The 68,824-nt window shown below is 51.4% G+C and overlaps 3 protein-coding genes and 2 long non-coding RNA genes across 15 annotated transcripts in view; 2 read left to right on the forward strand and 3 right to left on the reverse strand.

The window, feature by feature from the left end:
• The first annotated feature begins 3,781 nt into the window (after positions 1-3,781).
• On the forward strand, positions 3,782-14,562 carry APOBEC3G (apolipoprotein B mRNA editing enzyme catalytic subunit 3G). Of its 2 annotated transcripts, XM_024239696.3 has the most exons (8): positions 3,782-4,163; positions 5,696-5,849; positions 7,706-8,000; positions 8,245-8,359; positions 10,504-10,657; positions 13,096-13,384; positions 13,828-13,943; positions 14,224-14,562. In XM_024239696.3, the coding sequence occupies exons 1-8, from the start codon at positions 4,105-4,107 to the stop codon at positions 14,236-14,238; spliced, it is 1,197 nt and encodes a 398-aa protein (XP_024095464.2). In that variant the 5' UTR covers positions 3,782-4,104; the 3' UTR covers positions 14,239-14,562. The 2 variants fall into 2 exon arrangements, with proteins under 2 accessions (XP_024095464.2, XP_024095465.2); XM_024239697.3 differs by lacking the exon at positions 5,696-5,849 and having other exon boundaries at positions 3,813-4,163.
• Positions 5,845-24,759, reverse strand: LOC129052663 (uncharacterized). Its single transcript, XR_008517765.2, has 3 exons — positions 24,497-24,759; positions 8,073-10,951; positions 5,845-6,628 (listed from the first exon to the last, which is right to left on the reverse strand). It is a non-coding gene; the product is annotated as an uncharacterized LOC129052663 (long non-coding RNA).
• On the forward strand, positions 20,871-27,842 carry APOBEC3H (apolipoprotein B mRNA editing enzyme catalytic subunit 3H). 5 transcript variants are annotated; one of them, XM_024239951.3, is made up of 5 exons: positions 20,871-20,972; positions 23,918-24,074; positions 24,885-25,152; positions 25,463-25,587; positions 27,544-27,842. In XM_024239951.3, the coding sequence occupies exons 2-5, from the start codon at positions 23,925-23,927 to the stop codon at positions 27,634-27,636; spliced, it is 636 nt and encodes a 211-aa protein (XP_024095719.1). In that variant the 5' UTR covers positions 20,871-20,972; positions 23,918-23,924; the 3' UTR covers positions 27,637-27,842. The 5 variants fall into 5 exon arrangements, with proteins under 5 accessions (XP_024095719.1, XP_002831199.2, XP_009232662.1 ...); XM_002831153.5 differs by having other exon boundaries at positions 27,547-27,842; XM_009234387.4 differs by lacking the exon at positions 20,871-20,972 and adding an exon at positions 22,539-22,647.
• A 16,554-nt stretch (positions 27,843-44,396) lies between these two features.
• On the reverse strand, positions 44,397-45,417 carry LOC134761211 (uncharacterized). Its single transcript, XR_010139535.1, has 2 exons — positions 45,034-45,417; positions 44,397-44,749 (listed from the first exon to the last, which is right to left on the reverse strand). It is a non-coding gene; the product is annotated as an uncharacterized LOC134761211 (long non-coding RNA).
• Positions 45,418-57,234: 11,817 nt separating this feature from the next.
• The window catches only part of CBX7 (chromobox 7), a 21,961-nt gene continuing 10,371 nt past the window's right edge, over positions 57,235-68,824 (reverse strand). For 2 of the 6 annotated variants that reach the window (XM_063723088.1, XM_063723091.1), the window contains 4 exons: positions 67,842-67,931; positions 65,108-65,174; positions 60,876-61,227; positions 57,235-60,523 (listed from right to left, as the gene is read on the reverse strand). In XM_063723088.1, the coding sequence (XP_063579158.1) occupies positions 60,366-60,523; positions 60,876-61,227; positions 65,108-65,174; positions 67,842-67,931 (667 nt within the window). In that variant the 3' untranslated portion in view covers positions 57,235-60,365. The remainder of the gene's footprint in view (positions 60,524-60,875; positions 61,228-65,107; positions 65,175-67,841; positions 67,932-68,824) is intronic. The other 4 variants (XM_063723089.1, XM_063723092.1, XM_063723090.1 and 1 more) reach the window with 4 other exon arrangements.

A 68,824-nucleotide genomic window follows, 5' to 3' on the forward strand; every position in this document is an offset into this window, starting at 1 on the left:
CAGGCATGGTGGTGGGGACCTATAATCCCAACTACTTGGGAGGCTGAGACAGGAGAATTGCTTGAACCCGGGAGGCGGAGGTTGCAGTGAGCCGAGACTGCACTATTGCACTCCAGCCCGGGCAAGAAGAGTGAAACTCGGCCTCCATTAAAATACAATGAGATAAAAATAAATAAATAAATAGAACCCCTTTGATGAGGATGTATGGGTTGTAAGGCATGACTCCCCAGATCCCTTAGATAGGATTTTGGACAACATTAAATAAAAACAAATCAGAGCTTAGTCCTCAGGCCTATGAACTAAAAATAAAATCTTTAGCCCCCCCGATCCCCCCAACTTTGGCCCCTAGTGGCCAAAGGTATCTCAGAGAAACCTTAAAACTGGGTTCCCAGCCACGATGGGAGGGGAGGTCAGGCACGCCTCATTATCACCCCGCCCTTTTACAGTTTAGACCCAACTGACCAGCAGTAATGTTAAAACAGAATCATAAGACCAGCAGGACCAGAACGGACTCTTCATGGCAATCAGATACCAAATCACAACCAGGACCTCAGGCCGTGCCAAGCAAGGGTGAGATCACACACCCCACACTTAAAACAGTAAACTCTGTTCTGCCTGCCACAAGGTTTTTCTTTTGCTCTAGCAGTTAAACAATTACCGCCTCCAGATAAAGATGAAAACAACCACAGCTCATCCAGCGCCCGGACATGGAGTAACAGAGCCCCTGCTCCACAGCCCTAATTCCTACTTTCCCTGGGCAAGAGACTGATTTCTGTAACTTTCTCCAGATCAGAAGACCACGGACCATGGACTGGTTCTGAATGGTTTACAGACCTGGCAAATTTTGGTGCCCTCATGTCCTGACAGGACCTTTTGACATACAGGCTTAATTGTGGTACGTTTAAATGTCTCCACTGCAATGTGAGGAGGGATTATACGGTTGCTTTTTTTTTTTATAGATTGTTGTTTGTTTTTTGTTTTGAGATGGAGTCTCACTCTGTCTCCCAGGCTGGAGGGCAGTGGCACGATCTCGGCCCACTGCAAACTCTACCTCCCGGGTTCAACTGATTCTCCTGCCTCAGCCTCCGGAGTAGCTGGGGTTTCAGGCACGTGGCACCACGTCCGGCTAATTTTTGTAGTTTTAGTAGAGACCACGTCTCACCATGTGGGCCAGGTTGGTCTCAAACTCCTGACTGTCATGCGTGTCCATATGGAAAACCACCTAAACAGGCTTTGTGTAAGCAATAAGGCCGTTTATTCACTTGGGTGCAAGTGGGCTGATTCTGAAAAGAGAGTCAGCGAAGGGAGATAGGAGAGGGGCAGCTTTATAGGACTTAGGTAGTGTGGGGAAAAGCAAGAGAGATCAGACTGTTACTATGTCTGTGCAGAAAGAAGTAGACATAAGAGACTCCATTTTGTTCTGTACTAAGAAAAATTCTTCCGCCTCGAGATGCTGTTAATCTGTGACCTTACCCCCAACCCCGTGCTCTCTGAAACATGTGCCGTGTCAAACTCAGGGTTAAATGGATTAAGGGTTGTGCAAGATGTGCTTTGTTAAACAAATGCTTGAAGGCAGCATGCTCCTTAAGAGTCATCACCACTCCCTAATCTCAAGTACCCAGGGACCCAAAAACCGCGGAAGGCCGCAGGGACCTCTGCCTAGGAAAGCCAGGTATTGTCCAAGGTTTCTCCCCATGTGATAGTCTGAAATATGGCCTCGTGGGAAGGGAAAGATCTGACCGTCCCCCAGCCCGACACCCGTAAAGGGTCTGTGCTGAGGAGGATTAGTATAAGAGGAAGGCGTGCCTCTTGCAGTTGAGACAAGAGGAAGGCATCTGTCTCCTGCCCGTCCCTGGGCAATGGAATGTCTCGGTATAAAACCCGATTGTACGTTCCATCTACTGAGACAGGGAAAAACCGCCTTAGGGCTGGAGGTGAGACATGCGGGCAGCAATACTGCTTAGCAAAGCATTGAGATGTTTATGTGTATGCATGTCTAAAGCACAGCACTGGATTCTTTACCTTGTCTATGATGCAAAGACCTTTGTTCACGTGTTTGTCTGCTGACCCTCTCCCCACTATTGTCTTGTGACCATGACACATCCCCCTCTCTGAGAAACACCGACAAATAATCAATAAATACTAAGGGAACTCAGAAGCCAGGGGGATCCTCCATATGCTGAACGCTGGTCCCCTGGGTCCCCTTATTTCTTTCTCTATACTTTGTGTCTTTTTCTTTTCCAAGTCTCTCGTTCCACCTAACGAGAAGCACCCACAGGTTTGGAGGGGCGACCCACCCCTTCAGGTAGGCAGTGGAAAGTTACAGTGGAAGGTGGTCACCTGTTGTCAGCAGGGGAGGGGGTCACAAGTGCATGGTGGGGAGACCATGAGACCCATTGTCCAGGAGAAGAATGTCATAAGGTCGATTGATCAGTTAGGGAAGGGCAGGAACAAGTCCTAATGGTGGAATGTCTTAAGGTTGGTTAATCAGTTAAGGGAGAAACTGGCTGTTTCACTTTTGTGTTTTTTCGGCTGTTCCAGACTTCTTGGCTGCTGCAGGCCATCTGGATGTATATGTGCAGTTCACAGGGGTCACAATGGCTTAGCTCCGGCTCAGAGGCCTGACACTGACCTCAGATGATCCACCTGCCTCAGCCTCCCAAAATGCTGGGATTACAGGCGTGAGCCACCGTGCCCGCCTGGAATCATATGTTACACGCATGTTTGTTCAATAGGCATGGACTGCAGCCACCCACATGAATATTCATAGCTCCTCCTGTAGCCTGTTGAACATGTACGTTTAGCCAACCCCTTCAGTATAAAGCTCCTGCCCCAGCCCCTCCTGCTTCTAAATGTCTGTCTCTGGTGTTTCCCAGAGGCTGCTCTTCCCAGGCTGCTGGATGACTACCTTGCAGGCTGTCACCCTTAACAAGAAATATAGTCTCCTTTCCAAATTTATACATTGTGGCTAGTCACGGTGGCTCATGCCTCTAATCCCAGCACTTTGGGAGGCTAAGGTGGGCAGATCTCCTCAGGTCACAAGTTCGAGACCAGCCTGACCAACATGGAGAAACCCCGTCTCTACTAAAAATCCAAAAATTAACTGGGTGTGGTGGCGGGTGCCTGTAATCCCAGCTACTCAGGAAGCTGAGGCAGGAAAATCGGTTGAACCTGGGAGGAAGAGATGGCAGTGACCTGAGATCATGCCACTGCACTCCAGCCTAGCCAACAGAGCAAGACTCCATCTCAAAAAAGCACAAAAAACAAAAATAAGCAAACAAACAAAAAGACAAATGCATCCCTTGTGTAATTTTTAGGTCACCGCACCATGGGAACACGCTACCACGGGAAGAGAGCTGTGAGACGCGCAGGGAGGCTCCAGACAGGCTGGCCTGGGACACCAGCCGCTGCCCTTCCATAATATGGGGACAAGAGAGGGCGAAAGTTCAGCCCACCAGGGAGGAACTCCGGGCAGGAGATGGGGAAGAAGGAGAAGCAGGAAGGAAAGAGCTCAGTGTGGGGGTGCGCATGGCATCCTGGTGGGACACCTGAGGCCCACACCCACCTGCTGTCCCTCCCTCCCATGGCGGCCTCCGAGGGTGAAGGCCTGGGAGAGGCAGACACCTGGCCCTCCACTCTCCCTCCCTGTCCCCATGGCTGCTGGGTGGGGGCCGTCTCTGGGATGATCCCTGAGGGCAGGATCCGGGAGTCCCTGCGGAGGCATCAGCCTGTCTGTCTTGATGGTGGAGAGGCGGCTCCAGCTGGGCGGGACCACCAGGGGAGGGGCTTGTGCTCTGCTGGCTCAGCCTGGTGTGGACCCACCTCCTGGGCTCTGGCTGCAATGACTTTCTCTTTCCCTTTGCAATTGCCTTGGGTCCTGCCGCACAGAGCGACCTGTCTTTATCAGAGGTCCCTCTGCCCCGGGAAGGGCCCCAGAGAAAACCAGAAAGAGAGTGAGAGACTGAGGAAGATAAATCATCCGAGAGCCTCCCACACCAGCGCCTGAGCAGGAAGGGGGAGGGGCTATGACTACGAGGCCCTGGGAGTTCACTTTAAGGAGGGCTGTCCTAAAACCAGGAGCCTCGAGCAGAAAGTGAAACCCTGATGCTCCAGACAAAGATCTTAGTCAGGACTAGCCGGCCAATGATGAATCCTCAGTTCAGGTACCGCTGCCCGCTCTACCCGCTGGGCCCCTCTGCTGCCCCTTCCTGCCTGGTGGCCCTGCTGGGCCTCAGCCCTGGGCTCCCTCCCTTCTGGCTCCCCTGCACCCCCGACTCCCAGCCAGGCTCCTTGCCCTGCTGTGTGGTAGCCCCACTGCTGCTTCTGAATGGGCCGCCTCCCCCACCTGCCCCAGCCCAGGTCCCCTGCTGAAACTCTCCCCTGAAAGTCATGGCTGGGGTGGTGCTCCCTGCCCTGGGAGGGTGCTCCCTCTGTGTGCTTCCCGCCATTCCTGAACTCTGGAACTGGGAGAATTGAACTAAATGATGATTAGAGCAAGGTGGAATTTTGTTCAAAGGGCTTTGATGGATTTTCTGTAAGATTTACATTGCTTAAATACCAAGTCTTAGGAGAAGGTGTGAGGAGGGAATGGTCTCTGAAGCACAAGATAAATCATGTCTTCCAAGGATGTCTCCACTGTGGGCAGAGGAGGATGCAGATGACCCCGAACACATGCTCCTCCTCCACGATGAGCATTCACCATTTATAATGACACCAGTAACGTGGAATATAGTGGCCGGGTGTAGTGGCTCACGCCTGTCATCCCAGCACTCTGGTAGGCTGAGGTGGGCGGATCGCCTGAGGTCGGGAGTTCAAGACCAGCCTGACCAGCATGGATAAACCCTGTCTCTACTAAAAATGCAAAATTAGCCAGGTGTGGTGGCGGGCACCTGTAATCCCAGCTACTTGGGAGTCTGAGACAGGAGAATCCATTGAACCCAGGAGGCGGAGTTTGCAGTGAGCCGAGATCGCCCCATTGCACTCCAGCCTGGGCAACAAGAGCAAAACTTCGTCTCAAAAGAAAAAAAACAAAAACAAAACAAAAAACATGGAATATATGGGAAAAAAACTCAATGATCAGGAGAAATGCTCTTATTTTAAAATTTAGTAAGAAGAGAGCCCGGTCCCCAATGGCTCCCTCCTGCAGGGCCAGTGATACAGAAACTGGACAGGGCTGGCCTGGAAAGGGGCCCCTGCTCCATCTGTCCCCAGCTCTGTGGCCTGGGCAGGTTACCCCGCCTCTCTGCGCGTCTGGCCCCTCCTCTGTAAGGTGGGAATGGCCCCTGCGGGCCTAGGGCAGCCTCACGTGAGCTCACCCCCGCGCAGCACTTAGAAGAGTGGCCTGGGCCTCAGAATTCGGTTCTACCATGATTTAACAATAGTAATATACAGAGGTGAAAAGTCAGGAAGGAACTGAGCTGAAAGGTTAAAAGCTGTTATTTTGGGGTGAAGAGTTTTATTCTGTCTCTCTCTCTTTTTTTTTTTTTTTTTTTTGAGACACAGTTTTGCTCTTGTCGCCCAGGCTGGAGTGCAGTGGCGCGATCTCGGCTCACTACAGTCTCCACCGAAATTCTCAGGGCTGGGGAGGGATGGGGGAGGCCTAGAGCCGTCCAGGGGGCTGTGTTTAGTGGACATCAGCCCGGAGGGCCCCCAGGAGTGCTCTCTACATTGGCTGGTTTCTCTCTTGTGTCTTCAGAAACATGGTGGATGGAATGGATCCACACAAATTCTCCTACAACTTTAAAAATAGACCCATCCTTTCTCGTCGGAATACCGTGTGGCTGTGCTACGAAGTGAAAACAAAGGGTCCCTCAAGGCCCCCTTTGGACGCAAAGATCTTTCGAGGCCAGGTACCACCCAGACTCCAATCACTTTGCAGGCAGGAGCTAAGCCAGCTGGGAAAGCAAACCACGCACTGATAAGTGAAGTGCCCGGCAGCGGGCTATCCAGTGTGTCCTTCTCTCCCACGCTTTCCGAGTCCGTGGCCCTGACCTTCCTGCTGGACCGTCCTGGGATCGGATCGTGGAGGGGGTTTGCCTCTGCACAAAAGGCCTTGTTTTTCCATTTTTCTTTTCTTTTTTCTTTTTTTTTTTTTTGAGATGGAGTTTTGCTCTTGTTGTTCAGGCTGGAGTACAATGACGTGATCTCGGCTCACTGCAACCTCTGCCTCCTGTGTTCAAGCGATTCTGTGGCCTCAGACTCCCGAGTAGCTGCCATTACAGGTGCCCACCACCACACCCAGCTAATTTTTTTTGTATTTTTAGTACAGATGGGGTTTTACCATATTCACCAGGCTGGTCTCGAACTTCTGACCTCAGATGATCCACCTGACTCGGCCTCCCAAAGTGTTGGGATTACAAGTGTGAGCCACTGTACCCCGCCTAATTTTAATATTTTATTTAATCCAATGTAGCTAACATATTATTTCAACATTAATTAACATAAAATTCTTGACAAGATAATGAAGTTTCTTTTTCTTGTCACACTGAGTCTTTGAAATGAGCTGCGTAGGTCACGTACGGTGGGTGGTTCCCACCTGTAATCCCAGCACTTTGGGAGGCCAAGGCGGGCAGATCACCTGAGGTTAGATATTCGAAACTGGCCTGGGCAACATGGTGAAATCCCATCTCTACTAGAAATACAAAAAAAAAAAAAAAAATTAGCCAGGCGTGGTGTCAGTCGCCTGTAATCCCAGCTACTCGGGAGGCTGAGGCAGGAGAACCGCTTGATCCCATGAGGCAGAGGTTGTAGTGAGCCGAGATTAAATCGTTGCACTCCAACCTGGGCAACAAAAGCGAAACTCCATCTCAAAAAAAAAAAAAAAAGAAATGAGTGGTGTATTTTTCAGGTGCCCAGGTCTCTAATCAGAGCCCCATTTCAAGTGCTCAGTAGCCCCTTGGCCAGTGCCCGCCCCCCCAACATGGACAGTGCAGGTCCAGTGGCCTCCCCACTGACCGCAGACAGGGAACAAGGCAGACCCCAGGGGCCCAGGCCACAGTAGGGGCTGAGGCTGTCTGGTGAATGGATGCCTGGGAGAATGGATGCTAGAATTCACACATGAGGCCGTGAACAGGGCTGGGAAAACTTCCAAACACAGGGAAGCACGTGTCTTGGTGCACCTTGTGATGCTTCAACAGCAGGACTGAGACGGGGACATTTACAATGAACAGAAATGTGTGGGCTCGAGTTCTGGACTCTGGGAAGTCTACTGTCAAGGCACCAGCAACTTTCCAGGGCCTGCGAGCTGCACCATCACGTGGGGGTGCAGGTTGTTGCCAGAAGCTCAGGGGATGCTCCAGACAGAGTGGCCTGGGATGTTGAGTCACTGCTGCTCCGTGACATGGGGGCAAGAGGAAGCAGGAATTTAGTCTGACATACTGCCCCTCCAGCTAGAGGGCAAGAGACAGAAAGAGGGGCTGAAAGTCGCCCTTGAATAACCACTGCAGTCGCACCTACAAAGGTGCAGTCCCCACAGCCTCATAGCTGCTTGTAGGTGCCATCTCTTAAGGCCATTACCATAGCAATTAATACTGAACATGGGCTTTGGAGCAGACAAACACTCAAACCAAACAGGGGGGATGGAGGAAAGGAGCTTCAGTGGCAAGATCCCCTGGACTCCTGTCCTGGCCCCTCCTCCTCCTGCCCCACCCCTGCTCTCCTCCTGCTCCCCCTCTCAGAGCATCCCCTGACCCTGCTCCTCTCCCAGGTGTATTTCGAGCTTAAGAACCACCCAGAGATGAGATTCTTCCACTGGTTCAGCAAGTGGAGGACGCTGCATCGTGACCAGGAGTGCGAGGTCACCTGGTACATGTCCTGGAGCCCCTGCACAAAGTGTACAAGGAATGTGGCCACGTTCCTGGCCGAGGACCCGAAGGTTACCCTGACCATCTTTGTTGCCCGCCTCTACTACTTCTGGGACCCAGATTACCAGGAGGCGCTTCGCAGCCTGTGTCGGGAAAGAGACGGTCCGCGTGCCAACATGAAAATCATGAATTACGACGGTGAGAAGTGGGAGGTTCAGGGATGTGGGAGGGACAACATGAGGGTCTGTGATGGGTCCTTTGCACACATACCTTGTGGGTCTGCTCTGATGCCTGCAAAGGCCAAGTGTCCCAGGGGAGCCTGTGGGGTTGGGTCTGGCACTGACTGTAACTAGTCTCCAGAATATGTCTGGGAGGGAAGGGTCCCGAGGTCACAGAAGACGGGCCAGCTGGGCCTGACTGTGTTCTCTCTTCTTTTTCTCAGAATTTCAGCACTGTTGGAACAAGTTCGTGTACAGCCAAAGAGAGCTATTTGAGCCTTGGAATAATCTGCCTAAATATTATATAGTACTGCACATCATTCTGGGGGAGATTCTCAGGTGAGGGTCTCCCTCCAGGCTCATCGCCTCGCTCCTCTCACCTCCTGCTCATCCTCTTGAGGCTTCTCCTCTGTCCCAGACCAGGTCCTCTCCTGGCCAGGCCCTCCCGCCCTCCCTCCTGCCCGCTGCCTGCCCTCATGATTACACCCCCTCATCCACACTCCTCGTGCTCCCTCCACCTTGGTGCCTCCCACCTGCTTTCCTGGGCTCTTCCTGTGAGTGAGAGGCCCCTCCTGCCTCCAGAGAGCGACCTCCATCCACCCCCACAGCCTGGGAGCCCCAACCTGGCTCCTTCCATCTCCCTGGCATAACCGAATTTGTCATAAAACTGGACGTACGAAGTGGGCATGAATAGTCACAAGCCCGACAGTCGGAAGTTTTGAGCAACGTCCTTAAAGGCCGACCTGAGCCCCTGAGAAGGAGCTGCCTCCGTGGAAACAGAGCTTCAGGCTTTGGCTGCCATAGATGTGCCGGGCCGGGTGCCCACAGGGCAGGCATTTATTTTCTCACAGATCTGGAGGCTGCAAGTCCAAGCTGGAGGGGTAGGCGGGGTTGTGTCTTCTGCAGCCGCTCCTCCTGGCTGGCAGGGGGTCCCTTCCGGCCGTGTCCTCTCTGGCCTTTCCTCTGTGCACCTGCACTCCTGGGGTCTCTCTGCCTCCAAATGTCCTCCTCGTTTATGGACCCCAGCCATGTGAATTTGGGCCCACATTAAAGGTCTCATTTAAGTTAATCATCTGATGAAAGGACCTGTCTCCAGGCCAGGTGCAGAGGCTCATGCCTATAATCCCAGCACTTTGGGAGTCCAAGGCGGGTGGATCACCTGAGGTCAGGAGTTCGACACCAGCCTGGCCAACATGTTAAAACCCCATCTCTACCAAAAATACAAAAATTAGCCGGGAGTGGTGGTGGGCGCCTATAATTCTAGCTACTCGGGAGGCTGAGGCAGGAGAATCGCTTGAACCCGGGAGGCAGAGGTTGCGGTGAGCCCAGACTGTGCCACTGCACTCCAGCCTGGGCAAAAAAGCGAAACTTCTCCTCAAACAAACAAGAAAGAAAGGACCTGTTTCCAAATACAGCCACCCTTTGAGGGAGCGGGGGTTAAGGCTTCAATACATTGATTTTGGGGAGAAACAGTGAAGCCCACGGCAACAAGCTGCAGTCATTGTGGGCGGGCCTGGGTGGGGAGTGCAGGGGTTCCTGTCCTGTGTGTCTGTTTCCCAGGGGAGTCCTGACCTGACTCTCACAGCCCCTCCACCCAGATGTTCCTGCGTGCTTCACCTACCCCATTCCTTCTGCACCCAACACTCTGAGCCCCTCCTTAGCCGCCTCAACAGGCTCCCCTGCTCCCCCACTCCCGGGCTGCTCCTCTTCTCAGCCTCTCTCTGGGCCTCTCTGGGGTCCTGACATGACCCCTCAGCTGATGCCTGTGGCTTCCCCAGCCAGAATCTTCCCAGTTCCAGGCTGGGCTCTGCAGAGTCCTATCAAAGGTCGCATCCTCCCCTCTGTCCAGTCCAGGGTGAAGATCTGGTGTTTCTGGTTTGGAAATGCCTCTGCACTGGGTGCCAATAATTCACTTTTAACTTTATAATTTGTGGTTTTGTAAGGACAGGTATTTTTGGCAACAGAAGAAATCCTGTGAGTTATTTAAAAAAAAAAAAAAAAAAAAAGTCCCTGGCAGGCTTTTCTCCCGGCTGGTCCCGCTCAGGAGTGTCTCTGCCCTGATGCTGGGTGTGGCTAGAGTTAATCCTGTAGGTAGGAGGGAAGCCCCAGCGGGTCCACCTCCAGCAGGGACTGAGAGTGAGCAGAGCCGGGACTGGGGTCTATGGTGAGGCCAGGGAAGAAGACCCAGCTGTACCCCAGGGAGAGGGCCTGAGCACACTAAGCTGACCCTGGGGAGACCCTGACAAGGCTTAGACAGGCCCCAGGGCTGCAGTGATCTCCCAGTGAGCCCCAGAAGGGGTCAGAGGGGGAGGTTTGGAGGCTCTAGCAAGTGAGCGGGAGCCCCTTCTGACAGGTGCTAAGGGATGTGGGGAGCAGGGGAAGGAAGGAGGGTGGGGTGCAAGGGAGGAAGCGTGGAGAGGGAGGGGGAGGCGGGACAGACCAGGAGGGCTCTTACTCTTCTGCGCTTTTCCCCCACTTTCCAGACACTCGATGGATCCACTCACATTCACTTCCAACTTTAACAATGAACCTTGGGTGGAAGGACGGCATGAGACTTACCTGTGTTATAAGGTGGAGCGCCTGCACAATGACACCTGGGTCCTGCTGAACCAGCGCAGGGGCTTTCTATGCAACCAGGTGACCAACCCAGCCACCCGCATCCAGGCAGGGCCCTCCCACTCCAGGGACACGCATGAGCAGAAGGTTCTGGGGTGGTACCTGTGGTGTCCCGCAGAGTGTCTGTCACCTGTGCTTCCTGTAGCTGCTGCTGCTTGTCCCCGGGGTTGGCGGAGACTTCGGCTTCAGTGACTCTCCAGGATTGGCGGCTTCCAGCCCCACATGCCTAACCAGCCACATGTCTCAGGGGCTAACACCACTAGTCCAGAGTCACCCCCAGGTCCAGGTCTCAGCCGTCCCCACTCCTGCTGTGTTCTGAGAGGGTCGGGGCAGAGGAAAAGGGTCTGTACCAGGGCCAAGTGGGGTCAAAGAAAAAGTGCTTCCAGCTGGACGCGGTGGCTCATGCCTGTAATCCCAGCACTTTGGGAGGCCGAGGCTGGCGGATCACGAGGTCAGGAGATCGAGAGCATCCTGGCTAACGCGGTGAAACCCCATCTCTATTAAAAATAGAAAAAATTAACCGGGTGTGGTGGCATGCACCTGTAGTCCCAGCTATTCAGGAGGCTGAGGCAGGAGCATGGCATGAACCTGGGAGGTGGAGCTTGCAGTGAGCCGTGATCGCGCCACTGCACTCCAGCCTGGGCAACAGAGCGAGACTCCGTCTCAAAAAAAAAAAAAAAAGTGCTGCCTGAGGACCCTCCCAGGATCCCCTCACAGACACAGCGCCCACCAGGAATGATTCAGAACTGTGGGATTTGAGGATCGGGGCCTACCTGACCTCACAAGGCCAGGATTCCCCAGTGCCTGCTCCTGGGCTTCATCCTGCAGGAAGAGAGACTGAGGCAGGAGAGGCCGACCAGGGATTCTGTCCTGCCCAGGGTGGAGCCCACAGCAAGGCCAGAACAGGCCCCAAGTCAGGATGCAGGGATGGCCAGCATTTGAAGAGGAGCTGGGCCAGGCCAGGCCGAGGGGCCCTGAGCCCGTGGGACGTTCTTCCCTCGCCCTTGTCCAGCACAGCCCCTGACTGGAGAGGCCGAATTCTGCTTGGCTCTGGTGCTGGAAACGGGGTTCCTCTGGGCTCTATGAGCTTAATATGGGCCCTGCTGGGCCCACACACACTGCTTGGAAGCTACTTTCAAGGGCACTGGTCCCCATCACTGCCTAACCAGTGGGATGGGACTCCCCCAGGAATGACCCACAGCCCCTTCTCAGCACAAATCGTGTCATCCATTCTATCCCGAGTCCTCTCTGCACTGGACTCCTGGGCTTGACTAGTTCCCAGTCGAAATTTGGACAAAACACCATCATTCCTTGGGCTCAACAAGGACCATCACCCCATGACTGGGGCCCTTCCCAATATGGGGTTAGTCCTGCTGGGGGCCCCTCATCCCCACTTCTCCCTGCAAAGGGAGCCTTCTGGCCTCAGTCTATGTCACTCGTGGGCTTAATACAGGGTAAAGCACAATGTGGAAGCTTCTAGAATTACGGGTCACAGAAGGGGTGGGGCAAGGGGAATTGATGGGTAGAGAGGTCAGTCTCCCCATGAGGGAAGCATACGCAGCTCAGTGGCATCTGTCCTCCCTCCCCCAGCTCTACAGCCCCTCCCTGCAGGCCTGGGGCAGAGTGAGGGTCCTCAAGGCACTGACCTCATGTGCAAAATGAGAGGATGCGCCAAATACTCAGTATCAGAGAAATCCCATCATAATGGAAAATTAAATTATTTAATAGATTATTGTAAAAATCCGGTCAGGTGTGGTGGCTCACGCCTGTAATCTCAGCACTGTGGGAGGCTGAGGTGGGCAGATCACTTGAGGTCAGGAGTTCAAGACAAGCCTGGCCAATATGGTGAAACCCCGTCTCTACTGAAAATACAAAAATTAGCCAGGCGTGGTGGTGCATGCCTGAGTCCCAGCTACTGGGGAGGCTGAGACACCAGAATCGCTTGAACCCGGGAGGTGGAGGTTGCAGTGAGCCGAGATGGCGCCCCTGCACTCCAGCCTGAGTGATAAAACCAGACTCTGTCGAAAAGAAAAGGAAAGAAAAGAAAAGAAGAGAAGAAAAGAAAAGAAAAGAAAAGAAAAAAGTCATCTTGATAACTGGGATTCGGTGCCCCCTTCTAATTTTGTGCTGGAGGCTGCCCCGCTCCCAGCCTCACCTGATCCAGGCTGTCCCTCCCGACTCACTAAAAATTACCTTGGCCGGGTGCTGTGGCTCATGCCTGTAATCCCAGCACTTTGGGAGGCTGAGGAAGGCAGATCACCTGAGGTTGGGAGTTTGAGACCAGCCTGAACAACATGGAGAAACCCCTTTTCTACTAGAAATACAAAATTAGCCTGGTGTGGTGGTGCATGCCTGTAATCCTAGCTACTTGTACACTCCAGCCTGGGCAACAAGAGTGAAACTCTGTCTCAAAAAAAAAAAAAAAAAGAGATTACCTCATGACTTGCTTTCTTTTCTAGGCTCCAGCTATACATGGTTTCCCTGAAGGCCGCCATGCAGAGCTGTGCTTCCTGGACGTGATTCCGTTTTGGAAGCTGGACGGGAAGCAGCGCTACAGGGTTACCTGCTTCACCTCCTGGAGCCCCTGCTTCCGCTGTGCCCAGGAAATGGCTAAATTCATTTCAAATAACCAACACGTGAGCCTGTGCATCTTCGCTGCCCGCATCTATGATGATCAAGGAAGATGTAAGGAGGGGCTGCGCACCCTGGACGAGGCTGAGGCCAAAATTTCAATAATGACATACAGTGGTGAGAATGGAAGCCTGGAGTAGGATGGGGTCAGCCAGGGCAGGAGAGGGCCCTGGGAAGTTACTAGAAAGTGGGGAGGGTCGGCATCCCTGTGGGAAAGGCCTTGATCCTCCGCCTGCAGAGGCGATGGCTGCATTCTGGACCTGACTTTGGGGTCAATGGGAAGAGAGAGGCCAGGCCAGGAGATGTGGACCTGGGGAGGGCGGGGAGGGTGGCTGGAAGTGGCAGCAGAACTTGGGGCTTCCAGAAAAAATGAGAACTGGGCTGGCCCAGATTCCAATAGGAAAGAAGTGCCTGATAAAGGACATAAATCCCTAGGGGAGGGAGAGGGAAAGGAGGGACTGAAACCAGGATGTGGGAAATCTGTCCTGAGAGTCATGGGCCCTTGGTGCCATCCCGGTCCCATGGCGGGAGCGTGACTTACCTCCCCTGTCCCTTTTCAGAATTTCAGCACTGCTGGGACACCTTTGTGGACCACCAGGGACGTCCCTTCCAGCCCTGGGATGGACTAGAGGAGCACAGCGAAGCCTGGAGTGGGAAGCTGCAGGCCATTCTCCAGGTGAGGGCTTTCTCCCTCTGCCCAGTGCCCCATCGGCCTCCCCCTCCTCCCCTCTCCCCTGCGCCTTGCCTTCCACTCTGCTCAGAGCCTCCTCTGGGTTCCCTGCTCCCCCAGGGCACCTGTCTCTGTCCCTCCCTTTCCTTCTCACAGCCTCCCTTTCCCTCCCACCTCCCGCATCCCTCCCTCCTCTCCGATCATTGTCACTGTCCCCAGGCCTCCACCATATGCTTACTTTCCACTCACTCACCCTTTGCTCCATTCAACACCCCTGCTCTTCCAGAATCAGGGAAACTGAAGGATGGGCCTCAGTCTCTAAGGAAGGCAGAGACCTGGGTTGAGCCTCAGAATAAAAGATCTTCTTCCAAGAAATGCAAACAGGCTGTTCACCAGCATCTCCAGCTGATCACAGACACCAGCAAAGCAATGCACTCCTGACCAAGTAGATTCTTTTAAAAATTAGAGTGCATTACTTTTAATCAAAAATTTACTTATGTTTCAATAATAAAGTACTAATATTGTGCTCAATACACTCAGAAAAGTTTCAAACCTACTAATCCAGTGACAATTTGAATCGGTTTTATAGGTAGAGGAATAAAATGAAATACTAAATCTTTCTGTATATATTTTCCTGTGTGATTGTATCATGAATTGCAAGTGTTTCCATAAACTAGCAAATGTGTAGATGTCTTTCCTTGTGTAGTGGACCTGTAGCCGGGAAAGGTCACACGACATCCCTCTGGAGCCAGAAAACTCAGCTAAAACTCACGGGAGAGGAACCTAAATGCAGACCCCACCGTCACTCACAAAGCCCCGCCCACCCTCACTCACAGAGCCCCAGGCACTGATTGGAAGGGACATGCCCAGCAGTTAAGAGGACAGCCAGCAGCCAGTCTCCCTGTTGGAAAGGAACCACACACGTGCAGTCAGGGGCCCTCCGGAGCAGCCCTGTGTCCACCCCTTCCTGATTCCACCTCCTAGAGAGGGAGCCCAGGGAAGGCCATGGCTGAGACCCAGGACAGGCCCAGTCGGGGGAAGGAGCCCAGGGAGGGGGCAGGTGTCCAGGCTGGGCCCAGAGAGAGGGCTGGGGAGAGGAGCAGCCCAGGAGGCAGAGCCCAGCCACAGAGGGGAGAGGAGCTGAGTCCTGGGGACAGGAGGCTCCAGAGGCAGAGACGGAGCCCAGGGCTAGGGCGGCAGGTGTCAGGGCTGTGGCTTCAGCTTGGCGTCTGTCCCAGGTGTTCTGCATTGGTTCCCAACTCTGGGATGTGTTATGTGCCTGATTACAGCAGGTGGCTCCCACCTCACGATTTCTGGAAAATCCTCAGAAGCCGCGTATAAGACCAAGAACGGGCCTCACACGCAGCTGCTCCTGGGCAGAAACGACTCACTGTTTCCCTGGCCTAGACACACACAACACACACACACACACACAATACTCACACTACACACAACACACACACACAATACTCACACTACACACAACACACACACATACACATACACAAGACACACACACAAAAACACACATGCACGTACACAACACACACAACACACGTGCACACACGCACACACAGTGACAGAGACTTGACAATAAGAAACCTCCTCCAGGTGCCCCAGAGCTCTCCGGGGCCCACCCCAGCCCCGCCCTGAGCTAAGGAATTTGGGGTTTGCCACGCAGGGGTGGGTGTGGGAAAGACCAGGTTGTCAAAGCTGCCCTTTGCTTGTGTCTCTGGGTTTGACAACAGCCCTAACTCCACTCTTTTGAAGCACGTGATGAAAAATGTGCGGTCATTCTGGGAAAGGGGCCAGTGTAGGGGAGGCCAGAACCCCACCTTCCAAGGGCCCAGGCCCCTGTCCCCCGGGCCTCAACTCACAGCTTAGTCCATGACCTGGGAACCCTGTGGGTCCTGGGATGGGAACTGGACACAGCCCCATGACACTGCTGAGACCTGGGCTGGGAACTGAGAGCCTGTGGTCCCTCTGGGCTGTAGGGAGGCGGGGCCCCCACAGTAGTGGTAGAGCCGGGACCCCGGACACAGCAGCATGGACTCCAGACCCAAGTGGAACCTCCATTCTGGTCCCAGGGTGACCCGGGCTGCACAGACCAGCACCTGCCCAGGGTCCCTCTGCCCTGCCTTCTCCTTCAATAGTCTGGACGCCAGCTGCGTGCCTGCCTTGTCCCCCGCTTACAGGAGACCAGGGTGAATCTCGGGCAAAGCCTGCACCTGTGAAGGAGGCCATTCTCCCTGCTCCCATCCCTGCTGCCCACATGGGGAACCAGCTCCTTCCTGTCCCCGGGGACTTCCTGGGCTGTGGTGGAAACTCCCGTGGGATATGGGGTCTTACATTTTCCCTCAGTGTTGCAGAGGCTGAAATGGGGGCGGGGCTGTCACTCCCTAGGAGCTGACCCCTGTCACCTGTGCTTAGAAGTGTCTCCGGGAGGCACAGTGTTTTATCAGTGTTATCTACAAGCATTTTACAGTGTAGTTTGTTTTTTGTTGTTGTTGTTTGTTTTTGGTTTTTTTGAGACAGAGTCTCGCTGTGTCACCCAGGCTGGAGTGCAATGGCGCGATCTCAGCTCACTGAAACCTCCGCCTCCCAAGTTCCAGGATTCTCCTGCCTCCACCTCTGGAGTAGCTAGGATTATAGGTGTGCACCACCACACCCAGCTAATTTTTGTAGTTTTAGTAAAGATGGGGTTTCACCACTTTGGTCCAGGATGGGCTCAAACTCCTGACCTCAAGCGATCCGCCCGCCTGGCGTCCCAAAGTGCTTGGATTACAGGCGTTAGCCACCGTGCCCAGCCGTGAGTGCTAGTTTTAGATCGGATCCCAGGCCCCAGGCTGTGTCTGTCATGGGCAATCATGATGAACTTTTGTTGCGCTGTGCTCTGGGAAAAGCTAGACATTTTGCCACCCACTCCACTCCACTCCACGTAGCAAACAAAACAAACCCATCAGGGTCCCAGCATGGAGGGCAATGCAGTCTAATGATGGTTGGACAGACTGGCAGAGGCAGCCCTGAACTGTTCCTGGGTAAGACCAAGGGAATGAGATCATGATTCCAGTCAGTTCTTGGTGAATGTCATCCCCCTACCCCACCCTCAGAACAAATACAGATTTTCAAAATCTACCACTTTTTTCTTTCAAATTTTCTACCCATGGAAGAATGAATGACCATCCGGAGACAGCAGGGAAGGTTGTTGCTTAATCAAGATGCTGGTGTGTTTCAGGGAGCTGGCCAGGGTGGAGTGAGCTTGTGGCCACGTTCCCTGGGTGGGAAGACTGAGATGGAGGTGGGGGTGGTCCAGGAACTGTCAGGAGCAGGGCTGGGGGAGACGGCCTGGCACAGGGCCATACCTGCACACAGAGCAACAACGCCCACCATCAGGTCTGCCCTGTGCCAATCAGAAAATTCTGGACAGAGACCGTGACCCTCCGTGTCACTCTGGGGCAGGGGGTAATGGTTCCACACACTTCTATGGGGACCTGGAGAGTGGAGACCAGAGCACTGGTGGGTGGGCAGGCGAGCCTGAGTCTAAGAGCCCACTATGCCTGCCACTGTCCCGTACCTCGGCACGTCACCTCCCCTGAAACCTCTCTTTACTCACCTGTAAAGTGGGGGCAATTATACCTCCCTCTCAACTGTGCACTTGGAGGGCAGCGAGGGCTGGATTTGGGACAGAGCTGGTACGCACCAGGCGTTGGGCCAATCTGAGTCTCCTCCTCTCCCTGAGTCAAGCTGCCTGACGTGATGGCAGTCTCCCTGCCCACAAGGTCTGGTCCAGCCCCTCCACCCAGGAAGCCCTCGGGGAGGTGATGCCACCGGCAGTGCTGTGGTTTTGGCACCCACAGGCATAGGATGGGCTGCGGTGGAAGGTGCCTGCTGTCCCTTAGGGTCTGTACCTCGGCCACCCTCCAGGGTGGGGCCCTATCCTCCTCCCACTGCCTTCTCCGGCCCTCACCACCCCGGGCAGGCACTGCTTCCCAGAGAGCCACCCGGGTCAGGAGTAAAGTGCCCTCTGTGGTCAAAGTCTGAAAAAGTTGCCCCCACACCTGCCTAACGGTGCACAGGGCTTTCTAGGGGGATAGGGAGGAGGCAGGCAAGACTCTGGCACCTTTTCTGAGTCACATCCCTTCTACTGGGGCCCTGAGTCTGCAGGACGGAAGGATGTGGCCTTGCCTGTCAGAGGGTTCTGACAACACAGAAGGCTCCTGAGTCCTCGAAGGGCATCCTCAGTGGGAGAGGGGCCCTGAGCAGAGAGGAGCATAAGGGGAAAGGCACACACCTTGAGAGGTCAGTGTCAGCAGGGAGCCTGTTTGCCTGTAGACATCCGTCTCCACTCTTTATTTATATATATTTTTTCAGTAAGGGTCTCACCCTGTCACCCAGGCTGGAAACCAGCCTGGCCAATATGGTGAAATCCGCTCTTAACTAAAAATACGGAAATTAGCCGGGTGTGGCGCTGCACACCTGTGATCCCAGCTACTTGGGAGTCTGAGGCAGGAAAATTTCTTAAACCTGGGAGGCAGAGGTTGAAGTGAGCTGAGATCGCACCATTGCACCACAACCTGGGTGACAGAGCGAGACTCCATCTCAAAAAAAAAAAAAGAAGCTTAAAACAAAGACGGGACGTTCTTCCTTCTGCCTTCTGAGGCCTCCCTAGTCTGTAGTGCAGGAGCTTCTAATAAATGATCACAACTTCACTGCGCCCTGTGGCTCACCTTGAGTTCTTTCTTGTGAGAGATCCAAGAACCCATTCTTGGGGTCCGGATCGGGTCCCCTTTTGCAGCAACGAACACAGGCCAGAGTGGCCAGGCCAAACCTCCCCTCCTCCTGAAGACAACACCTAAGCACAGGCCCGTCCTAGACACCACAGGGTCTCTGCTGCAGGAATTGACTGGAGGAGCAGTGGGAATGCTGCCTGCGGGAAGGACCAGGAAAAGGTTCCGCCTTCCTTTCCATCCTCCCCGCTTCTCAGCCTGGGAGACTCAGCTCTGTGATTAACCAGCACTACAGTGTGCAGATCTGACGTCTCTTCTGGCAGGACCCCGCTCATTCTGGAATCGTCCTTGGACTGTAGCCCCAACATTAGGACAGATAGGGTGGAGGGGATGCCATTCCCAGGAACCTTCTAAATTCTCGCCCAAGTTCCTGTGACCCCAGGGGCCATGCAGGGTCTAGGGGGCTGTCGGGGTGTGCAGGGCGGAAGTATATGGAGGGACAAGCTGGGCAAGTTTCAGCGGGACTCCTTGGTGTGGAACCTAGACTCCGCAGTGACTGCCCCTAGTCCTCACCCTTGGGATTCAACTTTCCTAGGGGTTCTTTGGTTTTTCTTTTTCTTTTTCTTTTAGACAGAGTCTCGTTCTTGTCGACCAGGCTAGAGTGCAGTGGCACAATCTCGGCTCGCTGCAACCTCTGCCTCCCAGGTTCGAATGATTCCCCTGCTTCAGACTCCTGAGTAGCTGGGATTACAGATGCCTGCCCCCATGCCTGGCTAATTTTTGTATTTTTAGTAGAGACGAGGTTTTGCCATGTTGCCCAGGCTGGTCTCGAACTCCTGACCTCAGGTCATCAGCCTGCCTGAGCCTCCCAAAGTGCTGGGATTACAGGCATGAGCCATGGCACCTGGCCTGGCTCTTTGGTGTTTATGATCTGAAGGGTGTTGGTTGATATGCATGAAGACGAGGACATGGGTTCCAGAATGCAAATGTGAAGTCCAGGTCCTTCATCTCTGACCTGGGAGGCCCTTTAGGAGCAGTAAGTCCCCTCCCTCATGTCTCCTCTCCTGCTCCTTTCCATGGAGCAATGAAGAACCTCAAAGTAGCTAGCTGTGGGGGAGAAGGGACACAGGAAGTCCTGGCCAGCACTCCAGCTCTGCTGTTGATTTGCTGTGTGACCTGGGGACAGTATCTTAGCCTCTCTGTGCTTGGGACCTCCTCTGACTGTCAGGATCACTGCCCTCCCCTCCCAGTGCTATCTGGGGACTGGGCTAGGTAATGGGCACTGGATCCGCTGGAGATGCAGTCCTGAGCCTGACCCCAGTGCTCATTTCACATCAGGCTCAGGGTCCTGCCAGGAGGCTGAATGCCAAAGGTCAGTGGGGTGGTGGGGAGGGGGCTGCAGCCTGCCCTGTCCACCAGGGGAGTGGCATCTGGGCTATGGTGTCAGCCCTGGTCTGGATCTCTGTTCCTCTCTGTGGCCTCTATTCCTTTCATTTATTTTAGTTTAGTTTAGTTTTTGAGACGGAGTTTTGTTCTTACTGCCCAGGCTGGAGTGCAGTTGGCCAGGTTGATTTTGAACTCCTGACCTCAGGCGATCCACCTGCCTCAGCCTCCCAAAGTGCTGGGATAACAGGCACCGTGACCAGCCATCAATTCCTTTCTTTTTTATTTTTATTTATTTATTTATTTTTTTTTGAGACAGGGTCTCGTTCTGTTGCCAGGGTGGAGTGCAGTGGTGCGATCTCAGCTCACTGCAACCTCTGCCTCCAAGGTTCAAGCAATTTCCCTGCCTCAGCCTCCCAAGTAGCTGGAACTACAGGCACAGGCCACCACAACTGGCTAATTTTTTGTATTTTAGCAGAGACGGGGTTTCACCATGTTGGCCAGGATGGTCTTCATCTCCTTACCTCGTGATTTGCCCGCCTCAGCCTCCCAAAGTGTTGGGATTACAGGTGTGAGGCACCGCATCTGGCCTTTGTTCTTTTGTAAACTATACCTGGGGAGGGAGTTGGGTCTGGCTGTACCTGGAGAGGGAATTGGGGGTGGGAGGATGGGAGGTGAGCCGCCTCCATCAGACTTCTCCTGCCAAGCGTGAGGAAAGTAGAGAAAGAAAGGAGCCTGAGGGATCTGAAGCAGCCCAGGGCCCTCCCACTCCAGTCCCACAAAAGGAAGAGGGTGGAGCCACCCCATCAAGCCCTGGGAGGTGACTTTTTGTGACTTTTGGGAGAGCTGCCAAAAGTGAAACTTAGCGCCCCAGACAAGCAGGGGCAAGTCGGCCAAGGAAGCTGTGGCCAGAAGCACAGATCAGGTACTGCTGCCCACTCTGTCCACTGGGCCCTCTGCTGCCACTTCCTGCCTGGCAGCCCTTCTGGGCCTCAGCCCTGGTCTCCCGCTGCCCCAGCCCCAGCCCTGGGCTCCTTCCCCTCTGGCTCCCCTGCCATCCCCACTCCTATCCAGGTTCTTTGCCCTGCTGTGTGGTCACCCCACTGCTGCTTCTGATTGGGCCGCCTCCCCAGCCTGCACCAGCCCAAGCCCCCTGCTGAGACTCTCCCCTAAAAGTCATGGCTGGGCTAGTGCTCCCCACCTTGGGAGGGTGCTCTCTCTGTGTGCTTCCTGCCATTCCTGGGCTCTGGAACTGGGAGAACTGAACTAAAGGATGATGGGAGCAATCTGGAATTTTGTTCACAGCACTTTGATGAACCTTGTGTAAGATTTACTTTGTTTCAATACAAAGTCTTAGGAGTGGGTGTGGGGAGGGAATGGTCTCTGAAGCACAAGGCAAATCATCTCTTTCAAGGATGTCTCCACTGTGAGCAGAGGAGGATGCAGACGACCCTGAACACACGTTCCTCCTCCACGATCAGTATTCACATTCACCGTTTATAATGACACCAGTAACACGGAATTTATGGGAAAAACTCAATGATCAGGAGAAATGCTTTTATTTTAAAATTTAGTTAAGAAGAGAGCCTGGTCCCCAAAGGCTCCCTCCTGCAGGGCCCGTGATACAGAGACTGGACAGGGCTGGCAGGGAAAAGGGCCCAGCTCCGTGGCCTGGGCAGGTTACCCCGCCTCTCTGCGCCTCTGGCCCCTCCTCTCTAAGATGAGAATGGCCCCTGCAGGCCTAGGGCAGCCTCATGTGAGCTCAGATCCTCTCAGCACTTAGAAGAGTGGCCTGGGCCTGGGGATGGAAGTGCTACCCTGATTTTTTGTTTCGTTTTCTTTTTTTGAGAAGGGGAGTCTCAGTCTGTCACCCAGGCTGGAGCGCAATCTCGGCTCACTACAAGCTACACCTCCCGGGTTCACGCCATTCTCCTGCCTGGCCAGGCAAAATGGCTCATGCCTGTAATCCCAACACTTTGGAAAGCTGAAAGGGGAGGATCATCACTAAAGGTCAGGAGTTCCAAACCAGCCTGGGCAACATAGGGAGACCCCTTATCTATTAAAACTAAAACAATAAAATAAAATAACATGAATAGGTAAAATGCCAGGATTTAATTGAACTGAAATATTAAAAAGTTCTTATTTTGAAGTGGAGAATTTTATTCACTTTTCTTATTTTTAATGGGTTAGAGGATGGGTGGCAGAAATACTGGGAGGATGGGAGATCCATCCCTGGAAAGACCAGAGCTGGGGCCCCAAGCTGGGAGAGGTCACCCCGGCCCTGCTGCCCCTGCCAGCATCTCCTTCTCTTCTCCTTTCCCTGGTCTTCCTGCTTGGGAAAGCTGCAGTAATTCTCAGGACTTGGAGGCTTGAAATGCTCAGGGGTTTTCCAGAAAGCAGAATAGAAAGTAGAAGGGCAACCACCAATCAGAGAGGCCAAAGAAAGGGAGCTCAGGCCCTCAGGGAGACATGAGGTAAGCGCGTGGGTCACAATCCTGGTGGGGCGCAGTGGCTCATGCCTATAACCCCAGCACTTTGGGAGGCCGAGGTAGGTGGATCACCTGAAGTCAAAGGAGTTCAAGACCAGCCTGGCCAACATGGTAAAACTCCATCTCTACAAAAATACAAAAATTAGCCGGGCATGAAGGAGGGTGCCTGTAATTCCAGCTACTTGGGAGGTTGAGGCGGGAGAATTGCTTGAACCCAGGAGAATCACTTGAACCTGGTAGGTGGAGCTTGCAGTGAGCCAAGATTGGACCACTGCACTCCAGCCTGGGCAACAGAGCGAGACTCTCTCTCAAAAAAAAGCAAAATCCAAAATTGAATCCTCTGTAGAATGTAATCACAATTCAGGAGAGCAAAATCTATGTAATTCCTTCAGCCAAAAATCTGTCACAACACTCCCTTGGTGACAACAGCTTTTCTGTTCACTCAACTCTGTGTTTTGGGCAGACAAACTTGTCACACACCTGAGCAAAGAGCACAGTGCTAGAGGAAGCCCCAGTTTCCACCCCGTCACTCCCCAAGGAGAAGGGTTCTGGTATTGGACATGTAGGGGTCGAGGGGCCTGTGGACCTCAAGGAGGGGGTGTCCAACTGCAGCTGGAAAGAGGGATCTGGGACTCAGGCCAGAAGCGTGGGAGCAGCTCAGAGCAGGTCTGAGCCCAGGGGAGCCAGAAAGGCACACCCACAGTTCTCAGGCAGGGGATCCCCACCCAACCCAGGAAGAATAGTGACGAGGTCGGGGCATCCCCATGAAAAGAGCCTCAGCTGTGGGCAGCAGCGGGTGCCCTTCCAGGTGGGAGGATGGGAGGTAGCAGACAAGGTGGGAGGGAGCACTCCCCTCCTCCTGCCCTCCTGCCAGTCCTTCCTCCCCCTGCTCCACTGCAGTCCTCCTAGCCAACAACTAAAGGGGAGACCCTCCTTCACCAAGCGGAGGGGCCCAAGTGAACAGAAAGGGCTGGGTTTGGCTGGGCACGCCTGTAATCCCAACACTTTGGGAGACCAAGGTGGGTGGATCACCTGAGTTCAGGAGTTCGAGACCAGCCTGGCCAACATGGTGCAACCCCGTCTGTACTAAATATACAAAAATTAGCCAGGTGTGGTGGTGGGCATCTGTAATCCCAGCTACTTGGGAGGCTGAGGCAGGAGAATCGCTTGAACTTGGAAGGCAGAGGTTGCAGTGAGCCAAGATCGCGCCACTGCACTCCAGCCTGGGCGACAGATCGCACCACTGCACTCCAGCCTGGGCGACAGAGCGAGACTCTGTCTCAAAAAACAAAAAAGAGTTGGGTTTGAAAAGTGGCTTGAGCCTGGGGTGACTCCAGAGGACGCTCCCTTCATCTTTGGTTTTCCCCTTTCTGTTGCACAGAAACACGATGGCTCTCCTAACAGCCAAAACATTCAGCTTACAGTTTAACAACAAGCGCCGCATCAAAAGGCCTTACTACCCGAGGAAGGCCCTCTTGTGTTACCAGCTGACGCCGCAGAATGGCTCCACGCCTACCAGAGGCTACTTTAAAAACAAGGTGCCACACGGGCTCTCTGGGCGCAGGGCCGGCAGGGGCTAACCCCATCTGATGTGTGCAGAAAATACATGAAATGCCTGCCTATAAATTTCTCAATTTTTGATTTAACACCTTCTGTGTTTTCCTAACCCTTGGTGCCTGCCTGGGTTTTAGCTTAGCTGGGTCTGAGTGGCCCAGCTTCCCTAGGACACTCCCATTCCTTCCCGTCCCCGGACCTCTGAAGAGGCCAACCCTTCTGTGGAATGCTCCTTCTGCCCCTCTCATTTACTCATTCTCCCGATCTCAGCTCAGTCACTACTTCGGGAAAGCCGAGGTGCCGTGCCACGGTCTGAGTGCAACTCCATCACACCCCTGCCCTCTCCGCTCTATTGCCAGCCCCGACCTACCCTGCCCCCGCCCTCCCTCCCCGCCCCGGCTCTCACCTGCTCTTTAGGATCATCCCGGATTGGACACAGCTCCTAGGCGGGTGTCCAAAGGCAGGGTCCACAGAGCTTCGGGACTGGGGCGTGGAGGCGTTGTCTCCTCCTCTGGACACCGGGGATCTTTGTCCAATTTAGAGAAAGCTGTGGAAGTCCTGGGACAGATGAATTAACACATGGATGCGTGAGTGCAGGGCTGTATAAACCAGGGAAGGCAGGAAGCGAGTGCTTGCCCTGCACTAGGCTAGGTCAGGCCACGCACTAGAAAGTTCACCGGACAGACCCCTCCGCCCCCGCATCCCCCGCCCCTGTCCCGGCCCCCGCCCCCAGTCACATGACTCCTGGCCTCTCTCTTCTCACCTCCCTTCTGTCTGTTTGGGACCCTCCCCAGAAAAAGTGCCATGCAGAAATTCGCTTTATTAACGAGATCAAATCCATGGGACTGGACGAAACGCAGTGCTACCAAGTCACCTGTTACCTCACGTGGAGCCCCTGCCCCTCCTGTGTCCGGGAGCTGGTTGCCTTCATCAAGGCTCACGACCATCTGAACCTGCGCATCTTCGCCTCCCGCCTGTACTGCCACTGGTGCAGGCGCCAGCAGGAGGGGCTGCGGCTTCTGTGTGGATCCCAGGTCCCGGTGGAGGTCATGGGCTCCCGAGGTAGGAAAGAGGCTTTGCAGTTCCAAGAGTGCAAATCCCCTGGGGCACAGGCTTGGCGGGGGCCGGGGGGGGGGTGTGGTTTGGAGGAGGTTGGCGGGGGGCGGGGGGAGCGGGGGGATCTGGTGGGAGGCCAGGAAGGAAGGACTGTGGCTCAGTCAAGGCCCAAGATCCGACACCACCTGGGACGGAGAATTCCCCGGACAGAGCAATGTCCAGGGAGAGGAAGAGAAGAGAAGGGAGAGGAAGCAAGAGCTCCTGGCACTGCAGCTGCTGCCCCTGGGGCCTGGCTGGTTTCCCTCTTCCCTCTCAGAGTTTGCTGACTGCTGGGAAAACTTTGTGGACCACAAGGAACCGCTTTCCTTCAACCCCTCTGAGATGTTAGAGGAGCTAGATAAAAACAGTCGAGCCATAAAGCGACGGCTTGAGAGGATAAAGGTGAGGCACTGTCCTGCCTGCTGCCCCCGACCTCCTCACCGCCTGCCGCAGCCCCATACCCAGTCACACCTCTGCCCACTGCCCTTACCCCTACTTTTTTTCTTTTCTTTTCTTTTCTTTTTTGAGACAGGGTCTCACTCTGTCACCCAGGCAGGAGTGCAGTGGTGCGATCTCGGCTCAATGCAACCTCCGCCTCCTGGGTTCAAGAGATTCTCCTGCCTCAGCCTTCCAAGTAGCTGGGAGTACAGGCACTCGCCACCATGCCCAGCTAATTTTTGCATTTTCAGTAGAGACAGGGTTTTACTATGTTGCCCAGGCTGGTCTTGAACTCTTGGCCTCAAGTGACCTGCCCGCCTTGGCCTCCCAAAGTGCTGGGATTATAGGTGTGAGCCACCGTGCACCGCCCCACTACCTGTTTCTTTTTTGTGTTCTCCTCTCGCACCAGGGGCTCCCTCTTGTTCTTTTAGATTCCAGGGGTACATGTGCAGGGTTGTTACATGGATATATTGTGTGATGCTGAGGTTTGAGTCACCCAATCTACTGGAACATAGCACCCAATAGGTAGTTTTTCAACCCTGGCCCCCCTCCCACCCTCCCTTCTTTTGGAGTCTCCAGTGTCTATTATTTGCATCTTTATGTCCATGTGTACCTCTCACCATATACAAAAATTAACTCGGCCAGGCGCAGTGGCTCATGCCTGTAGTCCCAGAACTGGGAGGCCAAGGCAGGCATATCAAGAGGTCAGGAGTTCAAGACTAACCTGGCCAACATGGTGAAACCCTGTCTCTGCACCTATAATCCCAGCTACTCAGGAGGCTGAGGCAGGAGAATTGCTTGAACCCGGGAGGTGGGAGGTTGCAGTGAGCCAAGATCATGCCACTGCACTCCAGCCTGGGCAACAGAGCAAGACTCTGTCCCGAAAAAAAAAAAATATAACTCAAGATGTGCTGGGCATGATGACTCATGCCTGTAATCCCAGCACTTCAGGAGGCCAAGGCGGGTGGATCGCTTGAGCCCAGGAGTTCAAGACCAGCCTGGGCAACATGGCAAATCCCCATCTCTACAAAAAATACAAAAATCAGCCAGGCATGGTGGCATGTGCCCGTGGTCCCAGCCATTTGGGAGGGTGAATGGGAGATTGCATGAGTTTAGGAAGGTGAAGGCTGTAGTGAGCTGAGATCGTGCCACTGCACTCCAGCCTGGGCAACAGAGTGAGGCTTTGCTTAAAAAAATAATAATAACCAGCCGGGCGTCGTGGCTCATGCCTGTAATCCCAGCACTTTGGGAGGCCGAGGTGGGTGGATCACAAGGTCAGGAGTTCGAGACCAGCCTGGCCAAGATGGTGAAACCCCGTCTCTACTAAAAAAATTAAAAATTAGCCAGGCGTGGTGGCAGGCGCCTGTAGTCCCAGCTACTCGGGAGGCTGAGGCAGAATTCCTTGAACCTGGGAGGTGGAGATTGCAGTGAGCCGAGATCGTGCCACTGCATTCTAGCCTGAGTGACAGAGCGAGACTCCATCTCAAAAAAATAAAAATAAAAATAAAATAATAATAATAATAATAACCCAAGATTAATTAAAGACTTAAATGTAAGACCTCAAACTATAAAAATCTTAGAAGAAAACCTGGGAAATATGAAATACTCTACTGGACACTGGTCTATGCAAAGAATTTATGATTAAATTCTCAGAAGCAAATGCAACCAAAACAGAAATTGACAATTGGGATCTAATTAAATGGAGCTCCTGCACAGCAAAAGAAACTATCAACAGAGTAAACAGACAATCTCCCTTTTCTAAGATGCTCTTGTCACCTCCCTGTTTTTCTCCAGGCCTTCTTGGCCCTTCTGGTGCCAGTTCTTTTCTCTTCCTAATGATCTTATCCTCACCTCTCCCTCCCTTCCTCCCTGTGGTGTCTCACCAGTCGGTACCTCCTAACTTCTCTCTTTCCCTCTCAGCAGTCCTGGAGTGTGGATGTTTTAGAGAATGGCTTAAGAAGTTTGCAGCTTGGACCCGTATCCTCCTCATTGTCAAGAAGCAACTCAAGATGACTTTCCCTGGGGCATGTCAGTTGCCTCATAGCCTGCTGGTCCTGTGAGCAAGCACCAAGCTCCACAGTGCCGGTTCCTTGCCCCAAACCTGGCCCCATCCAAGTACAGAAGACCTTTTTTTCCTCCTTTTTCCATATTGCTTTCTGTTCTAAGTGGGTGAATAATTTTATAATTGAAAAAATAAAGATAATTTTAAAGTCTGTAAATCCAGCCGGGTATGGTGGCTCATGCCTGTAATCCTAGCACTTTGGGAGGCTGAGATGCTCAGCCAATAAATTTCTATTGTTTATGAATCGCCCAATCTGTGGTATTTTGTTATAGCACATATGGACTAAGATACTGAGTTAAGGCCAGGCGCGGTGGCTCATGCCTATAATCCCAGCATTTTGGGAGGCCGAGGTGGGTGGATCACCTGAGGTCAGGAGTTTGAGACCAGCCTGACCCATATCGCGAAAACCTGTCTCTACTAAAAATACAAAAAAATAGCCAGGCATGGTGGCACGCGCGTGTAATCCCAGCTACTTGGGAGGCTGAGGTGGGAGAATCACTTGAACCTACGAGGTGGGGGTTGCAGTGAGCCGAGATCACGCCACTGCACTGCAGCCTGGGCAACAGAATGAGACTCCATCTCAAAAAAAAATAAGAAAAAAGGCCAGGCACGGTGGCTCACCAAAATGCTGTAATACCAACATTTTGGGAGGCTGAAGCGGGTGGATCACCTGAGGTTGGGAGTTTGAGACCAGCCTGACCAGCGTGGAGAAATCCCATCTCTACTAAAAATACAAAATTAGCCTGGCATGGTGGCACATGCCTTTAATCCCAGCTACTTGGGAGGCTGAGGCAGGAGAATCGCTTGAACCTGGGAGGTGGAGGTTGCAGTGAGCTGAGATAGCGCCATTGCACTCCAGCCTGGGTAACAAGAGCAAAACTCCATCACAAAAAAAAAAAAAAAAAAAGAGTAAAGAAAAGTACAAAGGATTTTATTCTACAGCACCAAGAAAAAAATAAGAATAAAAAACAAACAACAACAACAACGATCTATTGAAGGATTCCCTGTTGAGTCTAGAATCACTGCATTATTTTGTAGTCCAGGTAACCTCTGTCCTTTCTCAGTATCTGTGTTCAAATAAATAAGGTCAAACTCTATGGAGCAGAGGTGCCCATAAAATTGATTGAAAAAAGCAAAAAACAGCCAGGTGCAGTGGCTCACGCCTGTAATCCCAGCACTTTGGGAGGCTGAGGTGGGCAGATCACAAGGTCAGGAGTTCGAGACCAGCATGGCCAACATGGTGAAACCCCGCTCTACTAAAAATACAAAAAAATTAGCCGGATGTGGTGGTGGACGCCTGTAATCCCAGCTTCTCAGGAGGCTGAGGCAGGAGAATTGCTTGAACCTGTGAGGCAGAGGTTGCAGTGAGCCGAGATCACGCCACTGCACTCCAGCCTGGGCGACAGAGCGAGACTCCGTCTCGAAATAAAATAAAATAAAATAAATAAAAATTATAACTATTTAAAGTCATTTCCACACTTAATTGCTTAAGGCTGATGCAGTTTCTGAAAACTTCACAAGCATGCAAAATCCTAGAATATGGTATCTTTTAAAAGGTTCATAAAAGGATGGAAAGGACTCTGAAAAGCACTCTTGAATACAGGTTTGTAGCAACTTTAAAATCATATCATGTAAAAATAAATAAATTTTGAAAGATCATATCGTAGGTAAGAATTTCCCATGAATTCCACAATTCCACAAGAACTGGACTGGGTAAGAATTCCTGTTGCTTCACTAAGAAAAAAAAAACAACTGACTGGTTTATAAAACTGTTAACACAAGTAAAACAAAAATTAATGAAATACCAAAAAACTTTGCCAGATTATCATGCTAAATCGGCCAATATTAAAATTGTTTAGATATACAATTTGAAGGAACTTTATGGTCTAAATCAAATTACCTATGATAACGCATTAGTTATCACTGCTATGCACCTAAATTGGAGAAGCAGCTGGTATTCAAGAGGACGTAAGTCCAGTGTTAAGCATGGACTCACGGAGAACCAGGACGGCCGCCTTGTCCTTCCTGAGTCCTTAAAGCTTTTGTTATTAAAGGTTCTGTATTCCATGACTCGTCATGGAAAAGATAAAATAATCCAAATTGAATATGTGGACTTACAAATTGAGGAAATAGTTTATTTTTATTTATTTATTTATTTTTGAGATGGAGTTTCACTCCTGTGGCCCAGGCTGGAGTGCAATGGCACAGTCTCAGCTCACTGCAGCCTCCACCTCCCGGGTTCAAGCGATTCTCCTGCCTCAGCTTCCCGAGTACCTGGGATTACAGGTGCCTGCCACCACGCTCAGCTAATTTTTGTATTTTTAGTAGAGATGGGGTTTCACCATGTTGGCCAGGCTGATCTTGAACTCCTGACCTCAGGTGATCCATCTGCCTAGGCCTCCCAAAGTTCTGGGATTACAAGTGTGAGCCACCGCGACCAGCCAAGGAAATAGTTTAAAACCAATGTTTGGTTGCATATTCTTGGGAAGACAATCAAAGCTTCAGGTACATTTGGCTGCCTGATGGGCCATTTCAACATTTATAAAGGGATTTCATTCAATTGTCATTTTCAATGCTCTTTTTTTGGTTGTATAAAAGCTTTCCCATGCAAGAGGGCTAATGTCGTAGCAGTAGATTATTGTGCTACAGTGTATTTTCACCAGATAAAGAAAGCTTTGTGTGGTTCACTGAGGACAACCCTTTCACAATCCAGAACCCGAAGAATGGATCTTCTGAACGTCAGAGAAAGACCGTCTTTGCCATCCACATTGCAGCAAAACTTTGGAACCTTGAACTTTGGGTTCATAATCTCACAACTGAGAAGCGACCCTCCACATTCTTGGAACTGTTCACCCACCAGAACCCTTAAAGTAAAACTAACCAGAGACATCTCTCCCCAGAAGAAGATGGTATCCTTAATGTGAACAGCTTTTCCCAAGATCACGGATCAAGACTTCTCTAGGCTGGGCGTGGGGGCTCACGCCTGTAATCCCAACAATTTGGGAGGCTGAGGTGGGAGGATCACTTGAGGTCAGGAGTTCGAGACCAGCCTGGCCAACATGGTGAAACCTCTTCTCTACTAACAATATAAAAAATTAGCCAGGCATGGTGGTGGTGCAAGCCTGTAATCCCAGCTACTCAGAAGGCTGAGGCAGGAGAGTTGCTTGAGTCTGGGAGGTGGAGGTTGCAGTGAACCGAGATCGCGCCACTGCACTCCAGCCTGGGCAACAGAGTGAGACTCCATCTCAAAAAAATAAAAAAAGATTTTCCTATTATCATGAGACTCTTATCCTTGAATATTTTTTCTTATTTATGCCTCTATGAACAATAGAAGTGGAAAAGGGGTCTATTATGTGCACTTATGGGGTATACTTTTATTTGTAAAGGAGTTTGCAGCCAGCCTTATATATGAATAACCTTATACTTTAATAGATAAAAGATAAAGGCCCAGTGTAGGTGAAAAACTTTAATGGTACATATGTTGCCTCATATAAGTCAGAAACAGAACATTCATTCACGTCTCTTAACCCACATCATGAGTTACAGAAAACACTGCCTTTACTCTTCTAGAAGGACATCATTTATTAGGTCCTTTTTCCATGGTTTAGAATAAAAGTGGCAATACTTAGAATGTATCCCTCACAATAGACTCACAGCAGATTCTACTTTTTTTTGTGGGGGGGGGGAACAGAGTCTCTCTCTGTCACCCAGGCTGGAGTGCAGTGACACGATCTCGGCTCACTGCAACCTCTGCCTCCTGGATTCAAGCAATTCTCCTGCCTCAGCCTCCTATGTAGCTGGGATCACAGGCGCCCACCACCATGCCCAGCTAATTTCTGTATTTTTAGTAGAGATGGGGTTTCACCTTGTTGGCCAGGCTGGTCTCAAACTCCTGACCTCAAGTGATCCGCCCGCCTCGGCCTCCCAAAGTGCTGGGATTACAGCGTGAGCCACCACAGCTGACCCTTTTTTTGTTTGTTTTTAAGACGGAGTCTCGCTCTGTCACCCAGGCTGGAGTGCAATGGCATGACCTTGGCTCGCTAGAACCTCTGCCTCCCGAGTTCAAGCGATTCTCCTGCCTCAGCCTCCCCAGTAGCTGGGATTACAGGCACGTGCCACCATGCCCAGCTAGTATTTGTATTTTTAGTAGAGACAGGGTTTCACCATGTTGGTCAGGCTGTTCTCAAACTCCCGACCTCAAGTGATCCTCCTGCCTCAGCCTCCCAAAGTGCTGGGATTACAGGCATGAGCCACCACGACCGGCCAGCAGAGTTTACTTTAAAGGGTAGCATTATACAACAGACTTTAAATTCTCTTATGAAAGTTATGCTGAACAATAGAATTCACGAAACAGAAAAGTACCTGGGCAGCTGTTGACACTTGTGGCCTGTGGAGAAATACATCAAATGTAGGTTATACAAATTCAATTGTAGGAGATTAATGAAAAGACTACTTAGTCAAGATGAAGAGTAGACTCTTCATCCAGCTCATTCTCTATTTAATTTTAAGGTTTGGTATATGGGGGCCCTGGGTATTCCAAATTCTTGGTATTATCCTCCCGATAGTCATAATAGTCTCCCTGATGTGCTGTATTCTCTCAAAGGTTTTTAATGTTTGTACACAGCCAGCTCTAAAACATCAAATGGTCTCTCTTCAATTGGAATGACAAAAGCTAAAAGAAATGTGTGACCATGAGGTCACCATGACCTATGAATGACATGCTGAGACCCACAACCCAAAATGATAACAGAGTGGCGATAAGGCCCTACGTTTTGGTCACACTCTCACTTAAGTGAGAACCTGACCAAAAAGGGGGAATTTTTAAAACAAAATTAAGGAAGGCCATTATTTTGGACTGAACTCATACACTAGGCCTCAACAGATCAAACCAAACAAAATGGAGTCACTCATGCTAAATGTGACATAATCAAACTAAGACTTTAAGGAAACATAGAATCCTAGAACACACCAGGTTTTGTTTTTCTCCTGTAACAGAACATCCCAGCATAAAGGGGTACCCTCTACTCAGTTCTTGTTCCCTCCTCACAAAAGCTACTGTTCTACTGTTTCCCAGTGGGTTTCAAGACCAAATAAGTACATTTATGATGGTAATAGTGACATCAATGACTAATGTTTTCGTCAATCTCTCAAATTGAGAAAATTATCAAAAGGGGGAAATTGGCCAGGCGCGGTGCCTTACACCTGTAATCCCAGCACTTTGGGAGGCTGAGGCGGGCGGATCATGAGGTCAGGAGATCGAGACCATCCTGACTAATACGGTGAAACCCCTTCTCTACTAAACATACAAAAAGTTAGCTGGGCGTGGTGGCATGCACCTGTAGTCCCAGCTACTCGGGAGGCTGAGGCAGGAGAATCACTTGAACCCAGGAGGCGGAGGTTGCAGTGAGCCGAGATCGCACCACTACATTTCAGCCTGGGCAACAGAGTGAGACTCCATCTCAAAAAAAAAAAAAGAAAAAAAAAGAGGAGGGGGGTTGTTATAGCAAACTAAATATGGCCTGAGAAGGAATCCATACTTCTATATTTGAGTCCTTGTGGATGAACTGTAACCTAGCTTAATAGTCAGACAAAATTTAAAACCTCATTTAGGGGTATGCACCTGTAACAATAACTGAGGCTGGGCCAATCCTAGCAGCCATACTTCAATCACTCATAGACTGTTGTGTTCAAAGTGTGATCAAATAAAGTAAACGCTAACCTGGAAGCAATCCATCTGTTTCTGTACCTCGCTGCCGGTTTCTGTATGTCATTTCCCCTTTTTTGTCTATAAATCTTTTTCCACCATGTAGCTGCACTGGAGTCTCTGTGAATCTGCTGTGATTCTGTGGGCTGACCGATTTGCAAATTGTTCATTGTCCAATTAAACTCCTTTAAATTTGGGCCAGGCGCCTGCAATCCCAGCACTTCGGGAGGCCGAGGTGGGCAGATCACCTGAGGTCAGGAGTTCCAGACCAGCATGGCCAACGTGGTGAAACCCCATCTCCACTAAAAATACAAAAATTGGCAGGGCATGGTGGCAGGCACCTGTAATCCCAGCTACTAGGGGGGCTGAGGCAGGAGAATCGATTGAACCCAGAAGGTGGAGGTTGCAGTGAGCCGAGACTGACCCATTGCACTCCAGCATGGGGAATGGAGTGAGACTCAGTCTCTAAAAAAAATAAAAATTAAAATTAAAAAACTCTTTTAAATTTAATTCAGCTGAAGTTTTTCTTTTATCAGTACCGAGCTTAATACCTGGGTGATGAATTAATCTGTACAAAAACCCCCATGTCACAAGTTCATTGTTGATAAAAAGAGTAAAACTCTGTAAAATATTTGAAGAGATTTATTCTGAGCATAATATGAGTGACCATGGCCCACGACACAGCCCTCAGGAGGGCCTGAGAACATGCGCCCAGAGTGGTCAGGTCGCAGATTGGTTTTATGCATTTCAGGAAGGAATAAGACATCAATCAAATACATTTAAGAAATACATTGGGCTGGGCGCGGTGGCTCACGCCTGTAATCCCAGCACTCTGGAGGGCCAAGGCGGGTGGATCGAGACGATCCTGGCTAACACAGTGAAACCCCGTGTCTACTAACAATATAAAAAATTAGCCGGGCATGGTGGCGGGCGCCTGTAGTCTCAGCTACTTGGGAGGCTGAGGCAGGAGAAGAATGGCGTGAACCCGGGAGGCGGAGCTTGCAGTGAGCTGAGATCGTGCCACTGCACTCCAGCCTGGGCGACAGAGCAAGACTCCGTCTCAAAAAAAAAGAAAAAAGAAAAAAAAAGAAATACATTAGATTGGTCCAGAAAGGCGGGACAACTCAAAGGTAGGAAGGCTTCCAGGCTATGATAAATTTAAACATTTTCTGGTGAAGCAGGGGTTAAAAGAGAAAAACAAGTTTTCTCTTGCTAGGCTGACCCACTCCAAGACCTGGTGATAGGCAGCAGAGCTCTGGCAAAGATTTGATAACTATCTGCAAAACCAGAGCCCTCAAAGGATGTGCTCCAGAGCCCCCTCCCCTCCCAGTTATGGGCAAGGACGAGAAAACAGGTTTTTCTCCTATCCCAGCTCCCCATTCCCCTCTTAGTAACCCTTCCTTAGTGAAACTCAAGGTTACTTTACAAAGTTTTATGGATTCCTGTTTCTCCTCTGTGTAACATAACAAGGTCATCAGACATGCTCAGGTAAGACATGTACCAGCTGTTAAATCCTGCCTTAGTTTGGTAAGTTCCTGTTTTTTCCTCAAGTTGCAAAACCTGTCATTGTATGATTAACTGCCTCTGTTCTGCTTCTGTAAGTCCACTTGCCTGCCTTGTAAGTTTTGTGCAACTAGATGGCCAACCCCCTCAGTTGTATATATAAAAGTCAAGCCCTGTCTTTGTTCAGGGCTCAGCCTTTTGGATGCGAATCTGCTGAGCCAGTGCACACCTTAATAAAATCCTCCTGTTTCACCCATTTGGTCTCTTTGGTCCTTTGATTCCTGCAACACTGGTTGACAATTTGCTTGTGATACCCTACCTTGTTTAACCTTAGTAACTCTCTCCTAGCAGAGAGAGAGCCGGACAGACTCCATTTTAGTTTCTTCACTTGCAGCCTCCCTTAAGGCATAACTAGTGTAAACTGACTCACAGCATGTCCAGGAATGCACCTACTGATGAGATATTGAGGCAAGCTGCACTAGCAGCTCCTGGGGACGCGCGTGGTGGATGACACCCAAAACCCCTGCATTTATCTCTTTGTGATAGTTTAAGCCCCTGCGCCTGGAACTGTTTATTTTTTGTAACCAATTAATTTTTTTAACTTTTTGCCAGTTCTGCTTCTGTAAAAATTGCCTCAGCTAAACTTCCCCCTCCCCTATTTAGACCACAGTATAAAAACAAAACTAGCCCCTTCCTCGGGGCCAAGAGAACTTTGAGCGTTAGCTGCTTCTCGGTCGCCCGCTAATAAAGGACTCCTTAATTTGTCTCAAAGTGTGGCGTTTCTCTATAACTCGCTTGGTTACAACAGCTGAGCTGTCTGAAGACCTGGGATCACTGGGATCATAGAAAAGAAATGTTCAGGTTAAAATATGGTGGAGACCAGCCAGGCACAGTGGCTCATGCCTGTAATCCCAGCACTTTGGGAGGCTGAGGCAGGTGGATCACCTGAGGTCAGGAGTTTGAGACCAGCCTGGCCAACATAGTGAAAAATCCCGTCTCTATTAAAAATACAAAAATTAGCCAGGTGTGATGGTAGGTGCCTGTAATCCCCCACTCCAAAAAAAAAAAAAAAAAAAAGATTGCAGAGACCAAGGTTCTTTTGAAGTCTTATAGTGGCTGCCTTTAGAGACAATAGATGACAAATGTTTCCCATTCAGATTTTTTTTTGAGACGGAGTCTCGCACTGTCGCCAGGCTGGAGTGCAATGACATGATCTCGGCTCACTGCAACCTCCGCCTCCCAGGTTCAAGCAATTCTCCTGCCTCAGCCTCCCGAGTAGCTGGGATTACAGGCGCCCGCCACCATGCCCGGCTAATTTTTTGTATTTTTAGTAGAGATGGGGTTTCTTTATGTGGGCCAAGCTGGTCTCAAACTCCTGACCTCGTGATCCACCCACCTCGGCCTCCCAAAGTGCTGGGATTACAGGCGTGAGCCACCGCACCCGGCCCTATTCAAATTTTTTAAAGGTGCTAGACTCCTAGTTAATCTGTTTAGGATTGGGAGGGCCTGGAAGAAAAAGATCTAGCTACATTAATAGAGATTCTTTACAGTTGCACATTTTCCCCCACAAAGGACAGCTTTGCAGGGCCATTTCAAGATATGGCAAAGAAATATGTTTTAAGATAAAATATTTTTATTTTCTTCCTTGTCTCGTAATGCTATGCCAGAGTCAGGTTGGAAAGTAAGTCACGATATGTAGGGTTAAATAAAACCCATCTAGTGAGAATTTATGATTTGTAGGGCATGACTCCTCAGATCCCTTAGATAGGAATTTGAGCAAAATGAAAAAATTACAGTGTAGTCCTCATCACCCATGTAACAAACCATTCATTGTCCCCCTGTATCTATAATCAAAGTTTAAAAAATAAAATAAAGTATTTTTAAAAAGAAAATGCGGTATATACGAACAGTAGAATATTAGGAGATTCTGTCATGTGCTACAAAATGGGTGGTATGTACACACAGTAGAATATTATTCAGCCTTGAAAAAGGAGATTCTGTAATACTAATAATAAAAGTTTATAATAAAAGTTTAAAAATACACCCCTGTGCCTATAATAAAAGTTTAAAAAATAAAATAAAGTGTTTTTTGTTTTGTTTTTGTTGTTGTTGTTTTGAGATGGAGTCCTGCTCTGTCGCCCAGGCTGGAGTGCAGTGGCACGATCTCGGCTCGCTGCAACCTATGCCTCCTGGGTTCAAGTGATTCTCCTGCCTTAGCCTCCCCGAGTAGCTTGGACTACAGGCACTTGCCACCACGCCTGGCTAATTTTTTGTATTTTTAGTAGAGACGGGGTTTCACCATGTTAGCCAGGATAGTCTCAATCTCCTGACCTCGTGATCTGCCTGCCTCAGCCTCCCAGAGTGCTGGGATTACAGGCATGAGCCACTGCGCCCGGCCAAATAAAGTATTTTAAAAAAGAAAGTGTGGTATATACAAACAGTAGAATATTAAGAGATTCTGTCATATGCTACAAAGTAGGTGGTATATACACATAGTAGAATATTATTCAGCCTTGAAAAAGGAGATTTTTGTCATGCATTACAAAACAGGTAAACCTGGAGGACACTATACCAAGTGAAATAAGCCAGTCACAAAAAGACTAATACTGCGTGATCCCACCTCCTTGAGATATGTACAACAGTCAAACTCAAGGAAACGGAATGTAGAATGAGGGCTATCAGGGGCTAGGGGAGGGGGAAACTGAGAGTTGTCATTCAATGAGTATAGAGTTTCAGTTTTGCAAGATGAAAAAGCTCCAGAGATCTGTCACCAAGCAATGTAAGTATAGTTAACAACACTGGGCCAGATGAGGCGGCTCATGCCTGTAATCCCAGCCTCCCTGAGGAGGGTGAATCGCTTGAGCTCAGGAGTTCAAGACAAGCTTGGGCAACATGGTGAAACTTGTCTCTACCAAAAAAAAAAAAAAAAATTAGCCAGGCATGGTGGCGCATGCCTGTCATCTGAGCTACATGGGAGGCCGAAGTGGAAGGATCGGTGGACCTAGGAGGTGAAGGTTGCAGAGCCGAGATCGCACTACTGCATGACACAGTGAGACTCTATCTTCAAAAAAAAAAAACCCCCCACTGAACTGTACACTTAAAAATGGTTAAGAAGCCAGATGTAGTGGCTCACACCTATATTCCCAGCACTTCCCGGAATTTATGGTTTGTAGTGTAATGCCTAACCTTGCTTTTTACTAACCCTATTTTAACCTTGTTTTTACTAACCCTATTTTTAAATTTTCCCTTTTTGTCTCCTTAATTACCTAGCCTTGTTTCCCATATGAATAGACTCTCCCTTAGCTGGGAAAGCCGGACGAACTCTATCTGGCCCCTTGATTTACAAGACGTTAAGGGCTCCTTACCCAACCCCCTTCCTCAAGGAGTTAACCTGTGTAAGAGGATCCTCAGCATTTCAAAGGAGCCCAATTAACTGATAAGGTACTAGAACAAACAATGTATGAAGTTCCCAGGATTTTGCTCAAAAAGATAACAACATAAAGCCTTGAGTCTGTGTCCGGCATAGCATCCATATCTAACTCTTATGAAGGATTTAGAGCCCCGCACCTGGTTTTGTTGCTTTTTTGGTAACCATTTGTCTTTTAAATTGTTTATTTCTCTGTAACCATTTGTTTTTTGATTCTTGCATGTTTTTAATTCTGTAGAATTATTGCATTTGAGCTCCCCTCCCCTTCCTAAACCAAGGTATAAAAGTAAATCAAGCCCCTTCCAAGGGGCCGAGAGAATTTTGAGCGTTAGCCGTCTCTTTGGCCGCCGGCTTAAATAAAGTACTCTTAACTCGTCTCAAAGTGTGGCGTTTTCTCTAACTCGCTCGGGTATAACAGTAGGGCATGACTCTTCAGACGCCTTAGATAGGAATTTGCACAAGCTGAAAAAATCAGAGCTTAGTCCACACAAAGCAGATGAATAGGAGAAAAGACATACTAATTTATTAACACGTCCATGAGGGAGAATGACAGAGGGAGCACTCCAACCCCACAAAGAGCTGTAGCAGCTCATATACCATCTTGAGGTTACAGAAAGATTTGGGGCTTGGATCCTGGCAAAACAGGTTATGGGAAAGGGAGAAGAGGAGGCCTGGCTGGCAAAGGTGGTCTTGTTATGTAGATGAAACCTCACAGGTAGCAGTCCTCGGAGGAAAAAGATAATAAATGTTTCTTTCAGAGTTTTAAGGTGTCAGAATCTCAGTTCCTCTTTCCTAGATCTGGACAAGGGAGGGCCTTGGAGAAAACCAGGCTGCAGCAATGCAGATTTTCTACAGATGCAAATCTCCCCCACAAAAGACCGCTTTTGCCGGGCACGGTGGCTCAAGCCTATCTGTAATCCCAGCACTCTGAGAGGCCGAGGTGGGCGGATCACCTGGGGTTAGGAGTTCAAGACCAGCCTGGTCAACATGGCGAAACCCCATCTCTACTAAAAATAGAAAAAAAAAAAAATTAGCTGGGTGTGGTGGTGTGTGCCTGTAATCCCAGCTACTCAGGAGACTGAGGCAGGAGAATCGCTCGAATCCAGAAGGCAGAGGTTGCAGCGAGCAGATATCATGCCACTGCATTCCAGCCTGGAGGACAGAATGAAACTCGGTCTCAAAATAATAATAATAATAATAGAAGACCACTTTGCAGGGCTGCTTCTGTTTGCACGAGCAGCCATCTCAAAATATATCAAAGAAGGCTATTTTGATTACCTTTACTAGCCTTTCAGGTCTCAGAAGCAGATAGATGATGATGGATAGATGGATGGATAGATGAATGGATGGATGGATAGATAGATAGGTAGATATGAGGACTAAGCTCTGCTTTTTTTTTTTTTTATCTTGCCCAAATTCCTATCTAAGAGGTCTGAGGAGTCATGCCCTATAAACCATAAATTCTCATCAGATGAGTTTTATTTAACCCTCTGTTTCATTACTTACTTTCCAATATGATTGCTGAAGGGGTTCACCTTGCCCACTGCCTAGACAGAGCTGATTTATATCAAGACACAGCAATTGCAATAGAGAAAGAGTAATTCACGCAGAGCAGGCTGTGCAGGAGACCGGAATTTTATTATTACTCAAATCAGTCTCACTGAAAACTTGGGGATCAGAGGTGGTTTTCTGTTTTTTGTTTTTTTTTAGAAGAAGACTTGCTGTCATCCAGACTGGAGTGTTACCGGTGGTGAGAGTCTAGCACCTTTTAAAGATCTGATAGGAAACATTTGTCATCTCTTGTCTCTAAGGGCAGCCACTATGAGACTTCAAAAGAGACTTGGTCTCCACAATCTTTTATTTTATTTTATTTTATTTTATTTTTGACACGCAGTCTAGTTTTGTCGCCCAGGCTAGAGTGCAGTGGACCTCCGCTCACTGCAACCTTTGCCTCCTGGGTTTGAGAGATTCTCCTGCCTCAGCCTCCTGAGTAGCTGGGATTACAGGCGCACCACCGTGCCTGGCTGATTTTTATATTTTTAGTAGAGACGGGGTTTCGCCATGTTGGTCAGGCTGGTCTCGAACTCCTGACCTCAGGTGATCCACCTGCCTCGGCCTCCCAAAGTGCTGGGATTACAGGTGTGAGCCACTGTGCCCAGCCACAGTCTTTTATCTTAACCTCAACATTTTCTTTCTATTGATTCCAGGTCTTTAGACAAACGAAACCAATTGTCAAGCAGAAAATGTTTAAATTTACCTATAGCCTGGAAGCCCCCTGACTTCGAATTGTCCTGCCTTTCTGGACCAAACCAATGTATTTCTCAAATGTATTTAATTGATGTCTCATGCCTCCTTAAATATATATAAAACCAAGTTGCACCCCAGCCACCTTGGGCACATGTTCTCAGGACCTCCTGAAGGCTGTGTCATGGGCCATGCTTACCCATATTTGGCTCAGAATAAATCTATTCAAATATTTTACAGAGTTTGACTCTTTTCGTTGACAGACAGACAGACAGATACTGGCATAGGAATAGACAGGCAAATTTAAGACTTTTAATCTCTTTTTTTTTTTTTTTTTTGAGATAGAATCTCACTCTGTCACCCAGGCTGGAGTGCAGTGGTGTGATCTTGGCTCACTGCAACCTCCGCCTCCCGGGTTCAAGTGATTCTCCTGCCTCAGCCTCCTGAGTAGCTGGGGTTACACGCGCTTGCCACCATGCCCAGCTAATTTTTGTATTTTTAGTAGAAACGGGGTTTCACCATGTTGGCCAGGCTGGTCTAGAACTCCTGACTTCAGGTGATCTACCTGCCTCGGCCTGCCACAGTGCTGGGATTACAGACGTGAGCCATCATGCCCGGCCTTGATCTCTTAATTAAAACATAAATTTGCTGGAATAAGAGGATGTATTTTTCTTTTATCATGCAGGATGGAGATAAGTGAAGTCTCGATCATCCTCTTCAGGGTTGACACAGCCCCCTATTTTAAGTATTTAAGTGCTTAAGGAATATACAGTCCAGGCGCGGTGGCTCATGCCTGTAACCCCAGCACTTTGGGAGGCTGAGGCAGGCGGATTACGAGGTCAGGAGATCGAGACCATCCTGGCTAACACGGAGAAACCCCGTCTCTACTAAAAATACAAAAAATTAGCCGGGTGAGGTGGCGGGCGCCTGTAGTCCCAGCTACTCGGGAGACTGAGGCAAGAGAATGGCGCGAACCCCAGGGAGCGGAGCCTGCAGTGAGCCGAGATCATGCCACTGCACTCCAGCCTGGGCAATAGCAAGACTCCATCTCAAAAAAAAAAAAAAAAAAAAAAAAGGAATATACAAAGATGTTGATTACAACATTATTACCAGGAAATATGACTATCAATTAGAACTGTAGGCTTCTTCTCAAAGGTTAAGACTATTTTCATATTGAGGTAGTTCAGCAGGGCTGGTTTCACAAGTTACAGATCACAAGTACCCCCTGATAAAACAGGATGCGGTAAAGAGGCCCGGACCAAACCTGCCAAAACCTCTGATCATCCTCACCGCTTCTTATATGCTAATTAAAATTAATTCTTGTGTTAAAAGATGCTACCGCTACCACCAGTGCCTTGACAGTTTTACAAATGCCATGGCAACATCTATACATTACCCTATATGGTCCGAAATGGAAAAGAGTCCTCAGTTCGGGGAATCCTCCACCCGCTGCCCAGAAAATTCATGAGTAATTGAATGAATAACTGTTGATAACCTTCAAGTCACGTTTAACAGTAAGCAGGCTTCCAAAGTAATCCACCTTGGGAGCTGTAACCCAGCCAATGCTATAACAACCATAAGATGTTTGTTACTTATTTTCTTCTCTGTTCTTTTCTTCCTCCACATGTGGTCATTTAAGTAGAGGGTGTTCACCAATTCAGTAGTAATTGATTAACTTCACATTCTGCCCCCTGGAGGCTGCCTGCAAGATTCGTGAGCTTGTTTTGCTTCGAAAGAATGAAGATCCTGAGGTCATGCGACCTCCTTGGCGATGTCCAGAAGTTTGATTGATGAAGGGACGCAAACAGCTTTGATCATGGGGGAATCTCACCTCCCGCCCTACCCACCTTACAAAGGAAGGTCAGATTCGAGAGTTTGGGTCTCCCATCCTCAGGCTGTGGCCAAATTGAATAAAACTTTCTCTGCTCCTAAGTGCCCACGTGTCAGTGTTTGGCTTACAGCGTGTCAGGTACTCAAACCTACCCTTTGGGGTTCTGCAACAGTCTTTTGACTCGATGGTGACATTCCGTCCCCAACTAAAGAATCTTATCATAAGTTTCTCAAATGATTGATGTACTGATCAGTGTGTAACCTGCAGACACGAAATAGGACACTGATTTCTTTTAAGGTGAGCTGAAGTCTGAAGTTCGACTGATTGTCTTGTGTGTAGACATTCTTAGCCTGTATGATGTCATCTGTACCCCATGACGGTAACCTCTGTATTGTACCCTCTAAGGAAAGGAGTCCCCCTCCATTGTTTTTTGTTGTTGTTGTTGTTTTGTTTTTTTGAGATATATTTTTGCTCATGACACCCAGGCTGTGGTACTGTGGCACAATCTCGGCTCATTGCAACCTCCACCTCCTGGGTTCAAGCGATTCTCCTGCCTCAGCCTCCCAAGTAGCTGGGATTACAGGCATGCGCCACCACGCCTGGCTAATTTTATTTTTGTATTTTTAGTAGCGATGGGGTTTCACCATGTCTGTCCAATTGGTCTCAAACTCCTGACCTCAGGTGATCCATCCACCTCAGCCTCCCAAATTGTTGGGATTACAGGCATGAGCCACTGCGCCCAGCTCCCCCTTCCTTCTTTTAAACTTTCCTTAAAAAAACCTTGTGACAGACCCTGAAATACCCCCAACCTTGTTGGTGTGTCTTCCTGGGTCAATCATCACATTTGGCTTCCAATAAACCTTTATCAAATTATTTCTGCCTCAACAGCCTTAATTTCGGTGGACACTCTGGACTGCTTAATAAATGGTGCTGGCACAACTGGCTATCCATCTGGAAGAAAATTGAGTCCTTTTTCATACCATATGCAAAAATAAATTCCAGATGGCTCAAAGCTTCAATGTAAAAAATTAAAATCTTAGAAAAAAATCCAGAAGACATGTACAAAACAGAAATTAGGAAAATCCTTATAATTAAAAGAGAGAATCCAGAGACCTTCAACAAAAATATAGATCCATTTGATTACATAAAATCTAAAATGTTTGTATGGGAAAAGATACAAATAGACAACTAGGTCATGCATGGTGGCTCACATCTGTAATCCTAACACTTTAGGAAGCCAAGGCAGGCAGATCGCTTGAGGTCAAGAGTTTCAGACCAGCCTGGTCAACATGGTGATACCCCATCTCTACTAAAAATACAAAAATTAGCCGAGTGTGGTGGCGTGTGCCTGTAATCCCAGCTACTCGGGCGGCTGAAGCAGGAGAATCACTTGAACCTGGGAGGCCGAGGTTGCAATGAGCCAAGATTATCCCACTATACTCCAGCTTGGGCAACTTTATCTCAAAAAAAAAAAAAAAAAAAAAAAAACCTGCATGTGACTTTTTTTTTTTTTTAAATAGATAGGGTCTCACTGTGTTGGCCAGGCTGGTCTTGAACTCCTGGGCTCAAGCAATCCTCCTGCCTCGCCCTCCCAAAGATGTGGGATTACAGGCATAAGCCACCATGCCTGGCCTTTTTTCTTTTCTTTCTTTCTTTTTTTTTTTTTTTTTTTTTTTTGAGAAGGAATTTTACTCTTGTTGCCCAGGCTGAAGTGCAATGGTGCAATCTCTGCTCACCACAACCTCCGCCTCCTGGGTTCAAGCGATTCTCTTGCCTCAGCCTCCTGAGCAGCTGGGATTACAGGCATGCGCCACCAAGCCCGGCTAATTTTGTATTTTTAGCAGAGACGGGGTTTCTCCATGTTGGTCAGGCTGGTCTCAAACTCCTGACCTCAGGTGATCCACTCGCCTCGCCCTCCCAAAGTGCTAGGATTACAGGCATGAGCTACCGCGCCTGGCCCTTTCTTTCTTTCTTTTTTTTTTTTAATGGGAGAAGGAGCCAATGCAATGACTAGTCTTTATTGGAAAGAAGAAACTTTGCAGCACATTTCGAGTAACTTGGTGCAGGCGCTCAGTACGTAAGCTGGTGGGGCACCAGCTTGTAATGGGTTCCATAGCTGGGGCATCGCTGGGTCTCACCTTTGCGCAGCCCAAAGCAGGTGATGGTACTGTTGTCCTCTACGCAGATGCAGCCCACTATTCTCTTGTTGGTGATGGAGAGGACTAAATTAGGGTCTTCTTTGGTGCCTGAAGCTGCCTTTAGGGGTAGTATATTGTATGGGTCCAGTCCCTTCCTTGCAGCCATGATGACCTCCCTCTCCAACGCAGTTGCCTGCTTGTCATCAGTAGTGTAATGCTGTTTGCAGGGTAAATAAATTGGAAATAAAGTGAATTCCCACTGGTGGATGAATGTGTAATTTATGGTACATTCATACCATTGACTAGTATGCAGCCAAAATTTCTACAAGAAATTATTGAGAAAAGGGACAGAATGATGTGTATAATCATATGTGATGGTTAATACTAAGAGTCAACTTGATTGGATTGAAGGATGTAAAGTACTGATCCTGGGTGTGTCTGTGAGGGTGCTGCAAAAGGAGATTAACATTTGAGTCAGTGGGCTGGGAAAGGCAGACCCACCTTTAATCTGGGTGGGCACCATCTAATCAGCTGCCAGCCAGGCCAGAATATAAAGCAGGCAGAAAAACGTGAAAAGGCCAGACTGGCTTAGCCTCCCAGCCTACATCTTTCTCCCATGCTGGATGCTTCCTGCCCTCGAACATTGGACTCCAAGTTCTTCAGCTTTGGGACTTGGACTGGCTTCCTTGCTCCTCAGCTTGCAGATGACCTATTGTGGGACTTTGTGATTGTGTGAGTTAATACTCCTTAATAAACTCCCCTTTATATAGATAGATAGATAGACAGATCCTATTAGATAGATAGATAGATAGATAGATAGATAGATAGATAGATAGATAGACAGATAGATAGATCCTGTTAGTTCTGGCCCTCTAGAGAATCCTAATACATCACGTGATCTTGTTTTTATAAAACAATGAAAAAACCTACATATGCTCATGCACAAGTACCTATGTTCCTTTGAAATTCTATGATCATGGAGAATATTTCTTGTATTCCAAGATCATTTACATGAGTTATCTGAAGAGCTGTGTGAAGTGGGAGAGAAGAAACAAGGGATGTGGGGAGCAGGGAGCAGTAAACCAAAAAGAAGGCCAGGCAAGGTGGCTCACATGTGTAATCCCAGCACTTTGGGAGGCTGAGGCGGGTGGAGGTCAGGAGTTTGAGACCAGTCTGGCCAAGATGGTGAAACCCTATCTCTACTAAAAATACAAAAATTAGCCGGGTGTGGTGGTGCACGCCTGTAATCCCAGCTACTCAGGAGGCTGAGGCAGGAGAATCACTTGAACCCGGGTGGTGGAGGTTGCAGTGAGCCAAGATGGTGCCACTGCACTCCAGCCTGGGCGACAGAGCGAGACTCCGTCTCAAAAAAAAAAAAAAAAAAAGAAAAAGAAAGAAAGAAAGAAAAAAGCCAAAATGAAATAAACTGCATTCAAAAAAAGAAATTATACACAATATATTTTCATTTGTTCATTTAAGTGAGAGAGAGAGAGAGTGTATGTGTGTGTGTGTGTGTGTAATATAGAGAAATTCTTAGTGGTCAGTAAAACAGCAACATATTTAGGTAGGACGATGTAAAAAGTCAAGTCAGAGGTATTTATATACTTAGAAATGCTTTTCCACTCTGCCACCAAAAATAATAATAACTAAGAATAATCAATTTTAGGCTGGGCACAGTGGCTTGCACCTGTAATCCCAACACTTTGGGAGGTAGAGGTTGGAGGATCACTTGAGGCCAGGAGTTTGAGACCAGCCTGAGCAACATGGAGAGACCGCAGCTCTATTTTGTAAAAATTAAAAATAAATAAATAAATATAAATAATAAATTTCAGGGGCCCTCTAGTGGCTGCACATCATTTTCCTCCACTCTGACAGATACCCCAATAGCACCTCTACGACAAAAAGAAACTTAGTCCTGGATGCCACAAATAAAGATTGTTATCATGATTTAAAGAGACTCAGCCTGATGACGAAAGGTCTCCGTTTAAATCTCCTTGGTTTGTGCATCTCTGTAAAGAATCAATCATTAGATTGCTCCGATCCCACCATCTCGATCAGTCTGAAATACTGTATTTGTGTGTGTCTGGCCTGCTAGTTAAGATGTCTGGAGTGTTCAAAAGAATCAGTCTAGATTTATAATACTAGATTTATAATTAATCAAATTAGTAATGTTTAAATGCTTAAGGAAAATTGATTTTCAAAGTTATATTACTTGAATAAATTGAGCAATAAAGTACCAATGTTAATGAGTATTCCTCTCCATACACAAAAATATCTTGAATAAAGCAACTATTAAAAAATCTGTTTTATTACTTAAATTTTTTTTTTTTTTTTGAGATGGAGTCTTGCTCTGTCACCCAGGCTGGAGTGCAGTGGCACCATCTCGGCTCGCTGCAAGCTCCGACTCCCAGGTTCACGCCATTCTCCTGCTTCAGCCTCCTGAGTAGCTGGGACTACAGGCTCCCGCCACCACGCCTGGCTAATTTTTTGTATTTTTAGCAGAGACGGGGTTTCACCGTGTTAGCCAGGATTGGTCTCGATCTCCTGACCTCGTGATCCACCTGCCTCGGCCTCCCAGAGTGCTGGGATTACAGGCGTGAGCCACTGCGCCCCGCCATTATTACTTCAAATTAAGATCGCCTGCAAGTAACTAAAGCCTCAAAGCCAGAGGCCAAAACCAGACAGAAGCAGGCCCTCTGAGGATGGCCATGCGTTTGTTCACCTTACAACCCCAGGGGAACCGGACATGCACAGTGTCAGCCGGATGATCAGACAGACAGGGAAAAAGCGAGCCCCCAAATGGACAGGTGAGAGGCATAGGCTCTTCCTCTCTGGCAAAGCGCTCTCCCTCCAGCAAGGCAGGGACGACGGCCTGCACTCCCGCTGGCCTGACTGCCCTGGCCTGGTCATCAACCAGAACCTGGCCCTCCTTCTCCAGAGGAGACCTCCCTGCATCCCCCCAGCCACGTGGCTTCCTTGAAAGATTCCCACCTCCTGTCTGTGGTAGGCAGGGACCCAAATCCCACCACACCCTTCCAAAGTTAGAATGGACCCAGTGAGGCCAGGCGAGATGGCTCATACCTGTAATCCCAGCACTTTGGGAGGCTGAAGCGGGCAGATCGCTTGAGCTCAGGAGTTTGAGACCAGCCTGAGCAACATGGTGAATCCCCATTTCTACCAAAAATACAAAAAACTAGCCAGCGTGGTGGTGCGCACCTGTAGTCCCAGCTACTTGGGAGGCTGAGGTGGGAGGATCACCTGAGCCCAGGAGGTCAAGACCCCAGTGAGCGAAAATGGTACCACTGCACTCCAGCAGGGGCGACCAGAGTACTATTCTGCCTCAATAAATAAATAAATAAATAAATAAATAAATAAATAAATAAGAACAGACCCAGTGAGGTGAGAAAGCGCCGAAGGCACTAGAGGAGGCCAGCGGAGGAGCACGAGGAGGAAGGAGGCAGGGGGTGCAGGGGCAGGCGGGGTTCAGACCCCATCGGATTTCATCTAAAAGGCAGGGCCAAAAGGTGCAGTCAAGAGGAGGACAGGGAGGTTCTGGGGGTCCGGGGGTCAGGCAGCTTCTTCCCCGCTTTCCCATGGGATTTATTTTCAGGACAGCTGGGCAATTTGGGGAGCCGGGAAGGCTGCACCTGCCCCACCCCAGGCCAGCCGGGCGGCCTCCCTCCCCAGCTCCACCTTCTTGGGGTGCTGCTCTTCCTCTCCCTCTCCCTCTCATGGCACCTGGCCCTTGGGGCCTGCTTCCTCTGTGCCTCCTCCCTCTCAGGACAGTGGAAGAGGCGTCCGCCTTCCCCTGCCCCCAGCGCCCGCCGTCCCCTCCTTCCCCCGAGTGCCTGCATTCTTTCCTCTTTCCTTCTGCAGCTTTTCCCTCTTGCTCCCCCGCCCTCCCCTCCAGCTTCACAGGAACTTTCCCGCGCCTGCTTTCCTTCGTGCTGTATGACTTTTCTTTCCAGGAGGCATCCGGACGGAACGGTGAAGCGGCCGGGGATGGCGGGGGGTGCGGAGGGGGTCGGGGCGAGGAGGGGGGGAGGGCAGTGAAGCGGGGAGGGGGGCGGTGAAGCGTGTGGGACTGTGAAGCGGGGCGCTGATAGGGGATCTCCAGGCAATGAGCTCTCCCAGGGCACCGGCCAGAAGCCACGCCTTCCAGGAATGGACCACGGACCGGCCTCAGGTGGCTAGCTGTGGCCACCAGCCCAGGCGAGCTACAGGGAAGAAGACGGTGGCTTCCAAGTGTGCCCCCAGCCTTTTCAGGGCCTGTAAGTTCCTGGGTTCTCATCATCATGTTTAAGATGTTGTCTTCCCACTCTCATGTTCTCACAATGAACGGCGGAATTTTCCAGAGGCTGCATGCCATGCAATACTGCAACAGGTTTTAACGCAGGAGATATGAGAATCCACCTTCCTATTAAGCCAAACAAAAAAGAGGCAACGGGGGTGGGGGTGGGGGGGGGGGACACGGCGGGGAGTAAAGCAACGCCATCTCTCCTCACTGAATCTTTTTGTTTTGGAAAATATATTTTTCATAAAATGTGTTACTTATGTTAATAGGTAATGGCTTCAGGCCCCAGTGCAGTGGCTCACATCTGTAATCCCAGTACTTTGGGAAGCTCAGGTGGATCACCTGAGGTCGGGAGTTTGAGACCAGCCTGGCCAACATGGCGAAACCCCATCTCTACTAAAAACACAAAAATTAGCTGGGTGTGATGGTGGGCACCTGTATTCCCAGCTACTCGGGAGGCTGAGGCAGGAGAATGGCTTGAATCCAGGAGGCAGAGGTTGCAGCTGAGATCGCGCCACCACACTCCAGCCTAGGCAACAGAGCAAGGCTGTCTCCAAAAAAAAAATATATATATATATATATATGAGAAATTTAAAAATATCTAATTCATTAAAAAATAATGAAGCCATTACTTTTTTTTTTAGAGAGAGTCTCGATCTTGTCGCCCAGGCTGGAGTGCAGTGGCGGGATCTCGGCTCACTGCAACCTCCGCCTCCTGGGTTCAAGTGAATCTCCTGCCTCAGCCTCCCAAGTAGCTGGGATTACAGGCGCCCGCCACCATGCCCAGCTAATTTTTGTATTTTTAGTAGACATGGGATTTCGCCATGTTGGTCAGGCTGGTCTCAAACTCTTGACCTCAGGTGATCCACCTGCCTCGGCCTCCCAAAGTGATGGGATTACAGGCGTGAGCCACCGCACCTGGCCTCTAATATGATAAATATTGATAGCTATAACCCACATACACAAAAGCTCTCTGGGGTTCTTAACAGTTTTTAAGACTAAATGGATTCAGCAACCAAAAAGTTTGAGAACTGCTGTAGAAGGATTAGTCATGAGGTGTCTGGTGCCAGATACAGGTTCAAGTCTCTGCTCTGCTACATCCTAGCCATGTAGCCTTGAGTAACTAACCGTAGCCTCTCTAACCACTTGTCTCCACTCACAGAAACAGGTGCAACAATAGTACCTACTTCAGAGAGTCGTCGTCAGCATGCAGGTAACATACACGAGAGCTATACTGAGCACGTGTACCAGGGCAATTCTGAGACTTTTCTTGTTTTTCGTTTTTTCCTTTGAGACAGGATCTCACTCTGTCACCTGGGCTGGAGTGCAATGGCATGATCATAGCTCACTACAGTCATGACCTCCTGGACTCAGGCAATCCTCCTGCTTCAGCTTCCCATGTAGCTGGGACTAGAGGTGCCACCACACCCAGCTAATTTTTTCTCATTTTTCATAGAGATGAGGTCTCGCTATGTTGCCCAGGCTGCTTTCCAACTCCAGGCCTTAAGTGATCCACCTGCTTTGGCCTCCCAAAGTGCTGGGATTACAGGCTTGAGCCACCACACCCAGCCATGACATGTTCTTGGGGATTCAGAATTTGGGTTAAGGCTTAAAGCTAAAGACAAAGCATGCTGAATGCCCCACTTTTTATTTTATTTTATTTATTTATTTTTTGAGACGGAGTCTCGTTCTGTTACCCAGGTTGGAGTACAGTGTCAAAATCTCGGCTCACTGCAAGCTCCGCCTCATGGGCTCAAGTGATTCTCCTGCCTCAGCCTCCCAAGTAGCTGGGATTACAGGCGCACGCCACCATGCCCGTCTAATTTTTATATTTTTAGTAAAGACGGGGTTTCCCCAAGTTGGCCAGGCTGGTCTGAAACTCCAGACCACAGGTGATCCGCCCGCCTCGGCCTCCCAAAGTGCTGGGATTACAGGCATGAGCCACTGCGCCCAGCCCTGAGTGCTCCACTTCCTAAAGGGAGTCACCAAGGAGTTGCTAGCAAGCGACTAGAGCCAGACTCTACCCCCAGTGCAGGAAACTAGGACGAGGCAGAATCAGCCCTCATATTACCACTTGTGAGCATACACATGTGCGTGCATGCATGCACACACACATACACAAGCGTGCTATAGGAAAACAGCAAGAGTGACGCCACCTTGAAGCGTAACTGCCATGAGGACTGGTGTGTGACCCCTGCATAACAATGTGTCCTGCAGCAAGGTCTTTAAACGATGCCCATCGCACAGATGACCCCTCGTAAAGATGCTTATCCAACCTCCCCAGTGCTCATGAGTCTTGACAACAAAGTCTGAAGACGTGACCAGCTACACATTTCACCCTAAAAGCTTGCTATATAAAGAACACTTTCTGGAGGGTGGCTGCAGGGATCTGTCATCTCTCGGCTGCTGGAGACATGGTCTCTGTTCCTAAGTCCCCATTAAATGTTTCTTTCTCAGAAACTGGATTTGTCAGCCTCTGTCTTTGGTCTCTTGGCTCCCTTGGTCTTGGGGGCAGGCATGCATAGATCTGCCTACCACCAAACACAGGCACACCGCCTTCTTCCTCCTCTGACCCTTCCCCCACCCGTGGCTTTATCTACTACTATGTGCCCAGGCCCCGGCATCTGCATCCCAGCAAGTGTGGGGTAGCACTGAGGATGGTGGAGTCTGGGTGAGTGGCGCATGAGGGTCTTTATATTGCTGCCTCTACTTCTGCATGTTTGAATTTTTTCATAATAAAAAGTTTAGGCCAGGCACAGTGGCTCACGCCTATAATCCCAGAACTTTGGGAGGCTGAGGTGGGTGGATCATGAGGTCAGGAGTTCAAGACCAGTCTGGCCAAGATGGTGAAACCATCTCTCTACTAAAAATACAAAAATTAGCCGGGCGTGGTGGCGTGTGCCTGTAGTCCCAGCTACTCAGGAGGCTCAGGCAGAGAATTGCTTGAACCTAGGAGGCAGAGGTTGCAATGAGCCAAGATCGTGCCACTGCACTCCAGCCTGGGCAACAGAGCAAGACTCCGTCTCAAAAAAAAAAAGGGCGGGCGCGGTGGTCACACGTGTATTCCCACTTTGGGAGGCTGAGGCAGGTGGATCACGATGTCAGGAGTTCGAGACCAGCCTGACCAACATGGTAAAACCCCGTCTCTACTAAAAATACAGGCCAGGTGGCATGCACCTGTAATTCCAGCTACTCAGGAGGCTGAGGCAGGAGAATCGCTTGAACCTGGAAGGCAGAGGTTGTAGTGAGCTGAGATCGCGCCACTGCACTCCAGCCTGGACGACAGAGGGAGACTCCATCTCAAAAAAAAAAAAGGCCAAGCGCAGTGGCTCATGCCTGTAATCCCAGCACTTTCGGAGTCCAAGGCGGGTAGATCACGAGGTCAGGAGATTGAGACCATCCTGGCTAACATGGTGAAACCCCGTCCCTACTAAAAAAAAATACAAAAAATTAGCCGGGTGTGGTGGCGGGCACCTGTAGTCCCAGCTACTCAGGAGGCTGAAGCAGGAGAATGGCATGAACCCGGGAGGTGGAGTTGCAGTGAGCTGAAATGGTGCCACTGCACGATTCTACCAAATGTGTTTTTCTCCCCTAAGCTTCAGAACTGTTTGTGAACTGCTTGTGGGACCACTCTACCTCAACACCTGTATCATGGACTGAATGTTTGTGTGTGTGTCCACCCTCCCATCACCCACTGCAAATTCTTATGTTGAAGCCTTAGGCCCCAGTGTGATGGTATTTGGAGGTGGGGCCTTTGAGAGGTCTTTAGATTTACTTGAGGCCATGAGGGTGGGGCCCCCATGATGGTATTAGCATCTTTAGAAGAAAAGAAAGAGACACCAAAGCATCCTCTCTCTGCCAGGTAAAGACACAGTGAGAAGGTGACCCTTGCCAGATACTGTACCTGCTGGCATCTTGGTCTTGGACTTCCCGGCCCCCAGAACTGTGAGAAATGAATATCTGTGTTCCAGTGTATGGCACTGTGTTAGAGCCACCTGTACTGCCAACCCACACACACTCTGAACTCAGTGAAACCAGCCCGGCCACGCCTTCCTCTGCCAGGTGTTTCCACTTGCTCAGCTCTCACCCTGCCATCCTCATCTCTGCCTTTAGCCATGGCCAGGGTCCAGTCTTCACTTTCTGACTAGTGGGGTAATTCGGATGCCAGGCGGGGGTGCCTTGGCCTCTGCATGGACCCAGCTGAGAAGTGCAGGAAGTCAACACTCCAGAGCAGCTTCAGCAACGGGATGGGAAGGATGGGAGAGTGGCTATACATTCCTATCCCCAGCTGGACGGACAATTTCGGGAGGCGTTTCGAACCCCTCCCTGAAAGTCCAGGTGGAATCAAGCTCCTGTTCCCACAGCACCCACCTCAATAATGTGCCCTTACCCTGGCTTTCCCTCCTCCCCGGCCCTGTCTCCACTCTTACTTCCTAGAACCCCCTCCCAAATAAACTACCTGCACTCAAGTCCCCGCCTTAGACTCTGTTCTCATGGACACTGCATCAGCTTGCTATGGCTGCCGTAATAAGCTCCCACAGACCAGGAAGCTTAAACAACAGAAATGTATCCTTTCACAGTTGTGGAGGCTGAAGTCCAGGATGAAGGCTCAGCAGGGTTTGTTCCTTCTGAGCTTGGAGAGAAGGCTCTGATGCAGGCCTCTCTTCCTGGCTTATGGATGGCATCTTCTCTGTCTTCACACAGTCATCTCACAGCATGTGTTTGTGTCCAAATCTCCCCCTCCCTTTTTTTTTTTTTTCAAGATGGAGTCTTCAGGCTGGAGTGCAGTGGCGATCTTGGCTCACTGCAACCTCCACCTCTTCGGTTCAAGACTTTCTCCTGCCTCAGCCTCCACAGTAGCTGTGATTATAGGTGCCCACCACCACGCCCGGCTAATTTTTGTATTTTTAGTAGAGACAGGGTTTCACCATATAGGTCAGGCTGGTCTCAAACTCCTGACCTCAGGTCATCCGCTCACCTCAGCCTCCCCAAGTGCTAGGATTATAGGCGTGAGCCATTGTGCCAGGTCCCAGGCATATTCTTTTCTTTTTTTTTTTTTTTTTAAAGTATTTATTGATGATTCTTGGGTGTTTCTCGGAGAGGGGGATGTGGCAGGGTCACAGGATAATAGTGGAGAGAAGGTCAGGAGATAAACACATGGACAAAGGTCTCTGGTTTTCCTAGGCAGAGGTCCCTGCAGCCTTCTGCAGTGTTTGTGCCCCTGGGTACTTGAGATTAGGGAGTGGTGATGACTCTTAAAGAGCATGCTGCCTTCAAGCATCTGTTTAACAAAGCACATCTTGCACCGCCCTTAATCCATTTAACCCTGAGTTGACACAGCACATGTTTCAGAGAGCACGGGGCTGGGGAGAAGGCCATAGATCAACAGCATCCCAAGGCAGAAGAATTTCTCCTAGTCAGAACAAAATGGAGTCTCCTATGCCCACCTCTTTCTACACAGACACAGCAACAATCTGATCTCTCCTTCCTTTCCCCACACTTCCCCCCCTTCTTTTCAACAAAACCGCCATTGTCCTCATGGCCCGCTCCCGATGGTCGCTGTCTCTTCGGAGCTGTTGGGTACACCTCCCAGATAGGGCAGCCGGGCAGAGGCGCTCCTCACCTCCCAGACAAGGCGGCCGGGCAGAGGCGCTCCTCACTTCCCAGACGGGGCTGCCGGGCAGAGACGCTCCTCATCTCCCAGACGGGGCGGCCGGGCAGAGGCGCTCCTCACCTCCCAGACGGGGCGGCCGGGCAGAGGCGCTCCTCACTTCCCAGACGGGGCGGCCGGGCAGAGGCGCTCCTCACTTCCCAGACGGGGCTGCCAGGCAGAGACGCTCCTCACCTCCCAGACAGGGCGGCAGGGCAGAGGCACTCCTCACTTCCTCCCAGACGGGGTGGCAGCCAGGCAGAGGCGCTCCTCACCTCCCAGACAGGGCGGCCGGGCAGAGGCGCTCCTCACCTCCCAGAGGGGGCGGCTGGGCAGAGGCGCTCCTCACCTCCCAGACGGGGTGGCCAGGCAGAGGTGCTCCTCACTTCCCAGATGGGGTGGCGGCCGGGCAGAGGCGCTCCTCACCTCCCAGACAATGGGCGGCCAGGCAGAGGCACTCCTCACTTCCCAGACAGGGCGGCCGGGCAGAGGCGCTCCTCACCTCCCAGACGGGGCGGCCGGGCAGAGACGCTCACCTCCCAGACGGGGCGGCCGGGCAGAGACGCTCCTCACTTCCTCCCAGACGGGGTGGCAGCCAGGCAGAGGCGCTCCTCACCTCCCAGACGGGGCGGCCGGGCAGAGGCGTTCCTCACTTCCCAGAGGGGGCGGCCGGGCAGAGGCGCTCCTCACCTCCCAGACGGGGTGGCCAGGCAGAGGTGCTCCTCACTTCCCAGACGGGGTGGCGGCCGGGCAGAGGTGTTCCTCTCCTCCCAGACGGGGCGGCCGGGCAGAGGCGCTCCTCACTTCCTCCCAGACGGGGTGGCAGCCAGGCAGAGGCGCTCCTCACCTCCCAGACGGGGTGGCTGGGCAGAGGTGCTCCTCATCTCCCAGACGGGGCGGCCGGGCAGAGGTGCTCCTCACTTCCCAGACGGGGCAGCCGGGCAGAGGCGCTCCTCACTTCCCAGACGGGGTGGCCAGGTAGAGGCGCTCCTCATTTCCCAGACGGGGCAGCCGGGCAGAGGCGCTCCTCACTTCCTATACGGGATGGCGGCCGGGCAGAGGCGCTCCTCACTTCCTAGATGGGGCGGCTGGGCAGAGGGGCTCCTCACATCCCAGACGATGGGCGGCCAGGCAGAGACACTCCTCACTTCCTAGACGGGGTGGCGGCGGGGCAGAGGCTGTGATCTTAGCACTTTAGGAGGCCAAGGCAAGCGGCTGGGAGGTGGAGGTTGTAGCGAGCCGAGATCACGCCACTGCACTCCAGCCTGAGCAACATTGAGCATTGAGTGAGCGAGACTCCGTCTGCAATCCCAGCACCTCAGGAGGCTGAGGCGGGCAGATCACTCGAGGCCAGTAGCTGGAGACCAGCCCGGTCAACACGGCGAAACCCCGTCTCCACCAAAAATACAAAAACCATTCAGGCATGGCAGCGCGCGCCTGCAATCCCAGGCACTCGGCAGGCCGAGGCAGGAGAATCACAGGAGCCCGAGGCAGGGAGGTTGCAGCGAGCGGAGATCACGGCAGTACAGTCCAGCCTCGGCAACAGAGGGAGACCGAAAAAAGAAGGAGAGGGAGAAGGGAGGGGGAGAGGGAGGGGGAGGGGGAGAGCCCAGGCATATTCTTGATCCCTCTCTTGCATCAATTCAGTGGCCACATCTTGACGCTTCCACCACCTAAATCCATCCCCAGTCTCTCTGTTTCTTTCACTGACACGTCCACAGTTGCGGCCACCATACCCCTCCACCTGCATGGCTGCAACAGCCTCTTAACTCTTCTCCCCACCATCAACTCTGCCTGCTCTGGCCCAGCCTCTGTCCTGCAGGCTGTGATGCACTGAAATGCAGACGTGCTCCCAGGACTTGCCCTTGGCTCTGACCATCTGTCTCAACGTTCAGACGTGTGCGCTAAGCTTGGCTGGACACACAGTAGGTGAGCGTTAGCCCCATGACAGTCCTGCGATCCAGAACCTGCAGTTGCAGAGACCTGGGATGTTCACTGCTCCAAGGTTCTGGTATAAAGGACTCTTGGGGGGAAGCAGATAAAAGGTGCCAGAAGCACTTCCAGGCCTCTGACGACACACTACGGACCACGGCGATGGCCTCACCCAGAGACACCCTGCAGTTTCCTGTTCCCGTCACCTCAGTGAATTCTCTGTCCATCTGGGGTCTCAGTGAAGGGAAAGACTTGTCCAAGACCATGGCTGGTGACCAGCAGACCTGGGACCTAAACCCCAGGCATTGCCAGGGGCTGGAGCTCTTTCTTCAGCACAGTGGGGACACCACTGTCTGGCCTCTAAGCTGAAGCTCAGCCATTGTAACCCCTGTGACCTGCACATATACGTCCAGATGGCCTGCAGGAGCCAAGAAGTCTGGGGCAACCCAAAAGTACAAAGAAGTGAAACGGCCAGCTCCTGTCTTAACTGATTGACCAACCTTATGACATTCCATTATGACTTGTTCCTGCCCTGCCCCAACTGGTTGACCTGGTGACCTTCCGGACAATGAGTATTATGATCTCCTCACCAGGCAGCTTGTGACCCCCTCCCCTGCCGACAATAGCTAACCACCTTTCACTGTAACTTTCCACTGCTTACCCCAGTCCTATAAAACTGTCCCACCCCTATCTCCCTTGGCTGACTCTTTTCGGACTCAGCCCACTTGCACCCAAGTGAAATAAACTGCCTTGTTGCTCGCACAAAGCCTGTTGGTGGACGGACGCACTTGACAACCACCAGAAGGAATGATCAAATGCCCAGGAATTTTCTTTTTTTTAAATCATCTTTAATGTATTTTTAATAATTTTTTTGCCTCATTTACCAGATAAATCATCTAAATAAATAGATGCTATACAGTCTCTTACCAATGTCAGTACAAAAATAAAACTGCGCTCTACATCCACTCTGACTCTCCCAGCACACACACACTCGGCAAAGGCATGTGCTTGGAATCAACTCGTGCCCCCGACCCCTCCCAGATACATTCATTTAGTCTGAACAAAGCTCGAAGCTCATTCTGTGCAAAGGAATCGCTCTTGTGCTGAGACCTGGTGGCCGCGGCTGGCCACTTATAAAGCAGAAGCTAAACCACCTCACAGAAGCACAGCGCCTGCCCCCAGAACAAGGGGAGAGGAGGAGCTTGGCAACGAGGTCATCACCCGAACAGCAGTGACAGTCCTGCATTCCAGGCGGCCGTGCCAGGGGTGGGGGTACCTCCTCCGCACCCCCCACCACAAAAGGAAAAGTGCCCACAGGTCTCTACATTCAAAGCGGGTGGGGGCTGGGGGAAAGAAAGGCAGGTGGGCAAATGCTTTCTAAACCCTCCCCCCACCCCCAAGAGTACTGGCCTTTTAAGAGGGCTGCAGGGGTGGAGGTCGCTGTCTGCCTTGCTCTACTGGGCCACTCTGGGCTGGAAGGAGGCCTGCAGGGCCACAGCCATAGGTGACCTCATAGAGGTCACCTGTCCTGGAGGATGGTCCTAATGGCCCACAGCCTTTTCCCCGGGAGCTGGCTCACTACAGCCCATGAGCCACATGGCTGCCCTGAGCTGGGCACCTCAGGCCCACCTGTCCCAGGTCACACCCCTGGAGTTCAGCTCTCCCTGAGCCACGGAGTTCCCCATGGGCCATAAAGGGCTGAGTAAGAGGAAAGATGTGTCCTGCTGCTGCAGACAAAAGCAACTGCAGCACCCACACAGAAAGCCCCGTGAATCCACAGACCCACAGATTGCGCAAATAGTTCTTTGAAAGTGACCAGGAAGCAGGAAAAAGGTCCCATGTCCCCTGGGGGATGGGGAGCGTGACTTCTGCTGGAAGCTGCCAGCCATGTTCCAAAGCCATGGGCCAAAACATTCAATTAGAGACCTCTATCATCTTTACCTCCGCTGGGCACCCCTCTCCTGGAAGAGTTCTCTCTGAACCCCAAGCTTCCCCTTCCCCTCCACAGGGCTCCACAGCTGGAGATGGGTGGTGATTCCTGCCGCTCCTTGTCCAGACCCACCCCACGTATTCCTCTAGATTCCATTCCCTGGGCTGGAGGTGAATCAGGTCATCCTGGAGGGGACTGTCCCCCAATGGAAGCACTGAATTGACCGTGGACAACTAAAGATCGAGAAGGAAGGAAAGAGAGACTCAGGGATCTGGGAAGCCTGTCAACAGAGCACCCCATGCAGAAAGGGCTGCAGGCTGTCTTTGGTTTGGGAACTAGGGAAGAAAGGATCTGGGGAAAGAATCACCCTCTCCTTGCCTCAGTAGACTCTGTGACTTCCTGAGGACACAGAGCAGAGCTGCAGGGAGGGCAGGCAGGTTTCAAAGTCGCCGGCCACACTCCACTCTTGGTGTGTGTTACCCTGACTCTGACAGCCAAGGAAAGACAGGGGAGCCGGCCTTTTCCATGCTCCCCTCGGGCCCCCCAATCTGGCTTTGTCTCCCCTACAGGACTGGAAGAGAGGGAGAAGTCACTCTTCACTGGCAGGGAAGCCACTGGCCCCCAGGACACCTTGTACAAGCCAGAAAACAAGTGCACCTTGCCAGGGGTGGGCTGGGGCAAAGCCTGCCCATCACACAGCACAGCCTGACCTCAGAGAGGCATGGCAGAGGTCCCTCCACAGGAATACAGCTCAGCCCCAGCTGTGGCATTTAGGTTGGATGGGGAGGGGATGCAGAATGGAAGGAGGAAGGGGCTTAGGAGTCAAGGGCTGCCCTGAGAACGTGGTGGGACACTCCCTCCCTCCCTGACTGCCCACACCTGGGCTGGCTGAGTTGGAGGGGAGGGCAGAAAAAGAGGGGAATTGGAAGGGCTGAAAAGTCACCTGAGTCAGAAAGAACAAGAACCCCTCGGGGGAGGAAGGACAGGGTCCAGATGTCTCAAAGCCTGTGATACACCACATAACTTAGCAGATGCCTGCACACCCGCAGCCTGGCCCGGTGCAGCTGAGAAACCACATCTGCATGCCTGGAGCATGAGGTGCCATCGCACCTGTGCCAGGCCCCTGCCCTCCGCCGAAAGCCGCAAGCAGGTAGCAAGGTGCATGCAAGGTGGGGTGAGTGCAGGTGTGGTGGTGAGTTCTTTTGTGCCGTGAATCACCCCACGTTCGCCTGGCCAGGGTTTCTAAACCAGGTTCGCAAGACCCATGTGGACACGTCTGCAGACACACATGCGTTCGTGGGGCACATGGGAACGTACACGCGAAGGGTAATGCGTGCACACCTGTGCAGCCGGGTGTGCGTGAGCGTTTCTGCACAGGCCAGGTGATGAGGGGAGGGCAGAGCTCTCAGCAGAAGGGTCTCAGCGGCGCCTCCTCCCTGGGAAGGATAGAAGCCTCTCTGAAGGGGAAGGGACTCGCTCCAAGTAATCTCAACCCTTCCTCCTGCCCCTTCCTCCCACCCCACTCACTTCTGGTCAAAACCAGCCTCCACAGCGCAGCCTCCACAGCGCACTGCAAAGCCAGAGAGGAGAGTTCCAGGTAAGACCCAATCCAAATTGAAACAAGAAGAAAAGAGGAAAAACCAGCCAACCAGGCTGGGGTGGCCACTCAAGGGAGAGGGTTTGGGCCTTCCAATGCTCCTTTAACTCCCAGAACCAGCTGCTGCGTCACTAGAGGAGAATGATAATGGTGGTGTCCCGGGCAGGCGATCCTGTCCCCATCCTGCCCTGGGGCTGGTACCCCAACCCCCAACTCCCAGAGCAACTCTCTCCATCCCCAGCCTGAGGCCTCGTGGTAAATGTCCCTCAGAGAAAGGGCAGGTGGTGGGAGAGTAGTGGGATCTTCTCCCCTTTTGCTGCTCGGTATTTTTTTAAATAAAATAATTACCCCGCCCCCAACCCATCCCTATCTCTGGAAGTCCCACCCCAAGCCCAAAAGAAAACAGTTTAAGAAGAGTAAAAACGGTGATTCAGAACTTCCCACTGCGGTCTCGGAAGAAGCCCTCAGCCGCCTGGGCCTCGCGGAAGGTGACGGTGATGGAGTTGGCGGTGATATCGGTCACGGTCACCTCACTTGAGGGGAGCGCAGGTGTCCAGGGAGGGGGCCCCTCGGCCAGGTCGGCATCTGCTGCAGCGTGAGACACACAGATGGGGGCAGCGTTGACAAGGTGGGAAGCCATGCAGACCACCCAACCCCACCCCAACTCCAGCTCCTCCTCTCTGCGTCTTCAGTCAGCTCAGGGCCTCACACACGGCTGGACACTTGGGAGGAGGGCACTGGGTGCATCCTCCCCTCCTAGACAAGAGCTCAGCCAGAGCAGGATGACAGGAGGAGCCCTGGGCTAGTGTTGGGCCCTGAGCCCAGACACGACTGTCCCCACAAAGCACTACAGGCCCTCTTTGGACATTGAACCAGCTGGACCTGATGACCCACAGGGCCCTTTCCAGCTCTGAGGGTCTCTGGGCTGGGGCCGCCTTACCCTCCTCTTCAGGGGGCTGCACAGCAGGCTCCCACTCGCCGGCCGCCTGCAGGACGTCTGGGGCCGGTGGCTCCTGCAGGAAGAGCTCCCGTCGATGGCTGTGGCTCTCCAGGTTGGGCCCGCGGGGCGGGAACTTCTTGCGTGAGAGCCGCAGGTACTTGTGGGCCTTTCGGGGCTTGCGGAGCGGGAAGGGCAGGGTGGGCACCAAGGGGCCCTTGTCCACCAGCTCAGGTGCCCCCGCCTTGACCACCCCCTCGGGGCTCCCGCTGCCGAGTGGGCACGTCAGGGAGAAGCAGAGCTTCTCCTTGCCCTTGGCCTTGTGGGAGCTCCGCAGGTCCATGCTGTACAGCCGCTGCGGGGGCAAGCCAGGGCAGCGCGGGTCAGCCCCACCCTCCCACCCGCCACACCTTTGCTCATGCTGTTCCTCCCACCCGGAGTGCCCTTCCCACATCTACCCACTCAACTCCTCCCCATGCCACGGCTGGCCATCACCCCACCCCACCCCAGCCCAGAGAGTGGGCCCGGGCAACTCCAGGCTCTGCCAGCTCAGCCCCGCCTCTGGGTCCCACAGAGCACTCTCATCCCAGCGTTTACTCCTTTGATACCCAGCAGAGAAGCATACAAGAAGGACAAATTGAAAACTGGCCAAGAGAAACAACTCTGGATGCATTAAAGAGTTAGCCTTCATTTTAGGAAAGGCATCTTTGCTTGCCAGAGCACCTCCAAAACTGACACTGCCAGCTCACCTGGGAGAAGGTGCAGGCAGAGGGCAAAGGTGTGCTCTTGGAGTTGCTTGGGGCAAAGCCAGGCCAGCAGCACACACAGCCCCAGATGCCCATGCTACCCAGCCAAAAGGACAGGGCTCCACCTGGCCTGCAGATGCACCCCGACCCCTCCAGGGGGCTCCTGGGCTCTGCAAGCCACCTGATGCAGCCCGCTCTGCTGACTGCCCGCGACACATCTGGAGCTGGAGGGCAAGTCCATCCACCCCTGGAGTTTGTAATTTCGGGATTTATCTTATTTACTTGGGGAGAATTTACATGAATCTACAAAAGATCCATGGTGCCAAGATGTTGGGAGACTCTGGATCACTGGGACAGTACCTTCTCCTGCCACCTGCTACCAGAGGCCAGGAGCTCCCAGGAAGATAGTGCAGCCATCAGATGGGACCTGTGAGGTCAAACACCTCCAAGCTGAGGGAAGAGATGACACACACAGGTCCCACTCACAGTTGTGCCTGCTAACGGCATCACATGTCCCCAGGTGCGGGCTGCTGCAGTGATGGGAGGAGGGCTGAACTGGGAGGGGACTGGGAAAATACTGCAGTGGTTGGGAGGCACGTCCTGTAGGCAGCTGACTCAAAACCCACTCCTCCCAGCGGGCTCACAGGCCATCAGAAGCCCAGTACGGGCCGGGCACAGTGGCTCATGCCTGTAATCCCAACACTTTTAGGAGGCCGAGGCAGCTGGATCACCTGAGGTCAGGAGTTCAAGACCAGCCTGGCCAACATGGCGAAACTCCATCTCTACTAAAAATACAAAAATTAGCTGGGCGTGGTGGCAGGCGCCTGTAATCCCAGCTACTTGGGAGGCTAAGGCAGGACAATCATTTGAACCCAGAAGGCAGAGGTTGCAGTCAGCAGAGATCGTACCACTGTACTCCAGCCTGGGTGACAGAGCGAGACTCTGTCTGGGAAAAAAAAAAAAAAAAAAAAAAAAAAAAGAAGCCCAGTACATTGTACCATTCCGCAAGGCAGGTTCTTCTATGTCCTTGGCAACCTCATCACGAAACAACTACAGCTACTAAAGGGACGCGGGTGCCAACAGTCAGGTCCTGGGTAAGCTACCGGCCTCCCTGGGCCTCAGTTTCTTTCTCAGCGAAACAATGAAGAGACTGTAGGAGCCAGCCTCCGAGGAGGGCCCCAACCACACCCACCTCCTGGAATTCACACCTACGCACAGTCCGTTCCCACACCCAGTGCTATGGTGTGTGACTTCCCAGGCTAGGGCATAAAAGACACTGTGGCTTCTTCCCTGCTCTCTCTCTCGGGTCACCCACTCCGGGAAGCTGGTGGCTGCACTGTAAGACACTCAAGCAGCCCTCTGGAGAGGTCCACATGGTGAGGACCAGTCCCTGTCAACGCCCAGCCCTGACTTGCTGGCATGTGAGCAGCCCCCTCGGAGGCAGATCCCGCAGCCCTGGTTGAGCCTGCAGATGACTGCAGCCCAGCCAACACCCTGAATGCTGCCCAGACTAGAACCACTGAAGAAGCAGCTAGCACACTCCCAAATTCCTGACCCCCAGAAGCCATGGGAAATAATCAGTTTATTGCTTTGAGTTGCCATGTTAGAGGGGAAGAGATAACGAACATACCTGCCCTGTAGGCTTAGTATGTGGATGCAATGTGTTCATCTGTGAGGCACAATGGGCACAGAGCCCGGCACACAGACGTCCGGGAAATGTTACTTTCCTTCCTAGGCTCAATTCACGCCAAACCCAATGGAACATGCCCACTGCATGAAGGGAGGCCCACCCCCTCTGGCGAAAGCCTCCTGGGCTATAATCAGGAGTGGCCAAGGACGCTTGACATGGACCACATACAAGTGGACCAAGAATCCTGACTTTCTGGCTTCCAGTATCCTGCCTGGTGGGTCTTATTACATTAAGGAGAGCGGGTATTCTCTTTATCCCCATTTTACAGGTGAAGAGGCTTACCTACAACCACACACAGGCAGAGCATTCCTTATCTGAAATGCTTGGAACCAGAAGTGTTTCAGACTTCGAATTTTTTTAGGATTTTGGAATATTTGCATTATATTTACCAGCTGAGCATCCCCAATCCAAAAGTCTGAAATTTAGAATGCTCCAACGAGCACTTCCTTTGAACATCATTTTGGTGCTCAAAACGTTTTGGATTCTGGAGCACTTCAGATTTTGCTTTTTTTGGGGGGGCGGGGGACGGAGTTTCACTCTTATCACCTAGGCTGGAGTGCAATGGTGTGATCTTGGCTCCCTGCAACCTCCACCTCCCGGGCTCAAGTGACTCTCCTGTCTCAACCCCCTGAGTAGCTGGGATTACAGGTGCCCGCCACCATCCCCAGCTAATTTTTGTATTTTTAGTAGAGACAGGGTTTCACCATGTTGGCCAGGCTGGTTTTGAACTTCTGACCTCAGGTGATCCACCCTCCTCGGCCTCCCAAAGTGTTGGGATTACAGGCGTGAGGCACCGCACCTGGACGCATTTTGGATTTGGGGTGAGGGAGACTCAACCTGTGACTGCACTGCTCCAAGATCCACTTGCCTGTCACTGCAAAGCACTGAGGTCAGCAAAGGCCCCCAAGACCTACGACGTGGGTACTCCGGGATGCGCAGAGACTTGGGTCCCCAACCAACTGAAGGCTGGAACAGGAGGCCCACTCAAAAATGACACACTTCTAAGGGTCTGACATTCCAAGGCTGTAGTTCTACAATTCTAAGATTCTGTTTCTGGCCGGGCGCGGTGGCTCACACCTGTAATCCCAGCACTTTGGGAGGCCGAGGCAGGCGGATCATGAGGTCAGGAGATCGAGACCATCCTGGCCAACATGGTGAAACCCTGTCTCTACTAAAAATACAAAAACTTAGCCAGGCGTGGTGGTGGGCGCCTGTAGTCCCAGCTACTTGGGAGGCTGAGGCAGGAGAATCGTGTGAACCCGGGAGGTGGAGCTTGCAGTGAGCCAAGATCGTGTGCCACTGCACTCCAGCCTGAGCAACAGAGCGAGACTCTGTCTCACCCAAAAAAAAAAAAAAAAAAAAAAAAAGATTCTGTTTCTTAGATTCTGAAACTCCAGCCTCTCATGTTTCCTCAATTCTAAAGTTTATGTTTCTGAGATTCTCAATGATAATTTTGTGTTTAGGGATTCTGAGCATTGAAAGGCTCAAAGCTTTCAAGGCTTCCTTACAGCAAGATTCTAAGCTTTGAGAATTCTAGGATTCCACTGGCCATATGCCTACTCTCCCTCCCAGGTGGCACCTCCCACCCAGGCTGTCTTCCCTGGGCACCAGCCCCACACACAGGCTTTTCCCAACTCCTCCCACCAAAACCTACCCAAGTGCCCCACCCCACAGTGCCCTGGGTGGTACAGGGGAGGGACGCAGATCAGCTCAATCAGCCAGTGCAAATGCACCAACGGGCAGAGGAGGACTTGGGGTTGGGCAGAGGGAGAAAGGAGGCACAAAGGCAGGCCGGTTACCTGCAGCAGAAGCCGCTTGGGTTTCGGACCTCTCTTCCTATACCCCGATGCTCGGTCTCTCTCCTCCCTGGGGTGCGAAGCAGGTGGCAGAAGAAAAGGAAACACTGGTGACATCTAAGGGAAGGGAAGGCATCCGCTTCGCCCGCCCTCTGCTGTCTGTCAGGGAGGGGACACTCCCCACAGGCCTGCCCACCAATCCTCCCCATTGCCTGGCTGGGGCCATAACAACAGGGTCAGATGTTCAACTCCCAGGGCCAAGGTCTTCCCATCTGACAAACGTGGGGGAAACTGCTGAGGGGGGACTTGCAGCACCTCCAAAAACGGTGGGTCCTTACGGGGCTCCAGGGCCATGTGAGGGCTCTGCTCTACATGCTCCTAAGGACCCCCTAAAAACGTGGCTCAGTTTTTCCTCCTAGGGGAGTGATACAGAAGCCTGTCAATCCAATTTACCTTGAATGTCCCAGGAGAGCTGACGGGAATGGCTAGTCCCTCTGCAAGTAAAGCTCTGCACAGACTCCCCCGCATTTGGGATCTCTGTGAACCTGGGAGAGCAGACCGGCTCCTACCCTGTCTGTCCCATCTTGTCGGGGGACAGGATGAAAACCAGTCTGTTCTGAGTGCCCAGCAGATGCCTTCCCATGTATCAAAAACACACAAAGCACAACTCAGGCCGGGTGCGGTGGCTCACGCCTGTAATCCCAGCAGTTTGGGAGGTTGAGGCGGGTGGATCACTTGAGTTCAGGAGTTTGAGACCAGCCTGGGCAACATGGCAAAACCCCATTTACCAGCCAGGCGCGGTGGCTCATGCCTGTAATCCCAGCACTTTGGGAGGCCAAGGCAGGCAGATCACGAAGTCAGGAGATCGAGACCATCCTGGCTAACACAGTGAAACCCTGTCTCTACTAAAAATACAAAAAAATTAACCAGGCGTGGTGGAGGGCACCTGTAGTCCCAGCTACTCGGGAGGCTGAGGCAGGAGAATGGCATGAACCCAGAAGGCGGAGCTTGCAGTGAGCCAAGATCACTCCACTGCACTCCAGAGCCTGGGCGACAGAGCAAGACTCCATTTCCAGAAAAAAAAAAAAAAAAAAGAAAGAAAGAAAAAGAAAAAGAAAAAACAAGCAAACAAAAAACCCCATTTACCAAAAATACAAAAATTAGCCGGGCACGGTGGCATACACCTGTGGTCCCAACTATTCAGGAGGCTGAGGCAGGAGAATTGCTTGAGCCTGGGAGGCAGAGGTTGCAGTAAGCCAAGATCGCACCACTGCACTCCAGCCTGGGAGACAGGGTGAGACCATGTCTCAAAAAAACAAACAAAAAAAAAGCACGACTTGACAATGCCACGAAGCTACACATGACACACAAGACAACACAACCAGAGACTCCAAACAACCGCTGAAAGTAATGGGGAGATTCAGTCATTTCTTCCTGCCTCCCATTTCAGTTCTTTCCATCCACATTCTCTGCAGCCCCCAGTACAGACGCCATGTGGACAACAGAAACAATGTGCAGGCCTCGTGTGACCTCGGGCCAGGCTCTTCCTCTGAGCTTAGCACACACCAATGAACCCCATGGCATCTACTGCAAATGTCTGACCATCCACTGAGCATCCATCCCCAGCAGGACACCAACGGACCAAAGGGAAAGGGCCCCTGGCGGAGGACTAGAATCCGGGCCTTTGATACCTGCCCACTGCTCTCCTTACCACGCTCCACGGGATTCCCAAGTGTCGCACCCTGTTGGACCAAGGCCCCACCACACACCTGGGAGGCAGAAAGAAACCCTGGGATGGGGACGCCCTGATTTTAAAAGGAAAGAACAATAAAATTTGTCTTTTGAATCCATGGCAGGAAATCTCCTGGAGAAGGAGCCAGAAGAACCCAGCAGCAAGGGGCAGCGGAAAAGCCCCCACCTGGAGGTGGCAGCCCTGGACAGGTCCTTGTTCTGAGGCTCCAGGTAAGCGCCTCAGTTTCTTACTCTGTCAAACAAAACCCTCATTCCTGCCTCAGGAGGTTGCCATAGGGGCCAAACACAAATGATTTTGTGAAATGGTCCCAGGCTGCACAAGGCAGGTGGGCTGGGAGAGGCAGGGTACCTGGGCTGCCTGCTGGTGGGGAGGGTGGCCAGAGAGGGCACACGGAACTGTTAGGGCGTACTCAGCATCCCTGAGGGGCACTGGCAGAGGTGGGAGACTGACTTTGCCTGGGCCACTTGGACAGGAGGTGGCAGGAGGACAGGCCAGAACTCAGAAATCCCAGCCCCAAAGCCCACGCTCCTGCCCAGCCTTCCTTGAGCTTCGTCAGACACTCCTTCCTGCCCTAAGAGGTCCTCTAGAGACACCGTCTCTGATCTGTCACCCCCACACAACTGGCAATGCCGCCTCCTGGCACACAGGGCATCTTTGTGAAGCATTTTAACATTCTTCACTGGAACAGAAACCCCTTACGGCCCCTCTGAGGTTTCACCCTGGGAAATCGGTGTGTTCCTCAGGGTGGCCCATTTTACAGCAGAGAGACTGAGGCCCGGGTGGGTAAAGGAAGTGACCAAGATCACCCAACAACAGGAAAGGGCCCCAGGGTCCTCAGCTGCCCTGGGAATCAGTGCCCACCACTTTCACCCAGCTGCAGGCCAGGCTGGCCTGCCCCATCGGACACCCCCACCCTGCCCCAACAACCCCTGCCAAGCCAGCAGCAGGCTCCTGGGAAGCCTCTGAGCCGGCCCTAAGCCCCACCCGGCGGTGCCGAGGACACCGTACTTCTCCTCGTAGGCCATGACGAGGCGGGGGTCCAAGATGTGCTCTTCTGGCTCCCACGTGCTGTACCTGGGGAGAGGAATGAAAGGTCAGAGTTGGGGCTGGGTGCAGTGGCTCACGCCTGTAATCTCAGCACTTTGGGAGGCCGAGGCGGTCGGATCACCTGAGGTCAGGAGTTCAAGACCAGCCTGGCCAACATGGCAAAACGCCATCTCTACTAAAAATACAAAAATTAGCCGGGCATGGTGGTGCATGCCTGTAATCCCAGCTACTCAGGAGGCTGAGACAGGAGAATTGCTTGAACCCAAGAGGCGGAGGTTGCAGTGAGCCAAGATGGTGCCATTGCACTCCAGCCTGGGTGACACAGTGAGACTCTGTTTCAAAAAAAAAAAAAAGGTCAGAGCCATCGCTTCTACCGGGCAGGGGCACCAGCAGAGGCCACTGCTGCTGACTCAGGGCCCACTGCAAGTGTGCCTTCACCCTGTCCTGGTAAGGTGTCATTGTCACCTACTTCAAGGACAGACCCAGCCTGGGCCTCCTGAGGGCTCCAGCGTTCATATCACTCTACAATGTGACGGAGTCCAACTCCTTGCTAGACTCCATGACCACTAGAGACCCTCGGGTGCCAGGAGAGAGGGTGCCAGTAAGCCCCAGGACACCCTTCCCACACCAGGAAAGAGAGGGTGAAAAGGAGCCAGGGCTCTGGGGACACGCTCACGGCCTGGGTTCAAGTCCGGCTCTGCCCCTAGCTAGCTGTGCGACCTTGAGCAACTTCCTGAACAGCTCTGTGCCTCAATGTCCCCATCTGTAAAGGACTCTTGTGCTGATGAGATGTGTCTTCCAAGTGTTTAGAGGGTGTTACAAGAGTAACAGCGTGCCTGATGTGTCATCAGTGCACTGTGTTTGCTGCTGTTGCTGTTCCTCCCCGCCCTCCAAACTCCAGCCCCATCCCCAGCATAGTC

The sequence above is a fragment of the Pongo abelii genome, chromosome 23, assembly GCF_028885655.2.
Source record: "Pongo abelii isolate AG06213 chromosome 23, NHGRI_mPonAbe1-v2.0_pri, whole genome shotgun sequence".
Classification (NCBI taxonomy): domain Eukaryota; kingdom Metazoa; phylum Chordata; class Mammalia; order Primates; family Hominidae; genus Pongo; species Pongo abelii.

Excerpts from the sequence above, each read along its gene's own strand:
- APOBEC3G (XM_024239696.3), top strand. The coding sequence starts at position 4,105 with ATGCTCCAGACAAAGATCTTAGTCAGGACTAGCCGGCCAATGATGAAT. Across the intron at positions 8,360-10,503 it reads ATTCTGGGGGAGATTCTCAG|ACACTCGATGGATCCACTCA; the intron begins GTGAGGGTCTCC and ends CCCACTTTCCAG. Across the intron at positions 10,658-13,095 it reads GGGGCTTTCTATGCAACCAG|GCTCCAGCTATACATGGTTT; the intron begins GTGACCAACCCA and ends TTTCTTTTCTAG.
- APOBEC3H (XM_024239951.3), top strand. The coding sequence starts at position 23,925 with ATGGCTCTCCTAACAGCCAAAACATTCAGCTTACAGTTTAACAACAAG. Across the intron at positions 24,075-24,884 it reads GAGGCTACTTTAAAAACAAG|AAAAAGTGCCATGCAGAAAT; the intron begins GTGCCACACGGG and ends GACCCTCCCCAG. Across the intron at positions 25,588-27,543 it reads GACGGCTTGAGAGGATAAAG|CAGTCCTGGAGTGTGGATGT; the intron begins GTGAGGCACTGT and ends TTTCCCTCTCAG.